The 72,089-nt window shown below is 44.7% G+C and overlaps 1 protein-coding gene across 1 annotated transcript; it reads right to left on the reverse strand.

Annotated features, from left to right (window-relative positions):
• Positions 1-11,127: 11,127 nt before the first annotated feature.
• Positions 11,128-49,585, reverse strand: LOC309549367 (uncharacterized protein). The gene is made up of 8 exons (XM_082249585.1): positions 49,470-49,585; positions 42,446-42,559; positions 29,423-29,567; positions 25,045-25,158; positions 24,633-24,777; positions 22,360-22,508; positions 15,409-15,548; positions 11,128-11,343 (listed from the first exon to the last, which is right to left on the reverse strand). The coding sequence occupies exons 2-8, from the start codon at positions 42,549-42,551 to the stop codon at positions 11,222-11,224; spliced, it is 921 nt and encodes a 306-aa protein (XP_082105711.1). The 5' UTR covers positions 42,552-42,559; positions 49,470-49,585; the 3' UTR covers positions 11,128-11,221.
• Between the last annotated feature and the right edge of the window lie 22,504 nt (positions 49,586-72,089).

Here is a 72,089-nt window from a genome sequence, read left to right on the forward strand (position 1 = left end):
CAGACGCAGCCGTACTATTCCGAGGTCCCTCAGGAAGGACAAAAAGACAATCCCACTTTCTGAAGGATTCAGTAGACAACAGGTAAACCCTGATCGCCCGGACCACATCCAAGGAATGCAAGGCAAACTCCTTAGGATGCTTAGGCTTCGCACACAGCGAAGGTAAGACAATGTCCTGGTTGAGATGGAAATCCGAAACCACTTTCAGAAGAAAGGACTGATGAGGTCGCAAGACCACTTTATCCCTATGAACAACCAGATAGGGGGAGCGGCAAGACAGGGCCGCCAACTCTGACACTCTGCGAGCAGATGTGATCGCCACCAGAAATCAACTTTTCGTGACAGCACCGGCAGAGGAATCTCCCGGATGTTCTCAAAGGGAGGACATTGCAAAACGGACAAAACCATATTCAGGTCCCAAGGAGGCAAGGGTGCCCTCCTAGGGGGAGCCAGATGATGCACTCCTTGAATGAAGGTGCGGATCAAGGAATTTGACGCCAAAGGGCGCTAAAAAAGAATGGCCAGCGTAGACAACTGGCCCTTAATAGTGGTCAGCACAAGACGCTGCTCCACACCAGTTTGCAGGAAAGCCAACACTCTCGTGGATGGAACCCCTGCAACTCGCACCAGGCAAAATAAGCCTTCCAGGTACGATAATGAATTTTACCTGAGGAGGCCTTCCTGGCCTTGAGCAAGGTAGGAATGACCGCCGACAAGAGACCTCTGTCTCTCAAGACCTGGCTTTCAACAGCCACGCCGTCAAAGCCAGCGACTGTAAAGCAGGATGGAAGATCGGCCCTTGAGACAGAAGATCGTCTCTTAGCGGGAGCTGCCAGGGAGGCTCGACGACCAGTTGCATGATGTCCGCGTGCAAAGACTGATGCGGCCAGTCTGGGGCCACCAGAATCACCAACATCAGTTCCGAGACCAACCTGTGGAGGAATCTGGACAACAACTGAATCGGGGGAAAGGCATAAATCAGCCGATACCGATTCCAAGGCACCACCGAGGCGTCCGCCAGAGGGTCGCGCGTTCGTGCCACGAACCTTCCCACCTTGTTGTTGAGACGAGATGCAAACAGATCCATGTCCGGGGATCCCCAACGCGCAAACAGCAACTGAAACACCTCCGGGTGGAGTGACCATTCCCCTTGGTCCAGGGTCTGGCGACTCAGATAGTCCGCCTGCCAGTTCTCCACACCTGGAATGTGAACTGCCGAAATCGCCGGGACCTGCGTCTCGGCCCAGGACAAAATCTCGGCCACGTCCTTGGCCGCCCGGGCACTCCTGGTGCCCCCCTGGTGATTGATGTAAGCCACCGCAGTTGCGTTGTCCGTCTGCACACGCGCTGGGCAGCCCCGAAGACGATCTGACCAACGAAGCAAACAGAGACTGATTGCCCGCAGTTCCAAGACATTTATCGGCAGGGAGGATTCCCCCTCCGACCAAGTGCCCTGGGCAGACAACTTGCCCAGAACTCCACCCCAGCCCGACAGGCTGGCGTCCGTGGTGACCACAGTCCATAGCAACGGACGAAAGGACTTGCATTCCTTCAGAGCCGGAGACTGGAGCCACCACAGGAGATCCAATCTGACTTGGGGGCTCAAAGCAATCCTCCTTTCCAAGGACTGAGGATGCCTGTCCCACCGGACCAGAATCTCCGCTTGAAGAGATCTCGTGTGAAACTGTTTAAATGGGATCGCCTCGAAAGCCGACACCATCAGGCCCAGGGACCGCATGCAGGTCCGAAGCGAGGAAGACTCGTTGTCCCTGAGGGACCTGACCTCGTCCTGCAGGATCCGGAGCTGGTCATCCCCAGGTAAGGGAGGCGAACAGAAGGGGACAAAGTCGACTTCTGAAAATTGATGGTCCACCCGAACTCCTGAAGCGTCTGAACCGTGATCGACAGATCGCGCAACAGAGTGGCACCGGAGCTCGACCTTAATAGGAGATCGTCCAGGTAACCGAGGATGGCAATCCCCTGCACCCGCAACAAAGCTAAAACAGGAGCCAAAACTTTGGTAAAAACCCTTGGAGCCGAAGCGAGGCCGAAAGGCAACGCCACAAACTGATAGTGCTCCTCCACTATTGCGAATCGGAGGTACCTCTGATGACCCTCGTAAATAGGGATGTGTAGATATGCATCCTTGAGTTCGATGGAAGCCAGGAAATCCCCTGAATGCCACCACCGACTGGAGGGATTCCATTCGGAACTTCTGAACCCGCACAAAGCGGTTTAGAAACTTCAAGTCCAGAATCAGACGCACCTTGCCCTCCTTTCTGGGCACTGTGAACAGATTCGAGTAAAAACCCCGAAATCTGTCCCGCTGTGGAATCGGGACAACCACCCCTTGGTTGAGGAGATCCTGAATCGCCCGATGGAGATCTCGGAAGCGATCGGGGCTTAAATGAAGATTTGAGGGAAAGAATCTTTCTACTGAGTGTGATCGAAACTCGATCTTGTACCCTGACCGAATGAGTTCTTGAACCCACCTGTCCTGAATCTTGGCCAGCCAAGGTTCGGGAAAATAGCGCAGACGTCCCCCCAACCCTGAAACGGGTGAGGGCGCCCCTTCAGGTCAAAGCGGACTGAGCCGCTGTGCCAGTGTGGGCGGCTTTTGACTTGCCCGCCCAAGGCTTCTTCTGGCCACTAGAGGCCTTGAAGGACTTACCTTTGTCTTGTGCCTTGAAGGCACGAAAGGACCCCTGGTTAGGTTTAAAGGAGGGACTCGCTTGCCGCGTAATGATTTTCCCCTGGACACCTGGGGCAACAGAGTGCTCTTGCCCCCAGTGATCCCCTTGACCAGTTCATCCAGAGTCCCCAAAAAGACGACTCCCCGCATAAGGGATGTCAGACACTGTCTTCTTGGAAGATTGGTTGGCCGACCAGCTTTTTAACCAAACAATGCGATGAATCGCAACTGCAACCGCTGAAAGTCGTGCGACTAAAGGGGCCTCATCTAAGGCCACGTCACACAGGTATTAAACAGCCTGACCCATTTGATCCACCATTTCCAGAGCAGCCGGAGAGGCGGAGTCAGCAGAGTGCGCTTAAGCGCCTTGGCCCACTCCACAACAGCCTGAGAGACCAAGCTGTGAACGCGTGTTTCAGCAAGGAACCCGCTACCAGATAGATGTGGCGGGAAAGAGTTTCCACCCGCCTATCCGCCGGGTCTTTAAACACCGGAGAATCCTTCGCAGGCATTAAAGTGGCCTTATTTAACCTGGTCACAGTGTGGTCCACCTTAGGAGCTGCAGTCCAGTGAGAATTCACCAGATCAGCAAAGGGATAACGGTACTGAAATCTCTTTGGAACCACATAATTACGTTTCAAATGACGCCATTGTTCATTCACGGTATCGTGAAACTCTGCGGGACAAGGAAAAACCTGACCCGATTTTTGGGCTTTGCGGGTCCCAAAGGAAGACCGCTTACCCGACAGGTGGGGCTCATCATCCAAATTTAAAGTGTCTTTCACAGAGCTAATAAGCGCGGACACGGCAGCGCGGTCCCGTGCTGATCCGGAGGAGGAATCCTCCTCCTCCACATCCGACTGAGAGGACTGAGACCCCTCAGGGGGTACGCTGTCCGTGGCAACCAAATCTGGCTCTGATTTAGAAGACTGAGAGGGCATAGGCCTTTTCTTAGAAGCCCGGTCAGACATCAACAAATCCACTTTGGACGCTAAAGTTGCAAGTGCAGCAGTAAGTGAGACTATAGCAAAGGATTCAGGAGTACCTGAACCCTCTACCAGATCTGGGGGGAATTTGCTATCCTGGGACTCCATAATAGCAATCTCAATTTAAATGACGCTGGCCCTTTAAATCTGCGATTTCCGCGATACCCACCGCAAATGCACCGCAAATGGGGAGCAAGTCCTGTGCTACAGGAAACTGCAAAAAAATGAATGCTAGCAGGAATGCAGGCCAGGAAACACAATAAAAGCCCCCCCACAGTGTGCTATACTTGCCACGCTGCTGAATCGATCTGCATGTGAAGAAAGAGGAAGTGACCTCACGCCTCTAGATGCAGACACAGCCCTGAGCCACAAGAAAATGGTTGCCAATACAAGCTTATAGGAAAAGCTCTGGGAAAATGGCCGCTGTCCACATAAGGACATTTTGCCCACACTAAAGATGGCGCCCGATCGGCGCCAACAGCATAGTATAAAATGGCTGCTGCCCTCACAATGAGGCCAAACAGCCTGCCCACACCTAAAATGGCGGCCGCGCGGTTTCGCGCTGATTGCGGCCCCCACACACCATGTACTGTTCCCCAAATAGTTGCACAAGTACCTAGGGGACATAGGAGACCCCTGCAACCCCCCCATACAGCGGTGGAACCGCCACAGTGCCCCCGCAGGGACCGGGAAGGGACACACAAGGACCGCACCTACAGACATGAGTGGGATATTACAGAACCCATATCGAACTGCCATCCCCATAAAACAGAGGGCCCACATACACACCCTGACAGACAATGCCAGAGACAGAGGGGTAGCATGGTACTCACCGGTCCAGCTAAATGTGGGTACAGCTTTGTGACAGGAAGCCTCCCACTCTGAGTGGTGGTGCTGTCAGCCCAAGGGGACGCTAGCAACACGCGGGTGTACCGCAGTTGAGACATCCAGGCGAAGATAGCAACTTCGCAGGCTCGACCCTAAGGTCAGGGACATAGTTGTTTGCGAGGCCTGGGCGTAACAATAACCTGCTAACGCTTGATGGCAGGCTGGGATTCCGTAAGGCTCTAGGATAAGCCGTGCGATTCCCAGCTCCGCAAACGCTGTAGTCTTCCGAAGTCCAACTAACTAAGCGCAGGAACAAACAAAAAGCTATCTTTATAAAGAATAAATACTTTTCTAGAGAGAAAAAATAAAAAGAAGAAAGAAGGCTGAGACCGCAGCCCCAGCCAGGGAAAAGCCAGCCTACTCCCAAGCTAGGCAGCAGCAAACTGAATTGGGAATGAGGCTAGCTGGGGGTATTGGACCAAAGGGACAGCCCCCTGTAGGTGTGTCTATACAAAGTTTTTGTGAATATTCTAACAAAATCTTCTGCCTAGCTTACTCCTGTGGAGAAGGCTAATACCCAGACGTGCAGATTGTATGAGTGGGTGGCGACTGTCAGAGGACGTAAGAGAAATGCTTATTGCGATTTGTTAAAAAAAAATTTTTTTGGGGAATGTTATATAGCAGAATGTGAAAAATATTGTTTTTTTTTTTTTTTTTCAAAATTGTCGCTTTTTTTGTTTATAGCGCAAAAATTAAAAATCGCACAGGTGATCAAATACCACCAAAAAGAAAGCTCTATTTGTGGGAAAAAAAGGACGTCAATTTGCAAAATAGGGCCTAGTCAGGAAGGGGGTCAAATCTTCCAGTTTTAAAGTGGTTACATTTCTGCACAATCTCAGGGCACCCCATTCTAAAATGTAAAAAACAAAACTAATTGTTTTACACAATGAAGCAACATCCACATACCTAGGACACCCATCATTACAAACCATTTATTCTTCTAAAGCAAATTCACCTTTGCACACTGGTACTGACTATAGTATTCCAGAGTTTCTCTTCTGTTCAGCCCATGTGACCCCCAGTGCTGATGGAGAGGGGCAGGGGATTAACAAACAAGGATGCTGTGCAGGTACTTAACATCGTCCTTATCAATCAGTGAAGTCATTGGTTGTTGGGATGCCGCCAACTAGTAATGGTGCACAATGAAAACCTGTGGCTTTGTGCAACTAAAAGGCAGGCTTCGTCCAATTAACATTCAAACTTACAGGACAAGTTTTCTGTATGTACATGTTTCAAGCACAGTGTCTGAGCTGTTAAAGACAGCTCTCAGTCAGTGTTGCCGTCAGTATTTTTTAGGCAGCTAGTAACAAATGTGCACTTTTCTCCTACCAGTAAATGCCAGTGATACTATGCATACACAGTTCTGGTCCAGGGCTGGCTGGGACCATCTGAGTGCCCCCTACTGTGTGACAGGTCTAGCTGAGGTGGTGCCTGAGCGTGCCATGTGATGTCATGGTGCAAGCGAGCCAAGCGGATACTCATGTGCATGTCTGCAGGAAGGGTCCAAGGCAAGCAAGGAGCAGTACTCTCAGTGCTGTTTGGCCTGGAGCGGACTGAAGGGACCACCTGGCATGGAGAGAGACTGTTGCTGTGACTCGGGAGGGGATGTGTCATGATCTGCTGTCCGTGTCACTGTGAGAGTCAATTTAATGTGTGGGTGCACACATCTTCTTGCCCTCCTGAGTCCTGTCCCTGAGCTACTTACTTAATTAAAAATAAAATAATATTTTTTTTTGCCTTAATATCTTAAGGCTGGGTTCACACTGGTGCGATCACAGACATTGCATGCGATTCGCACCGTATTGCTGTGCACAACACATGCAATGTCTGTGTGATGTGAATTCAGCCATACAAACTGTATGGCTAAAATTGCATTTCCACCAAAAAGGTGCAGGACCCTTTTTTTGGTCCGCACTGGAATCAGATCGAATGGGTGTTTACACCTATGCAATCTGATTGCTGTACCATTTCATAGTTCGCATTGCGATCTGTGAACCAATTTGGGGGTATCATTAACTTTATATTGACACCCCCAGAGGTTCGCAGATGTCAGTGTGAACCATTATGCGATTTAGGTGCCATGTGGGAATCGCAGGGTTTCCTGCATTGCAGCAGTATAAACCAGGACTAAATCACATTGTTAATTGCATATTGTATAAATAGATAAAAAATAAAGTTGTTGCAATTGCATATTGTAGCCTAAATCCTGAAATTTGCACTTAAAACTGTAGTTATGCAACTTTTGGAATTGCCAGTAAAAACTTGGCTGTCAGTAAACTTCAGTCTGGTAGGTTGGCAACATTGCTCTCAGTCCCAACTAATGACTAGGAGCCGATGGTTCCGGTTCCCAATCATGTAACCACTGCGACAGCCAAACACAGTGGTCAAGCAGCTGATCCCCTATCCCACTTCCCACCATAAAGACCCCGTTAAAGTGATGCGGGGACTGGGTGGGAAGGGGTTAATAACCACAAAAATAAAGGGAACAAATCTCATAGAGGCAAATTTAAAGGTAGTGTTTTATTAATACATTTTCACAGATTTTATTAAACGATTTATAAAAATATTAAACAAGTGCTGTATCAAAAGATATATATACAAAACAGTAAACAATATATGCAAAAAACATCCATTCATTTAAGGAACACTTTTATGGGGTATTCTGCTTATTGGCAATATATGCTGTGCTCCAAAGAAAACCTAAACCGGCTGTTACACCAGTAGATTGAGTTTTCTATTCAAATTCTAGTCGAAAATTGAAACGTTCTTTAAATGGGAATGTTAATTTATAGTTTTAAGTGTAAAATGTAAAGGCTAATGTTATAGTGTGACTTGCATCTGAGCTCCAGTCAGGAATTTCAGCATTCAAATCATGTACCTTGTAACTATGACTTCAGGGAAACCTATACTAAGAACACAAAGTATGCTGCCATTAACCTCTGCTTCTAGAAAAAAGTTATTTGCCTTGTTTTGATGCTGATCCAATGGCTTCAGTAAATTGAGTCATTGACAGGCACTGTATAAAGAGTTCTGGTTTTCTAAGCTGTGTGTTTATTTTGGGTCTATGTTTTAGAAAAAATTGAAGTGACACTAAACTCTGGTTTAAAAAAAAAAAAAAAAACTCTATTCAAGTATGCATTCCTAAAGAGTAACTCCACATTTGTTGAGAAAAAAAAAAACAATTCCCCTCTGGGTGATCTATGAACATTGCCGGGATTTTAACAAGTTTTTTTTAACCGATTCCTGTATTTTGTTATTCTAAAGGAATTGCTGTTTATTTGTATCTATGTGTAGAGTGAATGTGAATAGGAGTGACTTTATAATTACCGATCAGCTGCTGCACTTGCATGGTTCTAATGAGCAAAGTGGCACAGTCTGAATTCATTTGGAATTATCTTCCCAAAATTACATTTTTGTTGCAGAGGATGCCCAAAATCTAACTTGTATCTTAGTGCAGACTTCTGGGGAAATCAATAAGCCAACCACACTAGCAGGAAGTGATATACACCAGCTGTGTACAGAACATTCAGGTTGCCATATTGTATTGAATTTTATAGAAAACGACAGCGCTGCAGGGTAAAATGCTAAGTTTTTCTTTTTTTTTTTTTTTTTTAAGAGATGTATGTTTTTTTTGTTCTTTCTTTAAGATTCATACTTCTCTAGTTGGATGCTGCATCTGTCCCCCATGGCTCTAACACTGAGAACCAAGCAATCGACCACCGCTGATCGTGCAGTTCTCAGAGCTCCCTACTCGCCCCCCTTGCGCTCACTGGAGCGCTGGGCTGTGGAGGGGGCAGGAGTGGCTGGCTCAGGCTATCAATGGCTCGCTGAGAGGGTGAGCCAGGTGCTGGTCCAGGCATAGTTGCCCAAGCCTGGACCGGCTCTGTGATGTCAGCCGACAGCGGGCTTCATCCTGCTGTCAACTGAAAACGGGTACAGCCAAAAGAGCGTTGGCTGTACTTCCCTTTTAATAACATTCATCTACAATATGAATGGTGTAGCAATTATTTATGCTATATTCATTTTTTTATTTGTTTTTTTTTCCCCACAAAAGTGGAGTTACCCTTTAACTCAAAAAAGTGCCTTATTTTACTCTCAGGCTCCTCTAAATCTCCAATCTTTTTTTTTAAATTTGCTGCTGTGATGTGACTTTCTGTTAGAGGGTGACTATGTTTGTTCTTCATGGTCCCAGTGTATGTAGGACTGTAGCCACCCTATGTTTCTCGCTCCAGCGATGGACTATGGGACGTGTAATGTGCATAAAGTGGTGCACATGACCGCAACTAACGTGCACTGGAGTGTCAGGGAAGAAAGCAGCATTTTTACTGAGAGAAAAGGGTATTTTAAGACATTTCCTGCAAAATTCACAAGGCTAAATCATACCATGCAGGAGTACAGGACTGCAAATACATAAAAAGTTATGCGACTTCCGTTGGGTTTTCATTTCCCTTTAAATACTGTACAATAAAATCTACATATATGTTACAACTGTCTACATGTTAGTCCTTCATTACTGAGATCTGGTCACAAAAACTAAATAAAGAGGAATTCCAGATTTCAGGTATGGATATCTTATACATAGTCCAACTTGTATATACCATACCTGGCCAATCACCTCATTGAAGCAGACACCGCTACTCCAGTGGTCTCTACTTGTTTCCAGGTCCCATTCTAAATGCCTGGCCTGCGGCAATGTAAAAAACAGGAGGCCAGCCACTCAGCACAGGCACCATTCAGAGAATGTTTTGAATGTTATGAATGAATGCAAAGCGTTCTCTGAATGGAAGAGGTGGAGAGGTGAGGTGGTCCCATGATGCTTTTCTCCTCATCCAAAAAAGAACGCTTTGTATTTTGAAAATGCAAAGCAACCTCTGAAAGGTGCCAGTGAGGAGCAGCCAACCTCTAGTTTTCAGAATGCAGTAGGGCATCTGCTCAGCACAGGACCCAGAAGTAAGTGGTGATCACTGGAGTAGCGATGTCTATTTCAATGATTTACAGTTTCCAAGAGCATCAGCCAGGTATGGTATCAATAATGGTCCAAGCTGAACCAATGTAACTATGTATAAAATCTTTATACCTGGAATTCCTCTTTAAGAACACTTCATGCTGGTTCTAATAACAGACAGTAAGCTTTATCTAGACTAGCATATTTGTGCATTTAAGGATTACCGGTCATAGGTAAAAGCCTACCTCTCAGAATCCTTGACCTCCAACCCCAGCCCCTCGCCTCCCTTCCCAACCAATTACATGTGTAACAGCAAATATAGACCTGTATGCACTTGTATTTGAACAGTAATTTCATCCTGTGGGGTCCTGTAGGACATGTTGTACCCGCTCAGCTCACATTGAAAATAATGGCCAGCGAGGGCACACATGCTGAACTAAGTGTGAGCCTGCCATTATTCTTTATATTTGATTAGGAGGGTTAGGTAGGTAGTGCATTAGGGGCATTCATTAATGTTCACAAAGTGCTTTAAAAATTCACTACTGCATATTGTTATTAATGATATCTAATAACATAAATATAAGGCACCCATATTCATAGGAATGTACAGTAATTCTTCACAACTGTTCAAGTAATATTTTAAATTGACCACAGACACTAACATTTTGATTGAATTCTACAAAATATTGTAATATTTAATAATCAATTTTTTTTTAATTTAATATTATTTATTAATAATAGGCGGTATCTAATTTATATGACCTTTGCATTACATTGTTAGTGATAAGCTTGGATGGATCATACAATCAAAATGTTACTGTGTATATTGACCTAGCAATAGCTTTCCCTTTTACTGGCTATATAGGTGCTCTCTTAAAGTAGAACTATGGGAAAACCTTTTTTTTTTTCATTTTTTGAGTAAGGGAGGGATTTTTTTCCCCCACCATCTGTCTTCCATTACGGAGATTTCCCTTCACTTCCTTTCCCATAGCCAAACAGGAAGTGAGAGGTAATCCCTGAAAATTAAGGGAATTCCTTGGGGACCCCCAGGTCACCAGAAAAAAAGTGTCCCCATTGGAAGATTTCCCCTGTATTACATTTCTGGGGAAAACACAAAATGTAGGATTTTCTTTTACTTTCACTTTTATTGATACTGGTAAACAGGACAAACAGAGAGAGTGAATCTCCTTAACGGGGGGCACAGACAGCAATAAAAACCTACAGGGGTTCTAATTCCTCTCCACTCTATCCAAAACTAAAAAAAAAAAAAAATTGTTTTGCCCTTAGTTGTACTTTAAGCTGACCATATACTATACAATCTGATAGTACAACTTCCTTTAGATCCACCATTATCTGTGGGTTACTAAGGTCTGCCTCAAGTAATACAAAGGAAATGGCTTTAGGTTTGTCCTTTTATTACTTAGTGTTGGTAAATTGAAAAGGAGATTGTACAGAAACTAAGAATTTAGATTGTATAGTGGTCATATCAAAGAATAAATAGGAGGTAATTTATAATAATGGACGCTATTTATTGATGATTAAGTCCTGAGAACTGTTTGATTTTCCTGCAGCTACCAATCTGAATACTGCTCAGGACAATTGGGTTCAGAAAGTTTAGACAAGCTAATACATGGGGCCCATGCTATCTTGGTTCCCGATTTGTTACAGCGTGTTACTATCGTCAGGTCTTTATTACATTTTACATTCCTTTTAGGACAGAGGAAATGTGGACTTGCTTGATGCTCTGGTGTATAATGGCTGCTGGAAATGTCTCCATAGGACTAGCACAAGACGCACAACGAACACAGCACAGGCTACAGCCAACAACACAGCTGCAAAAAAAATAAAAATAAAAAAAATAAAAAACACACATAAACAACAACTTATCTATGATTTTAGGTCACAGTTCCATCAACCAGCTACATAACTCCGAGACAGGCTGTATCCATACAGAACAACTGGAGAGCTTGCATCAGAATCACAGTTTGCATATACAGAAGTGAAGTATGAGAAAACAACTGATGTTATAATTTGTTAAAGAATACACTGCTCAAAAAAGTTAAAGGAACCCTTTTTATTAATTTCGATATGGTCAGGTAAGTAGCAGAGGGGCTGTTAATCCGTTTCAGCTACTTTGAAATGATGAAATTAACAATTGGTGAACTAGATGGGCAACAATGAGACGACCTTCAAAACAGGAATGGTTTTACAAGTGGAAGCTACTGACCATTTTTTTTCTGACTATTCATCTGACTGTTTTTAACTGGTTTTGCATTTGGCTAGGGTCAATGTCACTACTGGTAGCATGAGGCGATATCTGGACCCTTAGAGATTGCACAGGCAGTCCAACTTCTCCAGGATGGCACATTAATAGGTGCCATTGCCAGAAGGTGTGCTGTGTTTCCCAGCACAGTCCCAAGAGCATAGAAGAGATTCCAGGAGAAAGGCAGTTACTCAGCAGGGCCGGTATCTGCTCCTTTGTGCAAGGAGGAACAGGATGAGCACTGCCAAGGCCCTACAGAATGCCCTTCAGCAGGCCACTGGTGTGAATGTCTCTGACCAAACAATCAGAAACAGACTTCATGAGGGTGGTCTGAGGGCCCAACATTCTCTAGTGTACCCTGTGCTCACTGCCTGGCACCATGGAGCTTGATTGGCATTTGGCAATGAACACCGGAATTGGCAGGTCTGCCACTGGCACTCTGTGCTTTTTTCCAGATGAGAGCAGGTTCACCCTGAGCACATATGACAGACGTGAAGTGGTCTTGAGAAGCCATGGAGAACATTACGCTGCCTGTAACATCATTCAGCATGACCGGTTTGGTGGTGGGTCAGTGATGGTCTGGGTAGGCAAATCCATGAAGGGACGCACAGACTTCTACAGTCTAGACAATGGCACCCTGACTGCCATTGTCAGACCCTACACTGGTGCCTGACCTCATGTGACGAGAGTATGAAGCCAGTTCCTGGAGGATGAAGGAATTGATACCATTAAATGGCACCAACGCTCGCCAGACCTAAATCCAATAGAACACCTCTGGGACATTATGTTTCGGGCCATCCCGCGCCGCCAAGTTGCACCTCCGTCTGTTCAGGAACTCAGGGATGCCCTGGTCCAGATCTGGGAGGAGATACCCCTGGGCACCATCCGTCATCTCATTAGGAATATGCCCAAACATTGTCAGGCATGCATACAAGCACGTGGGGGGCCATACAAACTACTGAGTACCATTTTGAGTTGCTGCAATTCAATTTCAGCAAAATAGACTAGCCTGCCCTGCTGCACCATTTTTTCACTTTGATTTTTGGGGTGTCTTTGAATTCAGCCCTCTGTAGTTTGATCATTTTCAGTTCTATCAAACAATGTGGCATCCTTTCATTCCTAACACATTACCCAGTCCCTATCAGTATAGATATCCAGCATGATATTTTTCCCTATTGAGAGCTGATGTGTTTTCAAAGTGTTCCTTTAATTTTTTTTTTTTTTTTTGAGCACTGTATTTACTTACCTGACCCTCTGTTCCTCCATGCTGATAGACCAATCCCTGCAGAGTCTTTTCCCCCACACTCCAACAGTCTAAGGTCCTGAGGTCACAATAATAATGCAGGTTTGATAGCTCTGCATTGGACGTGATGACACCGGGGGGACAGTCCACTGATGGATCATGGGGGAGCTCCCTTTGCCAGGGGAGCGGAGGATCAGGTAAGTTAAAAAAACTTCTCTTCTCCTCCCAGCCTAAACAAGCAGTGAGCCCTTGCAGTGTGGGAGCAGCCCCACTGCAAGGGATCAATTTTCAAATTTCTCAAATTCAGGCATTAAGTACACTATATTGTCAAAAGTATTGGGACACCTGCCTTTACACGCACATGAACTCTAATGGCATTGATGTCTTAGTCTGTAGGGTTCAATATTGAGTTGGTCCACTCTTTGCAGGCATAACAACTTCAGCTCTTCTGGGAAAGCTGTCCACAAGGTTTAGGAGTGTGTCTGTGTGAATGTTTGACCATTCATAATTAATTTGTAAGGTCAGGCACTGATAGTGGATGAGAAGGCTTGGCATGCAGTCTCTGGCCTAATTTATCCCAAAGGTGTTTTATCTGTTTGAGCTCAGGACTCTGTGCAGGCCAGTCAAGTTCCTCCACCCCAAACTCACTCATCCATGTCATTATGGACCTTGTTTTGTGCACTGGTGCAAATCATTTGTTGGAGGGGGGTATTATGGTGTGGGGTTGTTTTTCAGGGGTTGGCCTTGGCCTCTTAGTTCCAGTGACGGGAAATCTTAAGGCGTCAGCATACCAAGACATTTTAGACAATTTCATTCTCCCAACTTTGTGGGAACAGTTTTCGGATGGCCCCTTCCTGTTCCTACATGACTGCACACAAGCAAGGTCCATAAAGAAATGGATGAGCGAGTTTGGGGTGGAGGAATTTGACTGGCCTGAGTCCTGACCTCAACCCGATAAAACATCTTTGGAATGAATTAGAGCGGAGACTGTGAGCCAAGCCTTCTCGTCCAACATCAGTGCCTGACCTCAGAAAGGCGCTTCTGGAAGAACAGTCAAACATTCCCATAGACATACCTCCAAATGTTGTGGACAGTTTTCCCAGAAGAGTTGAAGCTGTTATAGCTGCAAAGGGTGGGCCAACTCAATATTGAACCCTATGGACTAGGACTGGGATGCCATTAAAGTTCATGTGTGTGTAAAGGCAGGTGTCCCAATACTTTTGACAATATAGTCACGTGTATGTGCTAATATACCAAATTGATGCAGAACTAAAAAACTGCTGGGAGGTTGGCCTTTAAATTACTGAAGGGACATACAGTACTAGGTTTCTTCTGCAATAAGAAGCTCATTTTTTGCCTGCCAACAATCTTGTTAGTGCACTGAGCTGTGCATGCTGACTGGCCAACTAAAATGGCTGAAAAAGCAGAAATCAGAAGAAGACTGGCTAAAGATGTCAGCAGTGCCAAGGAGAGAGATAGCAGCTGTGGCAGCATTGGAGGGATCCCTTTGGCAGGTTAGTGTGCTATAATGTGCAGGTATGCTGTGTGCACTTGGACATTTTGGTAAAATCCCACCCACTTGCTAGCAGCCTTTAGTTCTACTTTAAGAGTGAAGATGTAGATTCCAACAAATGCCCATTCCTGATTGATTCTTGTGACAACATATTAACACTTCAAATTCTGGATGGACCCTCTGCACGCTGCTATACACCCTTTTCAATAAACTATGCAATGAAAAACAGGGATCTTTTCACTATCAGTGTGTATAGCAGTGTGCATAGGGTCCATCCAGAATATTTAGGCAGTGCAAGGGACATTTTTAGTACTCAGGGGTTCTCACCAATGCAAGGTGAAGGGTTTTGGGGTAATGTGGTTATTATTATTATTATTTCAGGTACTTATATAGCGCTGTCAATTTACGCAGCACTTTACATATACATTACACATTCACATCAGTCCCTGCCCTCAAGAAACCCACCCAGGCACAGGGAGAACATGCGAACTCCAGGCAGGTAGTGTCGTGGTTGGGATTCGAACCAGCGACCCTCTTGCTGCTAGGTGAAAGTGCCAACCACTACAACACTGTGTGGTTGAAGAAGAGAGGACTGATTTCAGTACTCTCTGGTTTGGCAAGTGCTTGTTTGGGAGTGGGAGTTGTTCACAGCTGTGAGCAAGTATAGACTGTTTGCAAAACTCCTGCGGCCTTTGTGGCATCCCAAAGCAGATGGGATCCCCTAAACCCTGGTGGAGGTTTTGTGTTTGCTGAAGAAGTCTGTTTTTGAAGATTTTTTGAGAATACAATAAAGACGGTTTACTTTTACAAAAGCATGGTCTTCGATCCTGCCCCCCTCCTCTCCCCATTTTACACCATCTGGAAAGTACAGTACTTACCTATAAAGATGTTATTTACATTGGGAGAGGACTCTTGGAAGTTCTTGTCCAGAGATCCCGATAAAGCCACAATAACCACAGGATACACAGTCAATGTATAGCGGACATATTTGTCAAGTAAAACGTTTTCCAATATAAACCTGCAATGATAGATCGTTCAGACAGTATTAATGATAAACCATAGCAAACATTCTCTCTTCCCTGCCAGGGGCTCTAGGGGATTTAAAGTATAACCTCACCCGTATGGCTAATAGCTTGTGGAACAAAATAGTTACATCAAAAGAATTGGCAAAAGGCAAAATACACTGCTGAAATATGTACATTTACAGTTTTAACTGCCAAATTGTTTTATATTTTGCTTAAAGCGGAGTTCCAGCCTAAACACACACTCACCTATCTAACGGTCCAGCAATGCGTCCGCCCGAAGCCTCGCTCTTCTCCCTCTCTGCTCTGCGGCACCGGCATCACTGGTGTGGGCACCCGGCTGTGACAGTTTGCGGCTTCACAGCCGGGTACGCACTGCGCATGCTCGAGTTGCGCTACGTGTTGTGATTGGCCGGAAATCTTCTGGGACCTCTGACATGTCCCAGAAGATTGCAGGGAGGGAGGGGGAGAGGAGAACTTCCGCTCAGGGCGCCGCGGCGCTCCGAGCGGAAGTGGAAGCGGGTACCTGTCAAAACTAGGTACCCGCTCCCCCCCCCCCAAAAAAAATGACATGCCAAATGTGGCATGTCAGGGGGTTAGAACTACCTAAAGCGGAAGCTCCACTTTTGGGTGGAACTCCGCTTTAAGCACTCTTGTGATTCACACAACTCTGTCACACTATATACAGCAGCCAGAAAGAAGAAAATAAGTATTTCTTGGTTCAGATATATATACTTGATCACTTCCTTGATTATTACACAAAAGTGCTGATGCAGATTTCATTGTCCAATGAGCAGACTGGAGGTAGAGAGGTAACATAGAAAGCATTCAACCATCTCACTGTGCAGAAGTGGTGGATCATATGTATTTCAACTGAAAGTTTAACTGTTAGGCCCCTTTCACACATACGGTCCGTTCAGATCCGCCTGTCAGTTTTTCAGGCGGATCTGAACGGATGCCCCATGCATCTCTAGCGGAGACATGTCCACTGACATCCAATCCGATCCTGTCCGTCAAATCTGGACGGATGGAAACCCTATTTTCCATCCGTCTGGCGGATCGGATGAGAACAGACAGGCGGTCCGTTCTCATCCGATTCCCCCATAGACAGCGGGGATCTGACACCCCCGTCTCCGCAAAGAGCGGAGACGGAGCTGTCATCTGCCTGCTCAGCGGATCGATCCCCGCTGAGAAAAACGGAGTCCGTCGGCGGAACGGACATGTGTGAAAGGGGCCTTAGCCTAAAAAAGTCCATGTACAGCTCTTTAATGCTGTCCACGAGGTGCACTTTAATAAAAAATTGTCAGAAATGACAGGAAAGCAGTTATCAAAAGGCAGACTGAAAAATGGGCAAACTCACAAATTTCCCCTCTTAAAAAAACCCCCAGAACATTTATATAACATAATAATATAATTATACATTAAAAAATAAGACATAAAAAAAAAAACATCAAATGTTTGCTAAAAAAGTTGAGCACACAACTAGATCAGCTGCCATGGCCAAGTAGCACTGAAGGTCAAAAACGTAAAGGGTAATTCCAGACAAAAATGACATTTTTCTTATTAATAGTATGTTAAATATATTTATCTTTGATATTTTTCATTTTCTGGCTAGCTAATTGTCTAGCTTAGAAAGTCTTATCTAAGCTAGACAATCACCTTCTTCTTGTTCTTCACCGACAACGCTATCTCCCTTTTACTTCCTGAAAAGGTTGTCGGTCTTTCTTAGACAGGCATGCCTAGACCTGCCCAGCCCCACCCCCATCCCTCCTATTCTTCACAGAATATGATCTCCTCCTGTCTTCATAGGTTCGTTTTGGCTGGCAGGTTCTCCGGAGAGAGAGGGAGAGCGGGCAGGCACTGGAAGTATGTTATGCTCACCAGCAGCACATAAAACACACACACACACAGATTCCTAACACTTATAAACTAAAGGATGGATTCCAAAGCATCCAAGTGCATTCCAATATATTGTGGCATGGTTGCAAGTGGAGATATAAATTAGATGAATTCCAATATATTGTGGCATTTTAAATCAGGCAAATTATTCCCCCACACAGCCAAGCATTCATGTAGCAAGGAAAGAAATGATCACTAATTATCCAATGTTGATGGTAAACGTCCACCTCTATAGCTGCTGCTATAATATATTGTATACAAAATAATGTTTTAAATCATGCAACATAATCAAAAACATTTAGCAGCGCTCATTCAATATGACAGAAACAACACCGCGTGTCTTCACATGGAGTGAATATATAGCAAAGTCTTATCCGGACAAACTGCTAAATGCGTCAGACAGTCCTTATACAATCGATATAGTGTTCCGTCACCACACCTTGTGTATCCACTCCCAAAATCTCTGATTTATATCACTCTATATTAACTAATCCTTCTTAATGTGGAATCACAGAAGCTGACATATCCGATCACTGTCCGCAATGTCACTTGTTATTACCCACTTAATTTTATGGAAATTCAGAATATAGCATTTCTTTCTCGTCCATAAAAGGAAAAAAAAACAAGCTACATAGCATAATGGTGCTAAAATTGTTTATTGTAAAAAAAAAAAAAAAGTCTCCCTCCTTATATACATTCACAATCATTCAAAAATTCCACAGCAATAACATCACATCATATTCAGAAGTAGTTCCACTTTGAAAAATGGCTCATCACCTGCTCGTACTGCACAATCTCGGTCATCTATCCCAATTGAATTGAGAGCGGCGATTTCCGGGTCGAGATGTACAGCCGTCAGCGTTGGGTGTCGCGTGGTCACGCCCAGACGCATTTCGTCATAACTACTTCCGAGACACCCAACGGTGTGGAATTTTTTAATGATTGTTATTAATCAGAGATCTGGTGAGTGTAATCTGGATTGGGGAATGGATATACGAGGTGTAAGTATATTGTGACATTTGTTTTACCTAGGGGATAGCTCCAGTTTAGAGGCATCGCAAATGTATATGGTTTGAATTGCCTGCTTGAAATGGTCATTCCAAACGTGGATTGGCAATTTATTTTCCTTTGGTTCATTGGGGGCCAATCTTATTGAGGTAAGAGGGTTATGTGATATGTTCAAATGGACTGATGTTGTGCATTTTTGTTGGTTTGGTTGAATCCCCATGGTGATTGTTTGTTGCATATATCCACATAGGCAACTCCAATTAATGAAATCACTGTCTTTGGAACATTGGTGTACCAAACAGTAGAAAGTTGATTATAGGATCCTATTTGATTTTATCTTCAGGTTCAATCTCTTGGATATGGTGGGTAACAGGTTGCTGCATTTTAAAGTTAAATCTGGGGAGTTTATAATATAATACATAACTAAGAAAATCTAACCATTTCAGACCCTCAATTAGGATTGATCTCACATTCTTGCAGGTTCCACTAGGGGGCATATTCTCTCTATGGCACACTGATACTCTGCAGGCCTGTTTACTCATGATTTTACCATCAAATTTTTAAAACAAATCTGGGGTGAGAACTATTCATTAGATGTCTTATAGATATAAGAATGTCATACGTGTTTGCATTATATTGCAATTTATGTATAATTGTGTTTTGTATTGATTTTTGTGGACTGTCCGGGTCCGTACTTGTGTAATGAACTTACAATGTTTCTTATTTACCTGTAGTGTTACTATAGGTTACCATAGGTTCTAGAAGTCTCCTGAGGAAGCCACAGTTGTGGTGAAACATGTTGAGTGGAAACCTGTGTCCAATGACTGTATAAATTTGTAATGATGTTTTTTTTTTTTTTTTATTTGTTTCTTAACTTTGAACATGTGAAATAAAACTTTTTTTTTTTTTTTTTTTTTTTGATACAAGGTTTAATTTCTTGTTTATGAGCACCTAAAAAATCCCATTACATATTTTCTTAGAAAAATGTTTATTGGTTACTAGTTTAGAGTTACAGAAGAGGTCTAGTGTTAGAATTCTTGTTCTCACTCTTGTTCGCGGTGATACCTCACATGTGTGGTGTAATCGATGTTTACGTATGCCTACGGGACCAACATGCACGTTCACCTTTGCACACAAGGACGGGGGCGCGTACATTTTTTTTATTTATTGGTGGGACTCTGGTATACTGACAGATGTTTTTGTGTTCTTGTACACTATGTCAGATATTGATCGTCCCCCAGTGGACACTGACAGATGTTGAAATTGAACACTATTGTACTATTGCAGAGGTTTTTTGCACTGGTACAGATATTTTGTGCACTAGTAGAGATGGGATTGGACATGAATAGATGCTTTGTGCACTGGTATAGATGTGATTGGACAGTGTGACAGATATTTTGTGCATTGGTACAGATGTTCATGGGACAGGAACCGTGGTGTTTGGTGTACTATGTGTGGGGATGACTGCAGTCTGTGTAATTTGTGACAGCTCTGTGTGTAAAATCAGCTCTTACACAGAGAGCTGTCACAGAGGCTGCAGCTCCACCACCCCTCACACTTAGCTGTCACTGAGCACAGCGGGGAGAACTAACACAGACATGTGTCTCGGTTTACACTATGAAGGCTGTGATTTGACACAGCCATCACATGATCAGAAGGAGGACTAATCACAGTGCCCATATCCTGATCTGTGCTTGGCTGTGTCGGAAGATCACAGCCATCATAGGATCGCACCGCACTCACAAACGTGCTCACAAGCACACACGCACACACAAACGTGCTTACAAAATACACAAACAAGCTCACACACGCAGACACACTCACACACGGACACACTCACATGGGTACTCACGCAAGCGCACACACAAACGCAGTATCACGCTCACACAAAGCATTAACACAAACGCATTATCACGCTCACACAAACGCACTTACACACACGCTAACACACAAATGCACTATCACGTTCACACAAATGCTTACATGTGCACTATCATGCTCACACAAAGGCACTTACACACACACTAACACGCACAAACACACACATAGACACACACGAACGCACTTACACACGCACTCACAGACACAAAATCACGCCTACACAAATGCACTGAACAAACGCACTCACACACACACACAAACGCACTATCACACTCACAATCACCCAAACACACCCACATACACATAAAATATTTCACACAAAAGCATTGTCACACTTACATACTCACATAAAGCACTGTCATGCACACAAAAAAAAAAAAAACTCTCTTACAAATGCACTCTTACGCACATACGTTCGCAGACGCACTCACACAAACGCACTCTTATGCACACAAATGCACTCAAACGCACAATCATGCATGCACACACGCACTCTCACACATATAGATACTCATGCACACACACTCTATCATGCACACTCACAAAAACGCACAAACGCATGCGCACACACATGCATTCTCATGCATGCACACTCATGCACGCGCACACACACACACTGACATACTCTCATGCACAGACTGACACACTCTCATGCACAGACTGACACACTCTCATGCACAGACTGACACACTCTCATGCATGCACACACATACCCATTCTCATGCACCCACACACGCACTCTCATGAAATACGTTTATATGGCTGCAGCTGAGAGTTGAAATAGCAAAGATACATAAATCACTATGTCATGTCCCCAGATGAGAGATGAAATAGCTCACAGGTATCGCTCACTATACCTGCCGGGTCAGGGACAGAAGCAAAATGCTTCCCTGTTGCTATGGCAAGGACGTCGCTGAAACAGCAGGCGCTTGGCGTCATTTCCTCCTACTAACGTTTTCCACAGTTTCCTTTTAGCCGGAAGTGACGTACCACTGGGTACTACTTCATTTCTGGAATTTTATGTATTCACTGATGAACACGCCCAGTGCCTGGGAGCTACTGACACACCCAGTTGCTGTGAATGGCAGGGGAAGCCGATAAAGAATTGTCACGTGACAGGCGGCAATTTGTATACTAAATCCGATACAAAGGAAAATTTTTTAAAGTTTTGAAGAATGCTTATCGATTGCGAACACTGACTACAAAGGATTGATGATCTATAGTGTGGTTGCCTGTACTTCCCCTTTAATACAAAAACAAAAATTTAATATATTGCAGTTTACCAGTTCTTAAATATGGTGGCTGCAATCAATCATTTTCTTTTTTAGGTGAAGAGCATTTTTAGCAAGTACTGATATGGGTTGAACTGACATATCAAATGATGCTATTTTTCTTCCAATGCCATCTGTCAATTGCTAATTACTCATTACTCGCCCCCCATGTAACAAAGGTTGTCCTAGAGTGAAACCATGGGTCCCACCATAGATACCATAGACACCATAGATGCAGGTTGAATAAGTGTTGTCACTCTAAAGCTGGCCATACATAGATCGAAAATTTAGTTGGTTCGGCAGGGACCCGCCAAAATTTGATCCATGTATTGACAGGCTGATCGTACCAAAGTTGATCCATTGATCGACTTGGGTACAACCAGCTTGTCAGATTTTTTACATACTATTACTGCAGGCAGCTATAGCTTTTAACAATATTCATTGTGTTCTGCCGGCCAGGGAGCCTCACTGCGCCCACACTGGCAGAATACAATAGTACTGCGGGAGGGGTTCCCCCATCAACACTGACTGTGTGGAAGGAAAGAAAATCGAATCTATGGGTTCGTTAAGACAAAAAGTGTGTTATTCACATGGCTACTAGGTGAAAATAAAGGAAAAGTCTGAAAAAGAAAAAAGATCCCAACCATAAGGGCTGGTAAGGTGCAAAATATTACATTGTGTTTTTTACACTTTAAACATTTCTACATATAATATAGACTAAATTAATCTATGCATTAAGGATACATACCATAGTACCAACTCAAAAGCCAGGATGGAGAGACATACAGTAGTGGATACACTATTGGAAATGCGACCATTGTGTGTTAAGGCCACAGCAAAATTCAGCAAACAGGCTATCGTAGTCCACGTTGCATATACAGCTATACCATTCTGTGCCTAGAAGTCAAACCAAATATCTTTAGATAAATCAGTTATACATGCCCTGTGTATTTTTTCCAACATAAAAACAGGAATAAAAAAAAACTTATAATAGTTAATAGGAATGAAGAACAAAAAATAAAAGTAAAAACTTCTTACAGCTGTGATAGTCAATGAAAATGTTTCCAATGTACCTACTATTGTGCACTTAAAAGTAGGCATTTGTGAGCAATGAACAGCTGACTCCCAGACTGAAAACATAGTTGAGCCAACCATGCTATTTTATGATGGTCCTATGTATTCAAGGTATTGTTTGAGCCTCCTTCACAAGTTATTTTAGTGCCAGCTGTGATAAAAACCCAGTGTTCCTACTGATGGATTCACAGGTGGATCCAGATAATTGTGGTTCCTCAGCTTGTATAAAGAAATGAATGGCTGCAGCTGCCAGTCTTCTGCTGTAATTGTACATGGAGTGATTACCTGCAGTTAGGGACAGATGATTGCCCCTGGATGCAAGCTGTTTGTGTCCAGAAGAGAGCATCTCCCTTAAAGCGGATCCTCACTGCATCTGAGCACCACAAACCAAAAATGCTATTCAATTTTTTATATTGAATGCAAACTCCCCCATCCATCCCTTTCTCCATACTTTATTTTCGTGAGAAATCACTTTGAAAACCCCCCACCTAGCATTTATGGCCATGGCCATCTTAAGTAGGGGCAGATGATTCATGTAGCATTTACTTCCTGCCCTTAGCTCAAGTATGCATGCAGAAAAGAGTGCTTAATGGAGAAAACCCCTCCTCCTCCCCTCCCATCCTGAAAACTCCTGGGATGTTTGACATCATTTGCCTAGGCAGAAAAGCAGGAAGTAACTGAAGAAATATAAAAATAAATTTTAGAACAAGTAATTAGGATTTACTTTCCTATCCATTTACTAATGCTAGCAGCATATTTATTTTTTTTGGTAAATTTAAGGATGGGTATGGGGGAATGCGTTAGGAAGTAAATATGCATGTGTGGTTATGTTGAGAAAGGTTTTTAATGCTACGGTCTTAAGCGTAAAGAGTACCTTGATACATTTTGTTGAATGTATACACTGACAATAAAGTATTATCTATTATTGATTCTATTCTATTAACCTTTCCGAAAACTTCTACCACCTCCCAGACATCCATGGTGTGGAAAACTTAAGCCCGCCATAGACCGTTCTAATCTTACATGGTTTAGCAGGACAAACCAGCCTGTTGGATCTTCCATTGCTAGCGGCTGTTATAGCCACTAGAAATATTCCGTGTTCCCCCAGCAGGGACGGCACCGTGGGAGGGATTCCGCCACTGTGTCAACCTGTGTTTGCAGGAAAGAAAATCGCTATGGCCAGCCTTATACTGATCAGCACCAAGATGGTGCTTTGAGAACTATACCTAAGGAGTAGCTGAAGAGTTCAGATCAGAGTTCACTTCAGGTAGAAAAATTTAATTAGCAATTTCTGCCTGAAAAAAGGTCCTCCTAAGCGCCTTCTGCTAAGATCGCATGACTAGTACCTAGCCATGTTGTCACATATTCAGCTCCCTTGGGAGGCCAAATGCATTGTTTTCTGCAGGAAAAGTATTGCATTTTTCTGCCACTGTTGACAAAATGGTGTTTATAGTGGAGGATTCTGATATATGTTTGCTTACGGATCATTTGGAATCAGTACGATGCATGCTGGGTCTGTAACTATCCACACTATTGCATCACTGTGGCTGACACAAAGCACAGAAAGGAAGGTTCCTATCCACATGTAAGGGAATACATGCCTTCAGAAAATCTCACCATCACATTGATGATGTTTCAATAACAATGACTAACAAGAAATAGAATGGGAAATCCAGAATTTTATAGTGGTCCCCAGAACACGATAAGAGGCATAATCTTGCATTGGGGACACCTGTTCTGGGGACAAGAGGGGAATTTCTCTCACTTTGTATGGATTTCCTTCTACTTCTTATTCCATTTTTTACAACAGGAATTTAAAGAAAATCTTACCAAGGGGATACAAGCAGTAAAAAAATAAAGGGTTTTAACTCTTTATAAAATTATCCAAAAGTTACAAAAGTTTTGGGTATATACAGTATACTTTTTACTAATAGCAATGTGACTTACAAAAATGCGAATTAGCCATAAATCCACTCTCCGCTGTCTGAAAAACCAGTCTCCATTAAGGTATAGCGCTCGGTAGGAAATAAACAACACAATGTGGTTGGTTAAAGCAATAGCTCCTAGAAAGACCAGTGCAGGAATAAATAATCTGAAAAATGTAAAAAAATATATATTTTTTTAACACGTGCACTTTGTAAGGTGTGTAAGAACATTGCTGCAAAGATTGTCTATCTTACACATTTTTGTTTTACTGGTCCTTACTCAGCTTAGAATAGTGTGACTGGGACAAATTCAGCTGCATCTCTTAAATATCTGAGCACCACATACTAAAATCTAGTTGCTGTTGGTCACTACACAACTCATTATTACATTTGCCCATTCCTGTAATAAAACTTTCACTGATTCAGTAACTTACTCTCGATCCCAGAGGAAAAGCCATCCTATATTAAGCACGTTATTGAGTATCCACACAAAGTAAAACCAAACTGGAAACACATCTGGTTTTAAATACATCCACCCCAGCTCACTCCTGTGGGGAAGAGAAAAGTAAAAAAGAAAAATTAATTTGACAGAGTATGTTATAATATCATCCTTGTTTCAGCAGCTTGTAATCATCCACAATAGGGGTATATCCCACATGGTCAGCCATGTGGTCAGCCTTATTCTTGGACAAAATTATACCAATATTTCCGAAAATGCTTTTTGCCTGGTTGTTATACTGTACTGTAGACTTGTAGTGTTCTTGCTGTAGACTCACCACTCTTGCTAAAGACTTGCCACGCAAATTTGCTACGAATTGGAAAAGTGTCAGCTAGAACTTATGCTTCAAGTGAATGCTCTGTAAGTGTACAACTTGCCAGTGAACATGTGCAGCAAGTTAACAGGTTTACAATTAAACACTGCCAAAAATTTGTGGCAAGGTATCCATGCTTATCTGGGCTACCACATTTGCTGGACAGGTTGGTCCGTTACCGAAGGTGTAAAATAACACTCAGTGGCAGGATCCACAGATGAAAATAAAGGTAAAGAGACTAAAAAAGAAAACTAACAATTTTTGTTTTTGGTTTTATTATTTATGAAAGTAGGTCTTACACTACATAGTTTTTTTGTAAATGTATCACATTGTAATGTGTATTCCTGGCTTACAGGAGATTGTACAAACTGTGTTGCTTTTGCAGCACTAGTATCTATAGACAGATTCCTACTAACCCTAGGTTCACACTTCCGCGTTTTGTGTGGGCTGCGTTTGCACAGGCATGGCAGCCTGTTTCAATGAATATTCTGCTGTATATGCTTTTCCACAAAAAAAGGTGCACGCACCTTTTAAAAAATGCAGCCGCAGGGAAATCACATGGTCTTTTTGACCATGCGATTTCCCTGTGGTTCCCGCACCCACAAACGCGATGCGTGCTGAGATGTGTGGGGTTGCCATTGAGAATAAATGGCAGCCTCGCATGTCTCCTAAGAGCAGTGCGATTTAACTGCGGATGCAGGAACAGATTCGATTCCCACACCCCCAGCCACACGCCTAGGTATAAATCTAGTGTAAAGACACTATCTGCATAATGCTCTCTTCATACTGAGTGGATTTCCTTTGTGTGTTCATTTTCCTCCCTCAGTCCAAAAACATCATGGCAGGTTAATTGACTTCAATCCAAACTGGCCTTTCAATCTCAGTTTTGACTGCTATGAAGACATTGGGGTTGATTTACTAAAGCTGGAGTGCACAATCTGGTGCAGCTCTCCATAAAAACCAATCAGCTTCCAGGTTTTATTGTCAAAGCTTAACTGAACAAGCTGAAGTTAGAAGCTGATTGGCTACCATGCACAGCTGCACTAGATTTTGCACCCTCCAGTTTAATGCCCCGTACACACGTTCCGATAATCGTACGATAAAACTCGCTTTCGCCCTGATCGCACGATAATCTGATCGTTAGTACACCGCTTTCGACAGCCGATCACGACAGTTGGTCCAACAAAATCCGAAGGGACAAACTGGAAAACCTCTGTCGTACGATAGCCCTGTGAACGACAATCGTTTCATCAGTACACTATGCGTCCACTAAAAATCGGTCGACAAACACCGCGCATGATCAGAAACACTAAAATAGTACGGAAAAAGCCTGGCTGCCATTGTTTTTGTTTTGCACCATCTGATGCGTAGCTAAGCAACCAGGAAGCTTTTCCCGAATCGTACGACAAAAATCATACAGTTTGTACGCATTGTTGAATTCGATGTTAGTATCATGCTACAAAACGCGAACGATAAGTCGTCCGATTATCTGAACGTGTGCACGGGGCTTAAGTATATTAACCCCATTAGGTTGGTCAAGTTTTTTCAGCATATGGACTGATGTAAGGCCCCTTTCATACGGGCGATCCGATCCGCCTGTCAGTTTTTCAGGCGGACCTGATCGGATGCTCCATGCATTCCTATGGGGCAGCAGGTGTCTTCGGAGACATCTCCGCTGACACCCGCTGCTATCCGATCCTGTCTGTGAAATCTGGACGGATGGAAACCCTATTTTCCATCCGTCTGTAGGATCAGATCGGATGGGATTGGATGAGAATGGACAGGCGGTCCGTTCTCATCCGATCTCCCCATAGAGGACAGTGGGGATCTGACAGCTCCGTCTCTGCACACAGAGCGGAGACGGCGCTGTCATCCGCCTGCTCAGTGGAGATCGGCGGATCGATCCCCGCTGAGCAGAACAGACTCTGTGCGCCCGTGTGAAAGGAGCCTAAATTTTTCAGCATTCTCTAAAAAAAAAGTCAGTACTATATAAATGAAAATCAAGGCTGACTAGTACCTTAAAATATAACTTGAAACATTTGGGGGACCCTAGGCTGTTCCTCTCATTGCCATACTTAGCAAGCATGTGCAGTATATTTTCTATTATCATCTTCCAAAGTGCTCATCTCAAGCAATGTGACGTATGTGCTATCCCTCATTGCTCTATCCCCACCACTGCCATCCTCTCCCAGTCTTCTTCGGGGTCCAGAGTCATTAGCGGTCTTTAATGACCGACCAGATATTAATGAATATCTGCACACAAGAGTTCCTTCATCCTGGCATCCACAACATGCTGAAAGTGTACACTAAGGTACACAAAAAGGATATCATAACTGGTCCAGGGTTCTCTGGATCAAAGTCCAGAGAAGGGCAGCCAAACGGATAAAAGGCATGGAGGGGCTCAGCTACTGAGGAACTGAACTCATTCTCTCTTGAGAAGAGGAGATTAAGGGGGGAAATGATCAACATATATAAATACATAAGTGGTCCATATAGTGAACATGGTGTTGAAGTTATTCACTTTAAGGTCATCACCAAGGACAAGGGGGGTACACTCCTTACATCTAGAGGAAAAGAGAATTCATCTCCAAATACAGAAAGCCTTCTTCAGTTAGAGCTGTGAAAATATGCAATAGACTCCCTTAAGAGCTGGTTCTGGCCAGCTCAGTAGATTGTTTTAGGAAAGGACTGGATTATTTCCTAGATACACATATTATAACTGGATACTAATATTTATAGGTAAAGTTTATCCAGGGAATATCCAATTGCATCTTGGGGGATCAGGAAAGAGGTTTCCCCTGCTGGAGAAAATTGTATCATGCTTCCTCTGGATCAACTGTGGGTATAGTATTGTATACATTTTTTTTCCTCTTCAGTTAGTTGAACTGGTGTATTTTTTCAACCAGACTAACTATGTAACCGTGTGCAATGTACAACTAAAAAAAAAAAAATAAAAAAGTGGGCAGAAAAGAAAATATTTTAATGGCAGAAGAGACTAGCAGACAGGGGAATTCAGTAAAGCCTTAACACCTTTTCAGTGGTAGTTCCCTTTAAAACAGCCAGCACCTAGTTCAGGAAAGAATTTGCACCAGTTTAAATAACATTACAGTCAAAAGATGACAAAATCAGGTAGTTCTAACTACCGCTACTTTAAGAAGCTGTCGCTATGGCAGCAACAGATTGTTCATGAATTTTGCATATTAGGAAGCTAGTGGTAATTGGGACCAGCTCTGGGAGAGCTGGTGTCCACCAGTACTCGGAGCAGGGCATGTCTGTGTTGGGAAGCTGTTATGATTGTGACAGTTTTCCACACAAAGCTCTATTGCCAGCCCATTCAGCTGTTGGCCTCGAGATTCCTCAACCACAATTTAAATGTAAACAAAGAAGCCAGGGATACTGGTGATGCCATTATGTAAATATGGCAATGCCTACATATGTGAAATTACTTGAGTCACTGGGCGAGTGGAGCCTCATGGAAAACAGAGATTAGATCTGGTAGATGCCTTATTTTTGAGTGGCTAGCAGTGGGCAGATTTAAAAATCATTATTGGAGGGAATAGCTGCTATGGATCCACCAACTGCTGTCCAGTGTCAATCAACAGTAAGGTGCACTTGATGGGAATTTGTCTTTCAGTTCCTCCCCACCCATTCTACAGACGTCCTCTGTCCATCTGCAATGGCCAGGGAGAAGGCACACTACAGAAGGAGACATGCTGACCTCAGTACCAAAGTCCAAAACATTAATGTACTAATATCTGACAGGTACATGAATCAGGTGCAAGCCCCAATGATTTTGGTGTAGTGGCCAAACAGAATTCTAAAGGGTGTCTGCGACACTCTTTATGGATCCCCCAGAGTCTCTTCTGCCATAATATCAATGTACCTGCTGGCAATGTTTCTGCAAAAAAAAGGAGTTCCATTTAACCAGTGTGGCAAGCTAAGTGAGTACATTATTGCTAATACTTTGCAAATGCCAAGTCATCACAATTCTTACACTTACCGTCTACAGATTCCAGCAAGAACATATCCAAGCCAAAGAAACTGCCAAGCAAATATTACATTCCAGATCATGAATGTCCATCCTGATGGTGTAAATTCAGTACCGTAATTATTTGAGATATTTCCTACAGATTGCAAGAATATTCCTGTAATGGGAAAAGGAGTAATTGGAGATAAAAACTGTACAGAAGGAGGATCACTTAAGAGACCTTGACCATTACAGTGTCAATACTGAAGGAAAAACTACCAATAAAAGAGGCTCTATACTTACCTCTCCCATCCACACTATGGTTCCTCCGGCCAGCTCACCCATCCTGTCTCCCGTGCACCGTTTTGCCTTCTCTTGACAAGCTAGTGGTGTAGCTGGCCAGCTAAAACCTGTCCTAGGTTGCTAATATGACCTACATGCATATACAGCTAGATCTGCTAATAACCTTAATACAGTGCATATGTTTATGTGTGAGAGACAAAAGCGGTTATTTACTGTGATTTCCTGTTTGGATGTCATAACAGTTGTATGTTGTGTTCACAGAAGCAAAGGAAAAATATGCCTGTAAGATTAATTTATATGCCAGTAAGGTAAGCTCAGACACAGCAGAATTTAAACCAGAAAGCACAGAGTTAAACTTTATTACCCATAAGGAGTTTGTGGCCAATCACAGCCAATCTCTCACTCAGCAACAGTCTTGGCCAATTACAGCCAGCCTTACACTCATTTTTTGTCTGAAGCCTCATGCTTTCAGCCAGCCTTCTCATTTTCCACTACAGAAGAGAGCTGAACAGACACACAGATCCATAGAGTATGTTTTATGGAAGCAAGTGGCCAAAAATAGGTAATTAACAGTTCTATATGTTCCTATTGTTAGTAATGTGATTAGAGCTGTATACTGAACTAGTTATATGTTCACTTGTAGTTCCACCGAACAAACTCAAACTATCAAACAATCCATACGTCCTAGCAAAGTTATACCAAACTTCAAAAGTTAAATCGAACAAACCCAAACCAACTCTAACGCCATAGTAAACTTCAATCATTATAGCAAACAGCAATAGAGAGAGAAATATATCCACCATTTATTATACTGTATTCAGCACATGTTTGTACATGGACTGTCTGCTGCAAAGTGTCAGTGTTATATATGAAGAAAAGTTTAAGTCAATAAAGAAGATATCTTAAGCGTTTGGTGTGCTCTTTAAACCTACTGCTTTGCATAGAACGGTATTGGAGGAATTTATAGAGTAACAGACAGTCTGGTTAGACTGAAGTCAGAGAAATCCAATTCTTCTAATGCCACAGCGCATAAGGCACTTTGTAGTGTTGCGCCTGCCACAGTGGAACTATTTAGCCCTTTGAGGGCGAAGTGATAGTGCTCCTCATCTTGCACAGTAAAGAGCGCATCTGAGCAGCGGAGCTACCATAGAGGCCATAGAACAGGTGGTTTAGTCACACTGCAGCCGACTCTTAAAGTGGCAGAACGGCAAAGGCAAGATAGTCACAGAAAGAGCGCCAACCCTCCTGCAATTCCTAGAGAGAGAAAGAGACGCATGGTGGGATGCCAAAGTACAGAGCTAGAGTGCCTGCACCGCTACCCACGGAGAGACCACGTACTGCAGCCAGCTAGTTTCCCGCCACTAGGCCCAAAGCCTGCAGCAGCGCATCACAAGTCAGCACAGAGCATCGCAAGACAGCTCAAAGCATCGCAAGTGAACACAAAGCATCGCAAGTCAGCGCAAAGCATCGCAAGTCAGAATAGAGCATCATATCAAGAAAAGACAAGTCTCCTTTAAGACTGATATTTGTTCTAGCAATCTACAGATCACAGTATCCTGCTCTTCAGAATAAGGTCAGAACTTTCCTTTATTACTTATTATTGCAATAGGCTTGACAAGAAAAGAGACATTTTTGTGTTCAGGAATAAAAGGACTGTAAGTAAAAAACAAGGGGCAGTTGTAGTACACGGACTCTAAAGTATTTAATGTGAATGTCATTTTTTACTGCCTGCACCCCATTGCATTTAAAGTGAAAGTCGTTTTTATTGCCTGTACCTATTGCTATTGCATTTAAAGTGAAAGTCTTCTTAATATTCGTATAGAGTGTTATAGCATTTAGAGTAAAAATGTCTAAGTCTAGTATTGCTATGCCACTGTTAGAGGATACAAAGATAGATAAGTTAGAAAGTGAAGAGCAAGGGAACCTGTCTGAGGTAGAAGAGTCAGATGCAGCATTAGTCTTGCCCCAGACTGATATATCCCAAACAGATGAACTAAGATGTTCAGAAAAACCGACCGCAAAGGTGCTGGAAAATTTGGAGCAAGAAGCAGCATTAAAAGAAAAAAAGTTCACCCGAATGTATGATAAGTGGAAATCATACATTAAAGATGTTTGTAGAAGGCTAAAGCAAGAAAGTATAAAGGGAAACTTGAGTGATATTGTAGAGACGATAGAAGAATCTGAATCAGAGCTCATGGCAGCATATGCCAATCTGCGGTCATCCACGACACCTTTCCAGGATATTGTAAGGAACATGGACACATGTACTGCAGTCACCAAAGATTTAGTAAAGCTCATGAGAGAACTATCATCTGAAGCTAACTATGATGAAGTTAAGGCACGAAAGAGAATGAACGAGCTCTTTTTGAGAGACTATGCTAGGTCCTTAGGGGGAACCACAATCTCAAGTGGGACTTCCTTCACTAGCAGAAGTGCCAGTAACATATCAGAGTCCTCAAGTACCTTAATAGCCAAAAGAAAGGAACTGGTCGAACAACTTGCTGTCAAGAAAGCAGAAATTGAGATGGAATCTGCCATTGAGACGCAGCGCCTACGAAAAGCTGAAATGGAAGCTAAAATGGAGGCACAGCGCCATCAAATGGAAGCTGAAATGGAGGCACAGCGCCATCAAATGGAAAGTCTGGAGAGGCTGAAAGAAGTCAAGATTATAGAAGCCAGACAGAGTACACGAAGAGGACATAAATAGTAATCATAAGTCCAAATCTGTACTAAGTGAAGATGCAGACTCCTACTTCCTTTCATACGCCCAGGAGAATGAAAGGAAATCACCAGTACGTAGTGAAGAAAAAAGTCAGTGCCTTTCTATCCCTGCTCAGAAAGACAAAGAGAGAGACTTACCTAATTCAGAACTAGGTGAGAAAATAAAACTAGATGATCCTATTCCTAGATGTCACTGCAATGATCAGGAAAATGTTGCAACTATTGTCCCAGCAAGACGACAGAGAACAGTCCCAGCAAGACTGCCCGTTCCAGAACCTGCTGTATTTTCAGGAGATATACTGAAGTTCATAGAGTGGAAGGCGAGTTTTGAAATGATCATTGAGCACTATTGTTCCAGGCCAGTTGACAAGTTATTCTACCTTCAGAAATATGTTGGTGGAGAAGCAAAGAAAACTCTTGAAGGTAACTTCTAGAGAACAGATGAAGAAGCCTACAAGCAAGCTTGGGAAAAGTTAAATGCAAGATATGGTCATCCTTTCTTAGTACAAAGAGCTTTTAGGGAGAAATTGAATAACTGGCCTAAGATAGGTCCTAAAGAACATTTCAAACTCCAAGAGTATGGTGACTTCCTGCAAGCATGCAGCAATGCCATCCCACATGTATGAGGACTAGAAGTACTGAACGACTATCTGGAAAACCACAGGATGCTAGCTAAACTACCTGAAGGAGTGGCTTCTAGGTGGAATCACTATGTGACTGAACAGTTAGATCTAAATAAGGACTTCCCAAGTTTTGAAAAGTTCTCTGAGTTTGTCAATAAGGTAGCACGAATAGCATGTAATCCAGTAACAGCATCTTATGCCTTAAAATCCTTAGAAGAAAGGCCTGCGAGAGATATAAGACGTGCAAGAGCAGCTAGCTTTGCAACCAACACAGCAGCTAAAGGTCTAGATACCTACGAGAGCAAGTTCAAAGTCACAACTGGGATCAGTAGAGAGACAGAACCGACAAATCCTCAAACTACCTTTAGTGTATGTTCTGTGGAGAGAACCACTCCATACACAAGTGCCAACAATTGAAAGAGAAGTCCTCAAATGAAAAGAAGAAATTTGTACTTGATAATCAACTGTGTTTTGGATGCCTAAGGAAAGGCCATATTACTAAGGAGTGTAAGAAAAGGGCCACATGCAGTGTTTGCAAAGGACGCCATCCTACCCCACTACATGAAGAACGTCCAAAAAAGGATGAATCCTCAATACCTAAAGATGCTGAGGAAGAAAAGAAAGTATCAGTATTCTCTTGCAGAGTATGGGAAGGAGAAAGCAACGGCACATCAATGGTTGTACCAGTGTGCATTTCAAATCCTAAAAGGAGGAATAAGAAGATATATGCCTATGCACTATTGGATGCCCAAAGCGATGTTACCTTCATTGATCAAGAAATCTGCAAGAAATTACAAGTGGCTACAGAACCAGTGAAGCTCAAACTCACCACAATGACGAGGAGAGATACATTAGTGAACAGTCAAAGAGTCAAAGGACTGAGAGTTAGAGGACTTCATTCAAACCTCACATTAAATCTACCTTCAGCCTATACGAAAGACGATATACCTCTAGATTGAGATCGCATACCTACCTGTGAAACAACCAATAAATGGGAAAACCTATCTGTCATATGAAATTTCCCCGCTGAAGGAGTTTGGTGTTGGACTGTTGATAGGCTACGATTTTCCCGAAGCTTTGGTACCACGAGAGGTAATCACAGGAGGGAAGGGTGAACCCTACGCTGTTCGAACTGATCTAGGATGGGGTGTTGTTGGAGGAAAACCGCAGATTGCAAACTCAAGAGAGGTGACAGGATTGTGTCATCGAATATCCGTCCAAGAGTTACCAACTGTAAGTTCAGCAAAAGTAATCAAGATCCTTGAGTCTGACTTTGCAAACATAAGTTCTGAAGAAAAGAGTGTATCTCAAGAAGACAAAGTTCGTACACACTCTAGAAGAAAGTATTCAGCAGAATCAACAAAGTTATCTTGAAATGCCCTTACCCTTTAGAGAACGACCTTGTCTGCCAAATAACAGAAATCTTGCCCTAGCAAGATTGAAATGCCTGAAGAAAAAGATGGGAAGAGATCCCAAATTCAAGCAGGATTATTTGAAATTCATGGAAGGCATCCTTGAAGAAGGACATGGAGAGAAGGTGAATAACCAACCTAAAGAAGGAGAAGTGTGGTACATCCCACATCAAGGCGTTTACCACCCAAAGAAACCAGATACGATTAGAGTAGTATTTGATTGCTCAGCAAAGTATGATGGTGTTGCATTGAACGACCATCTACTGAAAGGACCAGATCTTACAAACACTTTGCCTGGAGTACTCTGTAGATTCAGAAAGTATCCCGTAGCAGTCATGTGTGACGTTGAAAAGATGTTCCACCAGTTTCATGTGAAGAATGAAGATAGAGACCTCCTGAGGTTTCTGTGGTGGGAGGACGGAGATACAGATACAGAGCCAGCAGAATACAGAATGAAAGTACACTTGTTTGGAGCAGCATCGTCTCCAGGTTGCGCCAATTATGGTATGAAGTACCTGGCCAACAAAAATGAAGAGGATTGCCCATCAGCAGCAAATTTTCTTAAGAAAAACTTCTATGTAGATGATGGTCTTATAAGTCTAGAGTCATCAGAATCTGCAATCAAACTAGTAAAAGAAAGCCAAGAGTTATGCGCAAGAGGAAATCTGCGCCTTCATAAATTCATCTCAAACAACAGAGAGGTACTGGAATCCATCAGTGACTCTGAACGTGCATCAACAATGAAGGATGTAGATCTCAATTATGATCATCTTCCAGTTCACAATGTACTTGGATTGGGATGGAATGTAGAGAATGAGGAGTTCTTCTTTGAAGTATCCTTTGAAGAGAAAGTTGCAACTAGACGTATCATTCTTTCCGCAGTGGCTTCTATATATGATCCATTGGGATTCTTGGCCCCAGTGATCCTCAAAGCAAAAGAAATACTACAAGAATTATGCAGACGGAAGTTGGGATGGGATGAACCCATGCCTGAAGATTTGAGCCCAAGGTGGGAGGCTTGGATAAGAGACTTGCAGAATTTAAGAGAAGTTCGGATACCCAGATGTTTTGTACCACATGATTTCGGAGAGTACAAGAAAATAGAACTTCATCACTTTTCAGACGCCAGTAGTTATGGTTATGGTCAGTGCTCCTACATCAGGGTGATAGGAGGAGTTTGGGAAAGACAAATCAGAACTGTAAGAAATGTGTTAAGTTCAATGTTGAAAAAGAACTCCGGAAGAATGGATGATGCTTCACTTAGGACCCTATTCTATGAAGTAATGTCTATTGTTAACAGTCGTCCACTTACAGTTGACAACATCAATGATCCAACAAGTTTGGAACCTTTAACTCCTAACCATCTACTTCACCTTAAGTCTGATTACATACAACCACCACCTGGCAAGTTCACCAAAGAGGATTTATACGCCAAAAAGAGATAGCGAAGAGTCCAATATCTATCAGAACAGTTTTGGAATAGATGGAGGAAAGAGTACTTAGCCAATCTTACGCTAAGAAGTAAATGGCAAACACCCAGAAGAAATGTCCAAGTTGGTGACATAGTATTAGTGAAAGAAGAAGATTTACCTAGAAGTCAATGGAAATTGGCTAAAGTTCTAGAAGTCCAAAAGGATAAAGACAGACTAGTAAGAAGAGCGTTGTTACAAATAGGAGACTCAAAACTTGACAAAAAGGGAAAACGTCTCACTACTCCACTCAAGTTGGAACGTCCTATACAGCAGTTAGTTGTTCTACTTGAAAGTGATAAAAGACACTTGGAAGTTGAGAACCTGATGGAAAATTCCCCAAATTCATGTTCAAATCCTACTATAGAGAACATAGAATTATAGGTAATTTTGGTGGGAGTGTAGCTGGCCAGCTATAACCTGTCCTAGGTTGCTAATATGACCTACATGCATATACAGCTAGACCTGCTAATAACCTTAATACAGTGCATATGTTTATGTGTGAGAGACAAAAGCAGTTATTTACTGTGATTTCCTGTTTGGATATCATATAACAGTTGTATGTTGTGTTCACACAAGCAAAGGAAAAATATGCCTGTAAGGAGTTTGTGGCCAATCTCACACTCAGCAACAGTCTTGGCCAATTACAGCCAGCCTTACACTCATTTTTTGTCTGAAGCCTCATGCTTTCAGCCAGCATTCTTATTTTCCAATACAGAAGAGAGCTGAACAGACACACAGATCCACAGAGTATGTTTTATGGAAGTAAGTGGCCAAAAATAGGTAATTAACAGTTCTATATGTTCCTATTGTTAGTAATGTGATTAGAGCTGTATACTGAACTAGTCATATGTTCACTTGTAGTTCCACCGAACACAAACTCAAACTATCAAACAATCCATACGTCCTAGCAAAGTTATACCAAACTTCAAAAGTTAAATCGAACAAACCCAAACCAACTCTAACGCCATAGCAAACTTCAATCATTATAGCAAACAGCAATAGAGAGAGAAATATATCCACCATTTATTATACTGTATTAAGAACATGTTTGTACATGGACTGTCTGCTGCAAAGTGTCAGTGTTATATATGAAGAAAAGTTGAAGTTAATAAAGAAGATATCTTAAGCGTTTGGTGTGCTCTTTAGACCTACTGCTTTCTATAGAACGGTATTAGAGGAATTTATAGAGTAACAGACAGTCTGGTTAGACTGAAGTCAGAGAAATCCAATTCTTCTAATGCCACAGCGCATAAGGCACTTTGTAGTGCTGCGCCTGCCACAAGTGGGGCTTACACATATATTTGCAAATGTTGCGCAACTAAAACCTCTGTTTTTAATGCAAATTGTTAGATAGTAGAAATAGCCGGGACTGAATGTGAGAAAGCATATACAGCTAGTCTTAGAACTTCTGTTGGATTTTTATTTCTGCGTATCTCCCTGCTGGGAAATTTTCTTTCACTCCCTACACTAGTGACAACCTGGGGCTGGAGGAGTGAAAAGGAGGAGAAATCCTAATTGGGAAACCAAAATAAAAATATAAAAAAGGTTCTAACTCTTTCCCACCAAATATAGATTATGTTGAGGTCACACTCTACATTACAACACAATTCACATATAGCCAGAATATCAATAAACAGTTACAAAGGTTTAAAGTTTTTTTAAATACTATTTTTTTTTTAAATAACAAAACATGTCATATTCACCTGCTCTGTGAAATGGTTTTGCACAGAACAGCACCGATCCTCCTCTTCTGGCACCCCCCAGCAAGTCGCTTGTTAGAGAGGTACTCGCACTCCAGAGCTCTGCTGGCTGCATCCATAGACGCACGTCATTGGATTTGATTTACAGCAGCAGGAGCCAATGGCTGCAATCAATTTTCTCTGTGAGGAGGGAGAGAGTGTAAAAAGCCACTGCTCTCGTTCACAGCATTGGATCAAAATCGGGCTCAGGTAAGTAGAAGGGGGGGGGGGGGATCCTGGACAAAGAAGGATGTTTACCTTAATGCAGAAAATGCATTAAGGTAAAAAACCTTAAGGCTTTAGAATTACTTTACGTGGCACTCAGGAATTCAAGAGAACCGGTTCACACTTGTGCGATGCGGGAATGCTGCGAATATGCAGCGTGTTCCCGCATCGCATCCGCACATCTGGCAGTTCACACTGCCATATGAGATACGCAGGTGGTGTCGATTAAATGTTAACGACACCCCCAGTTTGATCGCATATCGCAGTGCGATCTGACAGTTCGCACAGAATCGGATCGCACAAGTGTGAACCACTGTGTGATCGGATTCTGATGCGGCTGAAAAAATGCCTCATGTGCGTGTTTGGTGCGGATACAGTGCAAATTCAGCCATACAAAGTGTATGGCTGAACTCGCATCTGCACATGAGATCGCATGTAATGAAGGAGTAGTGCGCTCCGAATTACATGCGATCTCGCAAGCCGCACTAATGTGAACCGGCACTTAGTGTATTCATAACAAAATGCTACTGTGTGTGGGGGGGCTGTCCAGCACAATGCAAAGCTTCTGTAGCAAGCACCAGGAATGCAGGCTAAGCACTTGCTTTTGGTGCAAATGTGTGAAAATCCAAAGTGTCCTATGGGACTCGTATGAACATACAGGTTTAGAATTGCTACACCAAGCTCAGGGCTGGATCCACCAGATCAGTCATGTTTTTTCCCCCATTATCAAAACAAATGAAGCATTCTCATATCAATAAATATATATATATATATATATATATATATATATATATATATATATATATATAATATATAAACACACACACAGACAATATCCTAAGGCAGACCAAAACCGTACATTATAACTTTTTTCATTCAACCTGTGGGTTGAACAAAAAAAAAAAAATGACCCAATCACTCCCGCTTTACGATAGTGTTTTCCAATTGTGAGGAGCCTTCCCAGCTGTCAGCACACATTGATCATTGCTGGATATTGCCAGTGCCACTGATTCTTTGGGAAAAACTCAACAGGCCTGCTATCGGAGGGAGGAGAGAGAAGTTTGAGGGGAGCAGAAACCCCTCCAGCAGCTATAGAGGCCCCTGGACACGAGTGACCCTGCAGTCATTTGAACACCCCTATTCATTGCCTTTGCAGGTTAACAGAGGGTGCTTAACGTGAAAAAACCATACCTCGTGAAAATTCCATACCGACGTCACTTCCTGTCAGAAACGTAATGGAACAGCTGAGGAGCGTAGCAGTGCGCATGCTCGGAGGGTATGGTATTTTCACGGTAGTGTGTGTAACTTTACACCGCATCAGCTGTTGCATTAAAACAGCTCGGCTGCAACATGAATCATCTCCGCTCCTACTCCTGTCACATCCCTGATCTTGGCTACTAAATGTAAAAGCGGCGGCGGGTGTATGAAATCTAAATCCCGAAGATCTCGGCCCCGTGATCCGCTTTTACATTTAGTAGCCAAGATCAGGGAAGTGACAGGGGTAGGAGCGGAGATGATTCATGTTGCAGCGGAGATGTTTTAATGTAGCCGCCGCAACAGCTGATGCGGTGTAACGTTATAACACACTACCATGAACATTCCATACCCTCGAAGCATGCGCACTAGTAAGCTTCTCAGCTGTTCACTGACGTAGGTGCACCAGAAGTGACGAGGGTATAGAATTTTTATGGGCATGTTTTTTTCACGGAACACCGGCCCTACCATGGGTCCCACTGGGTCCTTTCGGCTCAGCACTGAGCATACCCAGTTCTGGAGCCGGCTGAGAGTCTCCAACGAGCGTTCAGAGTGCTTCTGCTGCTATTTGTTCCCTCCCCCTTGCCCAGCGCGCCTCATTTGATTTCATCACAGCAGATGCCGGGAGGGGGAGGAGTGAAGCCTGCAGTGGAGGATGAAGTTCAGCCTAGCAGAAGGTAAGCTACCTCTGGACTAAATAGTAGGGATGTCGGTGGCTTGTCTTAGTGGGCAGGAAGAGGGGGAGGGGCTCTCTCTCTGTAGCAGACTCCACTGATGCTGGTTAGATCGTTTATTTGTTTTGTGTGTCTGCTCTGCTTCTGATGAGAAGATGGTTTCTAAGATCTCCCCAAATCTCTATTACACCTCCCTAGAGTCCCTACCTGCTAACCAGTCCAGTACACAGGCATATCCACCTCTCCTGTATGACCACCTCATGTGTCTGGAGCTGGGGCACTACAAATCCAAGCATGCCAGGTGAGGGGAGGCAGCAGCAGCAATATGACAGATCAGGCTGATTGTTAGATGAAAAGTGCTGGTGTACAGTATTTGTGAGTGATGGAGCGAAGGATAGAGGGATGGGGTGATGGAGCAAAGGATAGAGGGATGGGGTGATGGAGTGAGGGATGGGGTGATGGAGCAAAGGATAGAGGGATGGGGTGATGGAGCAAAGGATAGAGGGATGGGGTGAAGGAGCAAAGGATAGAGGGATGGGGTGAAGGAGCAAAGGATAGAGGGATGGGGTGAAGGAGCAAAGGATAGAGGGATGGGGTGAAGGAGCAAAGGATAGAGGGATGGGGTGATGGAGCAAAGGATAGAGGGATGAGGTGAAGGAGCAAAGGATAGAGGGATGAGGTGAAGGAGCAAAGGATAGAGGGATGGGGTGAAGGAGCAAAGGATAGAGGGATAGGGTGAAGGAGCAAAGGATAGAGGGATAGAGGGATGGGGCGATGGAGCAAAGGATAGAGGGATGGGGCGATGGAGCAAAGGATAGAGGGATGGGGCGATGGAGCAAAGGATAGAGGGATGGGGCGATGGAGCAAAGGATAGAGGGATGGGGCGATGGAGCAAAGGATAGAGGGATGGGGCGATGGAGCAAAGGATAGAGGGATGGGGCGATGGAGCAAAGGATAGAGGGATGGGGCGAAGGAGCAAAGGATAGAGGGATGGGGTAAAGGAGCAAAAAGGATAGAGGGATGGGGTGAAGGAACAAAGGATAGAGGGATAAGGTGAAGGAACAAAGGATAGAGGGATAAGGTGATGGAGCAAAGGATAGAGGGATGGGGCGATGGAGCAAAGGATAGAGGGATTGAGTGATGGAGACAGAATAATATATGGATGAAATTAATGGAGGATAGAAAGGGTGGAGGGAAATAGGGCACAAGGATTATTGGATGGATGGTATGGTGGAGGGATGGAGTAAGAGCTAAAAGGATGTTGTGATGGAGTTATGGAAAGATAAAAGGAGGGATGGAGGGAGGGATAGAGTAACAGAGGGATGAGAGTGATGGAGGGTGAAGAGGTTGGAGGGACCTACAACAGAGGGATGGTAGGATGGACAGTTGGATAGATTGATGGAGACAGGTGATGGAGTGATGGGAACAGGAGGTGAAGGAGGTGATGGAGGGAGGAAGTGATGGACACAGGAGGTGATGGAGACAGAAGATGCTGGAGACAGGAGGTGATGTAGGCATGTTAACGGGGACTCCTGATGTGAAGTAGGGTTGCTTCCTGTTAAATTTATTTTAGTTTCCATGATATAAAATAATAGATGTGGGGGCCTTTTGGTGGGCTTGTTTTTTTTTTTTTTTTTTTGGGGGGGGGGGGGCAGCATCAAATTCTTGGACCCAGGCAGCACAATATCTTGGGCCAGCCCTGGGTGCTTGGGAGGGGCATCTGGTTTAGAAAAAGCATTCTGACTTTACTCTAATAAAGCTGGATACACACTATACAATTACCTTTACATTTTTTTCCCTTAGATATACCAAATAATATGAGGTCAAACCTAAACACTTTCAATTTGTATGCAATCAGGCAGGCCATTACACTACATAGTTGAAGGTAGCGCAGCGCGACCCCGATCTTGGTAAAGAGCCAATGACATGGCTCTTTACCCATGTGATCAGCTGTGTTCAATCACAGCCAGTCACATGTAAATAAGGAAGTGCCGTTTATGTCAGAGTGTGAGGCGAGGAGAGCCGATCAGCGGCTCCTCCTCACAGGGGAGACCAGGACAGGTAATCAGGGCACTGATCATCAGTGTCCTGATTACAGAAAAGAGAAATAGTGCTAATCAGTGCCCACCATAAGTGCCCACAGTGCCCACCATCAGTGCCCATAGTGCTGCCAGTCAGTGTCCATCAGTGCTCATCAGTGCTATCAGTGCTCATCAGTGCTGCCTATCAGTGCCCATGAGTGCCGCCTATTAGTACCTCCTCCTCAGTGCCCATAAGTGCCACCTCATCAGTGCTCATCAGTGAAGCCTATCAGTGCTGCCTCATCAGTGCACATCAGTGAAGGAGAAAATTATTTATTTTCAAAATTTTCTGTCTTTTTTCTTTTTTTTTTTTGTAAGGAATAAAAAACCCAGCGGTGATTAAATACCACCAAAAGAAAGCTCTATTTGTGTGAAAAGAATGATAAAAATTTCATATGGGTATAGTGTAGCATGACCGCGCAATTGTCATTCAAAATGTGACAGCGCTGAAAGCTGAAAATTGGCCTGGGCAGGAAGGGGGTGAAAGTGCACTGTATTGAAGTAGTTAAGCAAGTACGTTTTAGTATATCTTATATATCATACATGTTTTACCTTTCATTAGACCAGAGCCTGCTCCGGCATTGAATGCTACCATGACAATGTAGACAGCCACGGTGAGGAAAATCAGGATGATCTTGAAAATGTTGTGTTCATACATGGTTAAACCTGGCAAAAAATAGAAATTCATTAGATATATATACAATCCAGTCTTGCCAAAACGTGTGTGTGTGTGTGTGTATAATTTTTTTTTTGGGGTGGTTACAGCCCGCCACTATAGTGGGACCTTAGAATTAACTTTAGGAGCCTTCTACCATTGTTGGTTTTTAAGGAGCAAAGTATAGCTACCTTGGCTAGCTAATGACTGTTTGCAAGTGTGCCATTATTGATCTGGATGTATTAAAGGAGTACGTCATCTAAGTCGGACAAAGCAATCTCACTACGGGATAGGCAAACAAATGCCCACAGGCTCCTGATGCCATGACAATAGCAAGAATGTGCAGCTTAAAGAGCTTCCTTGATAATTCTTATACCAGAAGCTGGCTTTGGATAATGGAAGAATGTCTGCCTGGTAGAAAAACAATTGAGCATCATCCGCAATACCCTCCCTATCTGCACCAACATTCAAACCCCCAGGACAGGCCCCCGGAGGGCACCCCTCAAGAGGACATGCCCTCAAAGCCTGCCCCAAAAATGACAGTACAGATGGAAAAAGGACAACAGACAGCACCCAAATGCACCATCAGCAAGTGGGTTAATCCAGCTACAATCACCCCAAGCCACCAGTAGAACACAGGGAAAGTTGAGGATATAAGCCTAAATGGCAGCCTTGCCGATCTGGGAAACCGTAGTCCTGGTGCCTCCATGGCAGCATACATGTGATAGTAGCCCCGCCTACAACTGCCCACAGGACCAGTGCATAGCTATAAAAAGGTAACACCCACACAACAGCCTATTCCCTTTTTTGTCCTCATGGAACTCACAGCCAGTGTGAAGAGAAGAAACCCTTACCTGACACCTTGGTGGTTTTCCGCACAGGTTCAGGCTCTCCTGTAGCGCAATCCCTTCAGTGGATCTTTTCAGGTGAAAAAAATGTGGGTGCTAACTAACCCCACAAATAGAAGTGCAGCCAGGGCTTTGTTTCGCAGAAGTGCTGTCCATGTCTGAAGCCTGCCTTCCAGAAGTGAGTGGATCCATTGAACTGTGACACCGCATTTCCAAAATAATATTTTATCATATTATGGAATTGATCTGTGAATGGCCTCATAAGTTGTGTGTTATGTGTTAGATCTCCTCTCGGATGGGCTGCAGCTGCGCAATGTTCCAGTATGTGTTCTAGTGGCAATTGTGGAAGAGAACGCTAAGTGTCTAAATTCAAGGGAATGATTCGTTGCGCTGAACAGGTGAAGTGGACAGAGTTCACATGGGGGCCATCTTTGGTTTGGGCAAGTACTCCTCCAGTGTCCATCTTGGAGTTGGGTAAGACTACCTGGAAGCCATCTTGGACGTAGACAAGGTGAGAAGTTTGCCAGGAGTGGGAGGCAGGCAGAAGAGTTGAGGAACATTGGGTTATTCAGAGGATAGGATTGCATGCCAGCACGCCCATAGCTGCAAACCCTGCATCAAGGGACATTTCCTGCTGCCTAGCGAATATGTCCTTGCTCATGTCTCAGTGTGGCATTATTATTTTACCTGACTAAATTTCAGTGTTCCTGCTGCCCTGTACTATGAGTTCACTGCGTAGCAAAGATCCACTTGGTTCCTATGGGTAAGGGTAATCAGACCAGGTTGGTATTTTGCTGCTAAAAGTGTGCGTTCATGTGCTAACTGACCTCTCTCTTGGCTAATTCCTGACAGGAATATGAATAAAAGAAGGAGCACCAGAAATCCAGTCCAAAGGTAGAGAAAATCCTCTTCCATACCGCAAACGCCAACACTATGGCTTGAAGAGTGTCAGGGCTACCTTAAAAAGGCAGACAGAAGCTCTCCGGCCCATTATGCATAGCTGCAAGGAATTCCTGTGAATCCTGGATAAAGCTGCATTTACTAAGTAAATAATGTGTCAAGATTGCCTTAAAGAGGATGACAGAAGGTCTTCTCCCCCACTATTCCTAGCCGCAAAAGATTGCTATAAGCTTGGGTAAAGTTGCCTTTTTAAGATAGAGTGTGTCAAGATTGCCTTAAAGGGGTAAAAAAGAAGCTCCACTGCCCACTATTCATAGCCAAAAAGGGATTGCTATGGGCCTGGGTGAAGTTAACATAGCAAAGTTATTAAGAAAAGAATACCTCAAGCTGCATTCCAATACTGTTGCTACCAACTGCATAAAGCCTCCCTCGGCAGACAGTTGGACAACTGCTGGCAAGGAAGATCAGAGAGGATAAGCTGGTACTTTATGTTCAGCCTAAGCTTTGCCCCTTCTGGCCATTAGGGTAGGTAAGTTTACCATGAGTGGAGAAGAACCAGAGGAGCCAGGTAAGAAGCCAGAGCAGGCTCTAGGTAAAAAAAGGTTGCTACAGCATTTCCTCAGTCAGAAGTAGCAGCCTGCAAGGCCTCCCATGGACAGGTTCCCTTTGAGACAGTCCAGGTTAACAGCATTAGAGATGCAGCTGAAGATGAACATTTGCGGAGGATGGCTAGAGTACAGATTTCAAGGTCTTTTTCTCCTAATTGTTAAGAATCTTTTTCTCGATTTGTAATCTCTCCATATCATCTGAAGGTTTTCTGGGTTGAGGTGCTCCTGCCCCAATTGTAGTGGCAAACCGTTCACTATCCAAAAGCCTCAAGGATAGAATTATCTGGTATGCCTCTTGAAGCTTTAGGGGGCTGGGTTCAGATGCAAGTTTTCCATAGAAAAAGAAAAAATTAGCATTGTCTCCCTTCGCCAGGGACACTTTCTGGCTAGGTGGGTGCGTGTTCTTTCGGGGTCCAGGCCCGCCCACCTGGGGTCATCTCTATTCTCATCCTTCAAGCAATTTCTGGACCCATGCACTACCATTATGGGATCCTGCCCCTTGTCTATTGGTCAGCACCTCATGTATTGGGGTTCTGGACCCAGTACTAGCCTCATTGCCTTCCTGAAATATTCTTATAGCGCGATCCTTAGATGGGGAATAATTTTTGCAGGCTCTATCGAGCAACCTGACATGGCCTTCCAGGTATTCCAGTAATTTGAATAGGTTCAGAGCCTTCAGAGATCGTCGCTGAAACCAATTAACCTTGGGAATGTCTGGATGGCCCTAATCACAGCTCAGGACAGAGTGCTTTTCCTCATTGGATTACTTTACACATTCCTAGTCTCAGATTCAAGTGTCTGTACCAGGAGCGATCTGGATCTACACATTTGCATAAGAGGCCTAGAACTGAGGGTAGCCTCGTGTGAGGCAATTCCTTTGTCCTGGTTTCACCCCAGGTTTTTACAGGCCTCTGTCCTTCATGGGGCAAGTTGACTCAGCATTTAGCCAGCTGATTTCCCTATTGCTGAGGCTCAGGGGTCTGGCTCTTGAGCAAGAAGTCTTCTCTTCCTGTTTTAAGGAATCCCCATGGAAAGACATCTTAGACAGTGGATCATTCTGGGGAAGAGACCTAGACACCCTTGATATCAAGGGGCTTGGTTGTCTTTGGCGTCTTATTTTCCAAGGTAACTTTCAGACGTTCTGGGCTGTTTTATATAATCTGGATCCAAGCAGACAATTCCATAAAAAGGTGAAAAAAACTTCAATTTTCAGGTGGATCCAGAGTTTTGCAGTAGCAAAAGGTTAGATTGGCATCTTTGCCAAAACGTCAAGCTCCAGCCTTGTTAGGCATGCGCATTCCAGGTATATATCTTGGCAGGCAGACTGCATCTGACAGCAGTGCCTAAACCTGTGAGATTTCTACCCCTGGACCTATTCCTGGAGGTCAACTTCAAAAGGTTGACTAACGGGCCCCTGAGGTCAAACTAAAGGCTAGGCAGTTTTGGCTCAGGTGCAGCGGTCCTCTGGTAGGATGCTCCTGTGACATGCAATACTTTCTTCCCTCGTTTGTCTCCAATGTTCAGAATGGAAAGCATTCTGGTGTTCCAGGCAGATGTGGTAGGCAAACCTAAAAGGGGTGCCGAACAGTTGTTTCAAGGGATCTACTGGATCAAGATCATCTGTTCCCAAGGAATGTGTTTTGCCATCCAGCTTCAAGCTGCCTTTGACAGCTTGATAATTGAAGCTCAAATTTTGAGACTGGGCATCATGGAGTCTAGGAATCCCTTGATGCTAAGCTTGGAGGTCCACTTCTTCATGTTAAATCTATTGCTGGACATGTGGTGATTGCTTATCATGGTGTAAGCCTCAGGACGTTCTCCCCAAAAGTTTCTTTACTGGACAAGTCCTCTCCTGCAGCTGGGTCTAGGTCAGCATTTGGCTCTTAATATTGCTGCCCATGTGACTTTGTGGGATCTTAAATAGTTCAGTCATAGCCTTCACTTGGGGAGGTGACTGTTCCTGGTGACCTTGTCTGGCATGGAACCCTTTACAGGTTTAACATAAGACAAGGTTGTCAGAACCCAGTTCTCCATCTTGTTCAGGTTAGTTTTTATTGGTCTCCTCAAACAGGACATCCTTATTCAGTTACTTGATCTGCATCCAGTTCACCCAAAGGAAGTTTCCATCTCTTCCTTGGATGTGGTCATGTTGGAAAGTTTCTCTCAGCCTTTACTTTCCTCTTGTGTTTCAAGATGGATCCTGTACTGATGCTCCGTTTTCTAGCTCCATCATGTCAAGTTGACTCAGCAGACCATCAACCAACTCCATGGTCTAGGGTTCAGGTTCCGTCCTGTCCTGACAAGATGCACTCTACTAAATCTATGAGTGCATCCTGAGCTTTTAGCTGCAGATAACGGTTTCTCGGATCGGCAAGGCTGCCATCTAGGCTTATATCCTCACTTTGCCAGTATTCTACTGGTGTTTTGGGGTGATTGTAGCTGGATTAACCCACTTGCTGCGGGGGCATTTGGGTGCTGTCCGTTGTCCTTTTTTCATCTGCGCTGTCATTTTTGGGGCAGGTTTGAGGGCATGTCCCTTTGAGGGGGTGCCCTCTAGGGGCCTGTCCTGGGGATTTCAATGTTGGTGCGAATAGGTAGGGTATTGCGGATGATGCTCAATCATTTTTCTACCAGGCAGACAGACATTCTCCCATATTCGAAGCCAGCTTCCGGTATAAGAACTATCAAGGAAGCTCTTTAAGCTGCAGAAAGTTTACAATCTTGCTGTTGCCTATCCCATTGTTAGATTGCAATGTCCGACTTAGGTGAAGTACTCCTTCAATACATCCAGAACAATGATGGCACATTTGCAAACAGTCATTAGCTAACTAAAGTAGCTATACCTAGCTCCTTAAAAACCAACAATGGTAGAAGCCTCCAGCGCACAATCACCTTGTGGTTCCTAAAGTTAATTCTAAGGTCCTGCTATATGGTGCCGCTGCAACCACTGAAAGGAATTACTGTACGTTCCTCCAGCAGTATCTGAACATCATTGGCACCTTATGCAGAGATGTCAGCCAACATGACAGGCAGGGGAGCCAATCCGGCTCTATTATGGCACATTCTTTGAGCACTACTGATGGGCTTAGTAGTCCTCACTACACCTCTTTTTGGCAGGAAGCCAGTAGCTTACTCGCTTTCTTATGAAAGAATTTGCTGAAGCTTCCCGACCTGATAGCTAGTTATTGATTTATCACACGTATGCTGCCATGGAGGCACAAGGAAAACAGAAAATTGTATCTTACTTACCGCAATTTTCTTTTCCTGGTGCCTATCAATGGCAGCATAGCGAACCCACCCAGTTCATTCCTATTGATGTACAGGGAATGGGCTGTTGTGTGGGTATTAACTTTTTATAGCTATGCACTGGTCCTGTGGGCAGAAGTAGGCGGGGATACTATCACACGTATGCTGCCATGGATAGGCACCAGGAAGAGAAAATTATAGTAAGTATGATACAGTTATCACATTTGACTATTGGATAGTGCTCATCCATAGCACATTCCTATGATAATTAGCGCCATCTAGTGGCAAAATGCTGTTATTTCAATTTTTAATCAATGAAAAACATTGGGTAGGTACAGGAAATATCCTAATAACTTTCATTTTTTTGGGCCATTCACACAGAATTCATTTGCTGGTCACTAGCCAAATTGGTATGCACATTGTTTATCAATACACCCATTGGCCTATTTACATGTTATTTTAGTAACAATAATCATTTGAAAAAATGCATATACAATTAAATGCTCTATTTAAAATGAAATGATACCTTAAAGCGCCATTATACACAGCCTGGCCAAAAAAAAAAAAAAATTGACACCAAAAAAAAATGGTCACACACTAATATTTAGTTGGCTTTGATTACGGCATGCATTCGCTGTGGCATTGTTTCGATAAGCTTCTGCAGTGTCACAAAATGTATTTCCTTCCAGTGTTGCATTCATTTTTCACCAAGATCTTGTTTTGATGATGGGAGAGTCGGACCACTTCGCAAAACCCTCTTCCAGCAAATCCCAAAGACTCACAAAGGGGTTAGGTTCTGGACTCTGGTGACCAATCCATGTGTGAAAATGATGTCTCATGCTCCTTGAACCACTCTTTCACAACTTGAGCCTGATGAATCATGGCATTGTCATCTTGAAATATGCCCGTGCCATCAGAGAAGAAAAAATCCATTGATGGAATAACCTGGTCATTCAGTATATTCAGGTAGTCAGCTGACCTCATTCTTTGGGCACATGCAGTAACTATCCACTAAGCTGCAGGCTTAGTTTAGTTTGTTGCTTAGTTAATGCCAGGTGGTGACTTTTTTGTTTTGACCAGGCAGTGTATATCCTAGGATCCTGATCTGCCAAATACAAAATATATAGCAACAATATCAGTAGTAAATATCTGGAACAGTTTTCTGCTATGCTGCTATGTGTCTTTCAGCTTGAATAAACAGACACATCTGTGTAGATCAGTCTGCACGTCTGTGCACACCCATGCAGAGATTAGACCCCTCCAGACATTCTCATAATTATTTAGTCTCTAATAAATATTCTAGTGCAGTCTTTACTTACAGTGATGTGTCCGCAGTTCCAGTGCTTTGATCTACTTTCTGTGTACTAACCATGTAATGTCAGGCTTTATAGTAAAACAAAAAAGTTACACAAGAGCAGGCAGGGCTTCCCCTTTTAGAGGCTGTCACTGTTATTCATATTCTGAGTTTCTGATTGGCTGGAATATGATGAATAGGGAAGCTTATGCAACTCACAATGAAGGACCTTATACAACAAAACCAGCGTGTGCTGCAACGTGGATAGCAGAGTACAGCTATGAGCTTTGCACGCAATGGAAGGAAACCTGTTTAGTAACATAGCATGCTCTGAAAAACTACTAAAAAGAAAAAAAAAAAAATGACATTCAAACAAAGCTCCATATTAATATCCCCTTCTTGAAACCAAATTCCTAGACACCCTTTTCCTTAAGCTATAAATAGTTGGGGGAAAAAAAAAATGTTCGCTTTCCCACACCTGATACAACCCTAATGAAAACAATCATACAGTTTCCAACTTGTTTGCTCAATTACATTTGACTTCCGAAAAATGATTATATTTATAAACAAATGTCATGCGTGGCATAATTTAGTCCCGGTTCACACTACCGCGACTTGTCAGGCGACTGGTCAGCCGGACAAGTCGCGGTACATTCTGTGCTACGGGAACCGTTCTAATAGTCGCTCCGACTTCGAAAATAGTTCCTGTACTACTTCGGGCGACATCGGAGCGACTTGCATTGACTTCCATTATGTGAAGTCTGTGCAAGTCATGCCGAAGTCGCGGTGCACTCGACTTCACAGGTCGCCCCCGAAGTCGGATTCGCCATAATGTGAACAGACACTTAATCTTTTAGAGACTTAAGCTGGATACACACTATACAATTTTCTTTAGATTTACCAAAACCATATAATATGAGGTCAAACCTAAACACTTTCAATGTGTATGCATTTAGGCAGGCCCTTGCACTACAAATGAAGGTATATCTAAAAATAAAATCAAACATTGTATAGTGTGTATCCAGCTTAAGGCAGCCCATAGAATATGCAATTTTTTCCTTCCACCATGGATGCAAAGAAAGAAAATTGCTTGATTCCCTCATCAACACAGTTAGGCCCCTTTCACACAGGCGGACCGTTCAGATCCGCCTGTCCGTTTTTTTGGCGGATCTGAACGGTCCCCCCATGCATTCCTATGGGGCATTGGATGTCAGCGGAGACATGTCCGCTGACATCCGATCCGATCCGTCAAATCTGGACGGATGGAAACCCTATTTTCCATCCGTCCAGCGGATCGGATCGGATGGGATCGGGTGAGAACGGACTGACGGTCCGTTGACATCCGATCTCCCCCATAGAGATGCATGGGGAACTGTCAGCTGTGTCTCCGCACACAGCGCGGAGACACAGCTGTCCTCCTGCTGCTCAGCGGGGGATCGGAGTGTGTGAAAGGGGCCTAAAGGCCCGTACACACGTACCGATCGTCGGCATACAAACGTCGGTGGACGAAGGATCTGCCGATTGTACGTGTGTTAGTATGGTGCCTCCGACAGATGTCTGCGCACAATCCGCGGACAAAAGTCTTTCGTGCAAACATGAAAATATTTGTATGCCGACACCAGAACGGACGATTGTTCGCCTGTCAGTACACAATTCGGCCGACAGACCGCAGATTTGCAAGACTGGGCATGCTCAGAAAATAGAAAACACAGGGAAAGTTAACCATTACATGACATCACTTCTGCAGTCGGCGGACAAAATTCTTGTGCTGTCCTTGTGCTGTCTTTGCACTTTTCAGCAGACACCGACATCCCGGGGAGAAAAGAGGAACATTTGTAAGCCGACCATCGGTACGTGTGTACGGGGCTTTAGTGTTGATGAGGGAAGCCCTCCCGCAGAGCTATTGTCAACTTGTGTACAACTAGGGTGCCCAATCATGGATCATAATTCAGCCAGTCCCTGCTAAACTGCCCGAATTCCGATCCATGTATGGCCTGCTTAAAATGTGTGTGAAAACCTTTACTTATATATGATTTATTAAAAAGTTTTATTTATATATGCAATTTACACTTTGTTGAAGTGCAAAAATCAAAAGCTGATGGTGATGGTGGAAATAGGATCTGATGCTGGAATAGTGGGGAGATGGGAGCTATTGATAAAGGAGTGAGAGGTTTGAGATTGAGGAGATGGAGCTGGCTATTAAGAAGTGAGGGGGTGGAAGTTAAAGTGGAGTTCCACCCAAAAGTGGAACTTCTGCTCATTTGCGTCCCCCCCGCCCCTCTGGTGCCACATTTGGCACCTTTCAGGGAGGAAGGGGGAACGGATACCTGTTTTTTGACAGGCACTCTTCCCCACTTTCAGGAGACATCGCTGCGGAGCCGTCCCTTGGAAGTTCCGTCCAGCTTCTCCTTCCCCCGCTGCTGAGCCAATCAGAATGCGCAGCGCTCTTCACGCATGCGCAGTAGGGAGGCGGCTTTAAAGCCGAAAGGCTTCATTGCCGGTTTCACTTACAGTGAATGGTGGCAGCAGCCGATCTGAAAATCGCCTGCGGTGCTGACATTGCGGGCTCCCAGGACAGGTAAGTGTCTATATATTAAAAGTCAGCAACTACAGTATTTGTAGCTGCTGACTTCGCATAGTTAATACAGAGACCTTGTGAGTGTTATTTCCGTTCAGCCCAGTGGGTGCAAACTCAGTGTATACCAGGTATAAGTAATAGGAGAGGCACGCTTGACAAGCAGGGCGTGGTGAGCTTAAAACACACAGACGGCACAGTGACTACATGTACAGCATTGTCTTTGATAGGCTGCCTGCACCACTCTGCTTGCATTGAGTTTACACAAAGCCTCAAGGCTTCACATGACAGGCAAACGTGATCGACTTTCAATAGAGCAGGTTCACACATGTCCGGAGTGGCCACGGTCCCGATTGAAAAAGGGCCTGGTGCGTGTTTAGGTCCGGTTTAGTTGCGAATTTAGGCAACATTTTGGACCTATAAAACGTAAAAGAATAACCAGACCCAGTGCACATGAATCTATAAATCAAACATAAATTGCAATACGAGTTAAGATGCTATTATATTAAAAGTATATACTTCAAAACCAAATATGCTAAAAATCAATCAAGATCATTCAAGCATTAGCAGCGCTCAGCAGATATATATTACACCATATATGTCCAAACAGTTCAAAATTTTCGTTACACCACGTGATCAGTGCAATCGATGATAATAAGGTGACTTCACTTTACAATCTTGGCAATGTTCGGGGTGATCAAACATAGCAACCCCTCCACCACACCTCGTGAGGACCTTCCCCTTTAGAGGTAGCATTTACCAGATTCTCAAAGGGTAATCGCCTTTAAATTATATCCTGATCACTTAAGATGTCCCTAAGCATCAGATCCTTCACACAGAATATTTCCAATGTTCTTTTGTTGCGGCCAATTTTTATGTGTGGCCCAAAACAATTCCTCTTCTTCCAATGTGGCCTGGTGATAAAGATTGCCAGGTAATTCTATGCTGTTATCTGGCTACTAGAGAGCATGTTAAGCGATCAGGATATAATTTAAAGGTGATTATTCTTTGAGAATCTGGTGAGTGTTACATCTGAAGGGGAAGGTCCTCACGAGGTGTGGTGGAGGGGTTGCCATGTTGGATCACCCCGAACACTGCCAAGATTGTAAAGTGGAGTAACTTTATTATCATCGATTGCACTGATCATGTGGTGTAATGACAATTTTGAACTGTTTGGACAAATATGGTGTAATATACATCTGTGGAGCACTGCTAATGCTCGAATGATCTTGATTGATTTTTAGCATATTTGGTTTTGAAACATTTTGGACCGTAATCGCACCTTACGCGGTGAACAGACATGCAACGGACCCCAGGCACAAACCCGACATGTATGAACCCAGCCTTAACCACTTGCCGACTGCCGTCAGTAGATTTACTGCGGCAGTCAGCCCCTCACAGGCAAAGTGACGTATATTTACGTCACTAGCCTGTGAGGCTCTGGGGAGCGAGCGCGCGCCGCCGGCGGTGCGCTCCCACGCGGTCACGGGCCCCCCCGCGCGTGTGACCGGCGGACCCGATGTCCGCCGCTCACTCTGCGATCGTCGGGGGAGAGGGAGAAAGGCAGGCAGCTTGTGTAGACAAGCTGCCTGTCATTCTCGCCTGTGTAGAAACACTGATCATACGGTTCTGCTATGTAGGACCGTTGATCAGTGTAACTACAGCTCAAGCTACAGCCAATCACAGTATGAATCATGCCCCTAGGGACACACACAGCCCCTCCCTCTCAAATAAAGTTAACCCCTTCACTGCCAGTGTATTTTTACAGTAACAGTGCATATGTATAGCACTGATTACTGTAGAAATGTCACTGGTAACCCCAAAAGTGTCAAAAATGTCAGTCAAGGGTCCGATCTGTCCACCCTAATGTCGCAGTACCGCAAAAAAAAAAAAAAAATCGCAGATCGCCGCCATTACGCTTCTAAAAAAAAACAACAACAGAAATGACAAAAATCTTTCCCTTTGTTAGTAAACGCAATAACTTTTGAGCAAACCAATCAAAATACGCTTTTTGCGATTTTTTTTTACCAAACATATGTAGCATTAAACAAATTGGCCGAAAATGTTAAAAAAGTTTGATTTTTACTTTTTTTTTGGGGGGGAATTTCATATAAAAAAAATGTGAAAAATATTGCTATTTTTGCAAAATTGACGCTCTTTTTTTGTTTATAGCGCATGATCAAAAAAAATCGCACAGGTGATCAAATACCACCAAAAGAAAGCTCTGTTTGTGGGAAAAAAAGGACGTCAAATTCGTTTAGGTACATCGTCGCACGACCACGCAATTGTCCGTTAAAGTCACGCAGTGCCGAATCGCAAAATACCCCCTGGTCTTTTAGCAGCCAAATCCTCCGGGGCTTAAGTGGTTAAACAGGTAAATATAAACTACTTTAGGGCTGCAACTAACGATTTTTTTCATAATCGATTAGTTGGCTGATTATTTTTCCGATTTGATTAATTGGTAATAACCTTAAAGTTTTGGGCCATCCGCTTGCTGAGGGTCACCTGAAAAAGAAATGGATGCTCCCGAATTTTTTTTTGTTCACTTACCTTGTTTTTGAAGAAAATATACTTGCCTTCCTTCCACTTCCGGCTTGCGATGACTCCTGGGAGCTGAACGTCATAGCTCCCAGGAGTCAATGCGCCTGCACCGGCCCTGCTCGTCACTTCCCGGTGCAGGCACTGCATTCCCTGCTAAACAGCTTCTGGGCATGCCCAGAAGCTGTGCAGGGATGCCGTGCCTCACCCGGAAGTGACGAGTGGGGCCGGTGCAGGGCATTCTGGGACTCCAACCTCACCCAAGAGGAGGCAGAAGAGGACGCGCTGGCTTCAGCTGCCCACACCTGAGATGGCAGCACTGGAGAAGAATTTTTAAAGGTAAGTATTTCTTCTTGCAGGTAAGTGCAACCCGGGACAGTACAGAGGCTATCCATTATGGAATGCACTAGCCCTGACTGTCCCAGGGGTATTTTTATCTATAATTCACCCCCGAGGCCGGGACTCCGCTTTAATATGTAAAGTTTGAAAAAAAAAAAAAAAAAAAGAAAATCAATTCTTAAATATCTATATTCAGTGGTAAATATAAATAACCAACTATATGGCCACTCTGAGACAAATAGACAGAAGAGATATACTGTATATACTATTAGAGGTTGAATCTGGTAAATATCAGATTTAGAGATCAAATTGTTTATTTCAAGAAATTAAAGACGGTTTTGCCAATTTTCAGACAGAACTGTAATATATAATGTATGACAGACTTCCTTGTCATAGGCAGGTGGCTTGATAAAAGCTACCTGCGCCTGCTGTCACTTATGTTGACCATAAAAAAAACAATGTCTTTCTTCAAAAAAAACGGAATTTTTGTAAAATCTTACCTGTAAAATTCCTTTCTCTGAGTCCTCCGACAGTCGCCGCCTCTTCATATTCGTCACATATGGGGGTATTAGACTTTGCTCCGAAGGAGTAGCTAGGCAACAGAATATGTTAACATTAAAGCTTTTAACATATCCCACCCTCAAGGGGTGGTCCCCTCAGTCAATACCCTCCTACTTCCTGCAACCATATCTCAGTTTCAGTGGAATAGCAGTAGAGTATACAACCAAACCCCAAAAGAGGGGCGGGGGCGGCGACTGTCGGAGGACTCAGAGAAAGAAATTTTACAGGTAAGATTTTACAAAAATTCAGTTTTCTCTTACGTCCTCCGACAGTCGCCGCCTCTTCATATTCGTCACATATGGGGACGTCCCAAAGCAGTGCAAACATGAGGGGTGGGAAACGCATCCGCGCCGAAAGGCAACGCAGTCTCCGCATCAAAGAAAGGAACCTTACCAAAGGAAGGAAACCAGCTGGGCTACAGGAAAAACAAGTGCTCAACAGGAGCAACAACCCAGGAAAAGACAAATAACCAGGGGATAAAAAACTTATCCCAACAGCCAGAGGTCCCCAACAAGGGACCCTAGGGAATTGCCGCACTAAGAACCTTGCGGCCAAAGGAAGCATCCGCCGATGCCTGAACATCTACTCTGTAGAATTTTGTGAAAGTGTGCACGGTCGACCAAGTCGCCGCCTTACACACCTGGGCTACAGAAGCCCCATGACGACAGGCCCAAGACGTACTCAGAGATCTAGTAGAGTGCGCCTTCACAGGCACAGGGGGAACCTTCCCCTGCAAAGCATAGGCCTGTTCAATGGTCTGCCTGATCCATTTGGCGATGGTAGAGGCCGACGCCGCCATGCCCTTCCGAGGACCCTCTGGAAGAACAAACAAGGAGTCCGTCTTTCGAAAAGACTCAGTCGATTTAAGGTAAACCCTTATCGCCCGAACAACATCCAAAGAATGTAATCGCACCTCCTTTGGATGTTTAGGCTTCGCGCACAGCGAAGGCAAGACAATATCCTCATTAAGATGGAATTCCGAAACTCGCTTCGGAAGAAAAGAAGGATTAGGTCGCAAGACCACCTTATCCAAATGAACAACCAGATACGGAGACTTGCAGGACAAAGCCGCCAGCTCCGACACCCTGCGAGCCGAAGTGATCGCAACCAAAAAGGTGACCTTTTTGGACAACATAGACAACGAGATCTCCCTGATCTGTTCAAAAGGAACACGTTGTAACACAGATAGAACGAGATTCAAGTCCCAAGGGGGCAGAGGATCCCTCCTAGGAGGAACCAGATGCCGCGCTCCCTGAACAAAAGTGCCAACCAAGGAGTTGGAAGCCACGGGACGTTGAAACAGAACGGCCAGCGCAGACACCTGACCCTTTATCGTAGCCAGCGCCAAACGCTGATCGACACCCGATTGAAGGAAGGACAGCACTCGGGAAACCGAGTACGTGCGGGGTGAAAACCCCCTGGACTCACACCAGGCAAAATAGGCCTTCCAAGTACGGTAATAAACCTTCCCCGAGGAAGACTTCCTCGCGTTGATCAAGGTATGAACGACCTCTGGGGAGAGACCCTTCTCCTTCAGGACCTCGGTCTCAACAGCCAGGCCGTCAAAGCCAGCGACTGTAAAGCAGGATGGTATATCGGTCCTTGAGACAGGAGATCTTCTTGAAGAGGCAGACGCCACGGGGCGTCGACCGCCAGATTCACGAGGTCTGCGTACCAGGACCGGCGAGGCCAGTCCGGTGCCACAAGAATCACCGTGCTGCGTTCCGAGTGTAACCTGCGAAGGAACCTGGACAGCAACTGAATCGGTGGAAACGCGTACATCAGCCTGTACTGATGCCACGGGGCCACTAACGCGTCCGACGCGTCTGCCTGAGGGTCGCGCGTCCTTGCTACGCACCTCCTCACCTTGTTGTTGAGACGAGACGCGAACAGGTCCACATCTGGAAGACCCCACTTCGCGCACAACGTCTGGAAGACAGCCGGGTGGAGAGACCATTCCCCCTGATCCAGGCTCTGGCGACTCAGATAGTCCGCCTGCCAGTTCTCCACCCCCGGAATGTGAACCGCCGTTATCGCCGGGACATGAGTCTCGGCCCAAGACAGAATGTCGGCCACTTCTCGAGCCGCTCGGGCACTCCTGGTGCCCCCTTGGTGGTTGATGTAGGCCACCGCCGTGGCATTGTCCGTCTGCACCCGAACCGGGCAGCCCTGCAGCCGGTCCGTCCAGCGATGAAGACAGAGATTTATCGCACGCAATTCCAGAATGTTGATCGGAAGGGAGGACTCCCCCTCCGACCAAGTCCCCTGGGCGGACAGAACGCCCAGAACACCACCCCAGCCCGACAGGCTGGCATCCGTGGTGATTACCGTCCACGAGATAGGACGAAACGACTTGCCCCCGGATACCACCGGGGACTGGAGCCACCACAGAAGGTCTCTTCTGGTGCGATGACTCAACGAGATTTGAAGATCTAGAGATTGAGGTCGCCCGTCCCACATGGACAGGATCACCGCTTGGAGACCCAGCGTGTGAAACTGGGCGAAGGGAATCGCCTCGAAGGCCGAGACCATCAATCCCAGACATCTCATGCACGTCCGCAGAGACGAGTGCGGAACGTCCCTGAGGGACCTGACTTCCTCCTGAAGAGTTCTGAGTTTGTCTTCCGGCAGGAAGACCTTCGCCTGCACCGAGTCCAGAATCATTCCCAGGTAGGGAAGACGAACCGACGGACTCAGTGTCGACTTTGGAAAATTTATCGTCCAACCAAACTCCTGCAGAGTTTGCATCGTGACAGACAGGTCCTTCTCCAGACCCTGGCTGGTCGCAGACCGAACCAGAATGTCGTCCAGATACCCCAGGACAGAAATGCCCTGGGCCCTCAATAATGCCAGAACCGGTGCAAGCACCTTGGTGAAGACCCGCGGAGCCGAGGCGAGACCAAAAGGCAACGCCACAAACTGGTAGTGATCCTCCGCAATGGCAAATCGAAGGTACCTCTGGTGACCCTCGAAAATGGGGATGTGAAGACACGCATCCTTCAAATCGATGGAGGCCATGAATTCCCCCGGAACCAGGGCAGCCACCACCGACCGCAGGGATTCCATGCGGAACTTGCGAACCCGCACAGAGCGGTTCAGAGCCTTCAAGTCCAGAATTGGACGAACCTTGCCCTCCTTTCTGGGCACGGTGAACAGATTGGAATAAAACCCCCGAAATCTGTCCCGATGAGGCACCGGAACTACCACTCCCTGAGCCCTCAGGTCCCGCACCGCCAGGTGCAGGTCCCGTAAACGCTCCGGAGACAGTTGAAGATTTGAGGGAAAAAAATCTGCTCTCCGGCCGAGAGAGAAACTCGATCTTGTAACCAGATCGAACGATCTCCTGAACCCATCTGTCCCGCACGCGGGCCAACCAGGGCTGAAGAAAACCGAGCAAGCGTCCCCCCCACCCCAAAACTGGGTGAGGGCGCCCCTTCAGGCCGCACTGTTATGGGCTGCGGATCCGGATTGACCGGACTTCTGTTTCCCAGACCAGGGCTTCTTCTGAGAGCCTTGACCTTTGAACGGTTTTCCCTTGTAGTGCGACCGAAAGGCACGAAAGGACCCCTGAGGGGGCCGAAAATTAGCATGCTTCTTCCCAGAAGCCCCCTTAGCCTTGGGGAAATGGGGCAAGAGAGTGCTCTTACCTCCGGTGATCCCCTTAATCAACACATCCAAGGACTCCCCAAAAAGGCGAGACCCATCATAAGGCAGATTGGCTAAGGTCTTACGTGAAGACTGGTCCACCGACCAACATTTCAACCAAACCAGGCGGCGAGACAACACCGCCACGCTGTGCACACGTGCAGCCAACGGGACTAGGTCTAAGTCCGCATCACACAGATACATGACACCCTGGTGGATTTGATCCACCATATCCAGGGTCGCCGGCGAGGCCGAATCGGCCACTAGGACGCGCCTAAGCATCTGCGTCCAACTTGCGACCGCCTGGGCCGCCATGAGAGAGGCAAACAGAGCCTTAAGCATAGAACCCGTAACAGAATAAGTATGACGGGCAAGAGACTCCAATCTCCTATCCGTGGCATCACGGAACACAGGGGAATCCTCTGCAGGAATCGCAGTGGATTTGTTTAAAACCGCAATTGCGTGATCCACTGGGGGTGGCACACACCACCTTTCATCAGTGGAAGGCGAGAAAGGATAACGCAGCTTGAACCTACTTGGTACAGCAAAAGGTTTGCGCAGATTGCGCCATTGTTCCTTAACAGCGCGCTGAAACTCATCATTGCAGGGAAAAACCTGCGGCGTCCTGCGTTTTCTCTGCGTCCCATAAGCCGCCAAGGCAGCGGGGGGACACACTTCATCCTGCTAACGCAGCGTTTGCTTTATGGAAGCAATCAATTCATCCATGATTGCAAGCTCTTCAGGCGAGCCAGGGGGAGAATTATCAACCCCTTCAACTTCAGCCTCCACCTCGGACCCCACTAGATCCAGGGAGGAGCGGGACCCCGATAAGGAAGCCCCCGCCATAACAGCCCCATCACCTTCACCCTCAGAATCAGAGGAAAGAGCAACTCTGGGTCTTTTAGTAGATTGAGCAGCCACCAGCATCTGAGCAGCAAGGCCAGCCACAATAGTGGCTAAATCCCCCCCTGGGGGGGAAACAGCGGTCCCCTGGCTTTCCACCAAGGCGGTAGGAAATTTGCCCTCCTGAGAATCCATTGCCCCTATAACAAATGCTGGATAATAAAGGGTTAACTGCCCCTTTAACAAGCGCGGCGAGCGCAGCCCACCGCACCACACACAAGCACAATGAGACCCCCACAGGGACAATAAAACTGACACAGGCAATGGATAGGAAGGATATAACCTGAGGAGACCCTCGCCGCTGCTGCTGCCTCGATCGGTGTTCCTGGAGAGGAGGAAGTGATGCTGCCAGGGCGCTCTATGAAAGCCTATGGGAGGCTACAAGAAAATGGCCGCCATGCATGTAGAACATGCGGCCGGAGCGAGTGTAGGCAAAATGGCGCCGTTTGGCGCCGAAACCGCCGCTCCACAGTACAGTAATGCACACATGTCATCCATGTATAAAAAAACATGTCAGATCGCCGCAGCGATCGCTGTATAATGCCCAAACATGCCACAAAACATGCCCCACAGCACACAGCTTCTCACACTGACAAGGCTGACACACACAGTGTCACACAGCTCCCCCCCCCTTGCAGCCCACAGCATGCAGCCGAGAGATAGGGAGACAAACAGTGTGAATAGAGGCAGGTTACACAGTCCCAGACTGACACCCCCCCAGACAGACAGGTCCCCACATAGATACACTTACCTCACAGTGGCGTGGGGGACCTGCCCAGGCGAACAAGCCGCTGCACATGAGGCAGGGAGAGTCGCATACAAGACGCACAGAATGGGGGTTAAGAAACCGCACAGCGTCCAGTGAGGTAGCCACCTCACCAATCATCCCTGCACCGAACAGGGATGGGTCGTTCACTGTGCCAGGAGCGTTACCTGGCTGAACGCTCGATGGCAGGCTGGGAAGCCACTGACCCACGGCCTGCGACCAGGGGGATCAGCCCGAGACCCAGCCCGCATGATCCTCTTCATCCGAAGAACTAACTAACGCTGACAAAAAGAACAGCTAAGTAAAGGTAGAGAGAAAACTCAAACAAAAAATCAAAAAAGAAGAAAGAGTCTGGGGCACAAAGCCCCAGCACAGAGAGAGCCAGCCACTCCTGACAAGCTAGACATTGAAACTGAGATATGGTTGCAGGAAGTAGGAGGGTATTGACTGAGGGGACCACCCCTTGAGGGTGGGATATGTTAAAAGCTTTAATGTTAACATATTCTGTTGCCTAGCTACTCCGGAGCAAAGTCTAATACCCCCATATGTGACGAATATGAAGAGGCGGCGACTGTCGGAGGACGTAAGAGAAATTTTCATTTTAAGAACATTCGTTTGTTTTTCTAATCGTTAGCGGGGTCAAATCCATGTTCGTTTTTGACCACAGTGATGGGAAAATTGGAAGGAGTAGACATTCTTTCATTCAGCGAATCTACAAAGATTTTTCGTATGAATATTCTTGTCTGAAAATTGATACAAATTGATACGTGTATGACCAGCATAAGGCTCACTTCACACCTATGCAGTTTGCTTTTGATCCCTTTCTGCAGTGCTTTTTGCATCTTTTATGCTATTTTTGGCCAATTTTTTGTTGGGCAGATTAAAAAAAACGCAAATCGTGGCAAAAAATGCACTACATGTTTTTCGGCAGCTTCTCCGTTGAAGTCTATTGAACCAAAAAAAGCACCGTTTTGCATTTAAAAAAATAACTTGACCCTTTTCAAATACACAGCGGCTGAAAAAAGCATAGATGTGAACGTGTCCCATAGGAAACCATGTTAAATGAACTGTAGTGCATTTCTGCAAAAAGCACCAAAAAACGCATAGGTGTGAACCAGGCCTAAGACGTTTGGTAGCAGCAACATGCTTTTTTTTATCACCTGTAATAATGGGGTTAAAAAAAAAAAAAAACAACAATAAATTGCTAAATGCTTTAGTACATAGCTTTCAGGTATACCTCATAGCTGAGTCTGTGTATGACAATCACATACCTGTTGGGGTAACATACCTATACAACAGAATGTTTGAAGCAGGCAGCCCCTACATAAGCTCAGCTAAGCCCTGCTCATCCCGTTTTCATTGTGAATCTATAGCCATTTGTTAAAAGCAGAACACACATCTAGATAAATCCCTGGTGTCTTCTTCAGGGAGGAGATGTGTTCTCTGTAGGGAAGGGAGTGCCTGCTTATATTTCCCCAGAGATAACATGATACGGCATAGATATAATCATTTATCACTCCTGGCACTTAAAAGAGAAGTTCAGGTTTGTTTGTTTTTCCAAGGATCATACTTACCTAGGTGGATGCAGCATCTGTCCCCCTCTGGCTCTAAGACTGAGAACCAAGCGATCAAACACCGCTGATCGCTCAGTTCTCAGAGCTCACTGGAGCGCTGGGCAGTAAAGGGGGCAGGAGTGGGAGCGGCTACCTCAGGCTCTCAGCGGCTGAGAGGCTGAGCCAGGTGCTGGTCCAGGGTTGTGGGTGGATTCTGACCAGATGGGCGTAATCTCTTTTGAGCCTAGACCGGCTCTGTGACATCAGCCGACAGTGAGCTTCAGCCTCTCCCCACCTCCCAGTACCCCCTCCCCCCCCTTTTAGAGAATACAGAACCAAGTATCATGTTGTGGTTCTAGGTAATTTGTATAGAATTTTTTAATGATAACTAGAAAATCAGTAAAATAGATCCCCTGGAATCAGCAGCAATAGACCCCCCCCCAAACAATAGATCCCCCAGCAACAATAAATCTTCCCCTGCAACAATAGAAAAAACAGTCAAATAGATCCCCTGCAATCAGCAGCAATAGACCCCCCCCCCTGTAAAATAGATCCCCTGCAATCAGCCCCCCAACAACAATAGTCCCCCAGCAACAATCACTGCCCTACCCCAATAAATCCTCCCCAGGAACAATAGACCCCCCCAACAACAAAAGCCCCACCTCAACAATAGTTCCCCCAAGCAACAATAAATCCTTTACTGCAACAGAAGCCCCCCCACAACAAAATGCCCTCCAGCAACAAACAGATCCACCCCAGCAACAATAGATCCCCCAGCAGGAAGCATCAATAGGCCCTTCACCTCACCCCACTGACCCCAGCACCCCTTTGCCATTGCATACATTCAGACTGGAGGTGCCGGGAACTGCGTTCCCCCGCGTTCCCGCTGAAAAAAAGGCTCGGTCGCTGACATCTGTAGGCAGCTGGCTTCCGGGTCTTAAACGCCGGCCCCTTTTATTAGCCAGGTGGGGATGAGGTCACTCTTGCGCATGCGCAGAGTTCAGTCAGATTCAGCATTGCCGAATTTGAAAAGTGAGCTGCGTGTGTACGGCTCGCTGTACAAGGGTGGATAGTCAGATAAGCAACTTTTTTTTTTATCTTCGGCCTGAAGTTCCACTTTAAAACGTCTCGAAACCCAAAAGCAAACATGTATTATATTGCAGCTTACCAATTCTCCCCTGACTGCATTGTTTCCTCTTATTTTTACTTTGTGATCTTGCCACCAAGTCTGTTGTCAACTGATTTTAACAGACAGAAGCTGTCTGCCAAAAGTGGCAGTTAGAGAGTTGAAAAAAGCTATTTAACACTAACAGGGGTGCTTACAATGGTCAACTTTTATTTATGTACAACCAGTGATGGGACAAGGTCATCCAGTGCCCAGGGTGAAGATAAAAAATTGCAAACCCCCCCCACAGGTGGAGAAGGCGGGCTAGTAGCTGTGCATGGAGCAAAATGTATTTAATGTTTGTTGCTGAAACAGTACCAATAAACATGGTACACTGCAGCACACGGAAGAGTTTAAATTCAGTGCACAAATAAGGGCTAATAGTGGTGAAGAACAAGAGTCCTTGTGCTGCATCAGTGTCAGTGAGGGGGAAAACTGCACTGCTGCATCTCTGGTGTTAGTCTGAGGAGGACTGTCAGTGGGATTAACCACTTACGGACCGCCCGCCACAGTTTCATGTCTGTATTTTGATGTTAAATACCAGGGTTTTGGCAGCAAATAGCTGCTATAACCCCAGTATTTTTTTTTAACCATTTCCGGACCGCCCACCACCGATTTACTGTGGCAGGACGGCCCTCCTGCGCGAAACGACGTAGGTCTACGTCGCTCGTGCTTTTGCAGCTAGGGGGCGACCCCGGTCGGAAAGCAAGGACTCCGATGCACAGGGCAGGCGGCTCCAATTGCCACCTGACACCCGTGATCGCTCCCCTCTGAGAGAGAACAGTCAGCTGTTGTAAACACAGCTGACCGTTTTGCTCTCTGGAATGATCACAGAGCCCCTGTGCTCCTTCTATATAGGAACACAGGTCTCTGATCATTTCACAAGCTCAACCCCCATACATTTAGAAACACGCCCCTAGGTACACATTTAACCCCTTGATCACCCATAATGTTAACCCCTTCCCTGCCAGTGTCATTATTACAGTAACAGTGCATATTTTTAGCACTCTAACTGTAGTAATGTCACTGGTCCCCCCAAAAGTGTCAAAAATGTCAGTTAGGGGTCCGATCTGTCTGCCGCAATGTCGCAGTCCCGCTAAAAATCGCAGATCGCCGCCATTACTAGTAAAAAAAAAAAAAAAAACAACAATAAAAATAAAAAAATATTTCCTGCAGTTAGTAGATGCAATAACTTTTGCGTAAACCAATCAAAATACGCTTATTGCGATTTTTTTACCAAAAATATGTAGCAGAAAACAAATTGGCCTAAAATGTTAAAAATTTTGATTTTTAATTTTTTTTAGGAATGTTATACAGCAGAAAGTGAAAAACATTGTTTTATTTCAGAATTGTTGCTCTTTTTTGTTTATAGCACAAAAAATAAAAATCGCACAGGTGATCAAATACCACCAAAAGAAAGCTCTATTTGTGGGAAAAAAAGGACATAGATTTTATTTAGGTACAGAGTCGCACGACCGCATAATTGTCCATTAAAGTAACGCAGTGCCGAATTGCAAAATATGGCCTGGTCATTAAGGGGGAAAATCTTCCGGTCCAGAAGTGGTTAAATTGTGGGCGGTCCGCTTTAACATAAGGGTGGTCCCAGCGGCGGCACAGGATTACCCTTATGGGTGGCGGGAGAGGTGCCCCTCCCTCCGCTTCCCGGTCGTTTTCCCCGCGAAAACGATCCAGTCTGCAGTCCCCCCAGGCAGGAAGTTGAGTGAGGGCAAGATGGCCCTCACTCGACTCTATGGCCTTGGAGGACTGGAGTGGCATCATACGTGGCTTCCGGATTTAGTGACGTAAGGCTATGTTGGCAAACTTTGCAGTGTTATACCGGGATGATGCCTCTAGCTAGAGGCACCATCCCGGTACTGTGGTTTAGAGCCGACGGTCGGCTTTCCATCGGTAACGACTGATGCGGCTCGGGAGCTGCTCGATCGTTACCCCTCCCGCCGCCTTCCGTGACTTTGCCCGGGCCTCCCATCCCACCAGGAGACCGCAACACCCAGCCGGCGCGTCCGCCGGCTGGATGGAGTCCCGATCTAAGCCGGAAGCAGCTTTGATCGGGTCTCCGATGACGTAACACGGAGGAGGCGTCCATGCCACTTCCGGGTTACTCTGCAGCAAAAGGCGGCAGATTTAAAAAACGGCTGTATGCAAAAATGCCGTTTTCGGCGTTTTGCATACATGAAAGTGTAGTGGAGGGGGTCTAGGGTCTTTTAGACCCTCGATCCCTCCATAAAGAGTACCTGTCACAGCATATTGCTGTCACAAGAGATGTTTACATTGCTTGTGACAGCAATAAAAGTGATCAGATTTTTTTTAAAAACCTGTAATAAAGTTAAAAAAATAAAATAAAATAAATAGGAAAAAATAAAAATAAAAAATGTAGCCGCTCGAAGCACAAAATAAAACGTATACGGAAGTCGAGCCGCGAATGAAATCGCTGTTCAAACCACACGCCAGAGCGTGAGCAATAATTTAAAAAAAAGAGCTACACTCTAACTCTAAACTGGTAACCGTTAAAACGACGCCTATTGAGATTTCTATTGACCGTAGTTTGTCGCCATCCCACGGGTGTGCACAATTTTAAACTGTAACATGTTGGGTATCTATTTACTTGGCGTGACATCATCTTTCACAATATATAAAAATAATGGGCTAATTTTACTGTTTAGTATTTTTTAAATGCAGTGAAATGTGATTTTTCGTAATTTTTCCAAAAAAATGGCGTTTTAAAGACCGCTGCGCAAATACCGCGTGACAAATATTGCAATGACCGCCATTTTATTCTCCAGAGTCTTTGCTAAAAAAAAATATATATATATAATGTTTTGGGGTTCTAAGTAGTTTTCTAGGAAAAAATACTGATTTTAAACTTGTAAACAAAAAGTGTCCGAAATAGGCCTGGGGCTTAAGTGGTTAAAGAAACCATTTTTTTCATCATGAAAAAAAACTTACTTTTTTTTTTTTTTCTTTTTTAGTGTAGATGTGAGGTCTGAGGTCTTTTTGACCCTAGATTTCACATTAAAGAGTTCCTGTCATCCTTATTTATATTACAAGGAATAGGAATAAAAGTGATGAAAAAGAATAAAAAAAAAAAAAGAGAAAAAAATAAAAATAAAAGATAAAATAAATAGGAAAAAAAGTTAAAAAATAACGTCCCCCGTTAGCTCGCGCGTAGATGCAAATGCATACGCAAGTCGCGCCCACATATGTAAACGGTGTTCAAAACCACATGTGAGGTATCACCGCGATCATTAGAGTGAGAGAAATAATTTGAGCCCTGGACCTCCTCTGTAACTCAAAACTGGTAACCTGAAGAAATTTTTAAACCGTCGCCTCTGGAGATTTTTAAGTACCAAAGTTTGTCGCCATTCCACGAGAGTGCACAATTTTGAAGCATGAAATGTTGGGTATCTATTTACTCGGTGTAAAATTATATTTTACATTATAGAAAAAAAAATTGGGCTAACTTTACTGTTTTGTTATTTTTAATTTAAAAAAGTGAATTTTTTCCCAAAAAATTGCGTTTGTAAGACCGCTGCGCAAATAAGGTGTGATAAAAAATATTGCAACAATAATCATTTTATTCTGTAGGATCTCTGCTAAAAAAAATATATAATGTTTGGGGGTTCTAAGTAATTTTCTAGCAAAATAAACTGATTTTAACTTGTGAACAACAAGAGTCAGAAAAAGGCCCGGTCCAGAAGTGGCTAAAGAGGGAAGGGGAGTTGGGCTTTGATGGGTGTATAGAACTAAAGGGACCCCATTAGTGTGCCCCCTTATATCAGAGTTGTCACCCCCTTCCCTCTTGTACTCACAGATCACACAAGCTGGAATGGATGCAGCTTCTCCTTCCTCTCTCTAGTCATGTGATATGTCACATGACAAGGGGAGAGAGGAAGTAGGATAGTCTCCCCTTATTCCTCAGCAGCGCCACACAACTGAGGAGAGTTCTCAATCTAGCACTGGATCTCTATCACCCCCTGTAGGCTGGAGGGAGGAGATAATCGAATCCTCTCTCCAGCAGCAGCAGACTGCTGCTCTTTCTGACAGAAGTGACCAGTGACCAATTTATAAGAGGGTAAAATGGGCAACTGCCCCAGGTCCCCCTTACTTCCTTTATAAATGTAAAAATTTTAAAATTGGTATTAAAGTGAGTGTGGGTGTTAAGATACAGAGCAGCTTAACGCGGTGTTCCAGCCTCCCCCTCCACCCCCTCCACAAATTAAAAGTTAGCAGCTACACATACTGTAGCTGCTGACTTTTAATATTAGGACACTTATTTGTCCTGGAGTCCAGCGATGTCGGCACCGCAGCCAATTTTTTTATCAGCTGTCGGGTGCTGCCGCCGCCATTGCAGATAAGGGAACCCGACAGTGAAGCCTTGCGGTCCCTACTGCGCATTTGGATTGGCCCAGCGGCGGGGGAAGAAGGAGGGGGCCAAACTTCCGAGAGACGGCGCCGCGTTGCCAGTTCCAATTAAATTTGTAATGTGTATTCTTACAGTCCATAAAATTGAGAAAATAATCAGGCACGTGTCTTCTTCGAAACCTAACTTATATTTTTCTTTAGAAAAAATGTGGTTTATCATTCATTTCAGTTCATTTTTTTATTTTTCATATCATCTATTTCTATTTTGAGGGGCCCCTGAACTTGAATTGCCCCAGGCCCCCCAAGGTCTAAACCCGGCACGAGGACTGAGGAGCGGGATGAGCAGATACCTCACCAGAACCCCCCTCACCTCAACACGGGTGCCCGGGGCAGGTGCCTGCTTGCCCCTGTCCCAGCCCAGTGTACAACCTTTAGTAAGGTGACCAGATTTTTAAAATTAAATCCGGGGACATATTTTTTTAATTTTTATTATTGGCAAATGGCACAGGACCACATAATACACAGAGTGCTGGGCACAGGACAGCATAATACACAGAGTGCTGGGCACAGGACTGCATAATACACAGAGTGCTGGGCACCGGACTGCATAATACACAGAGCGCTGGGTACAGGACTGCATAATACACAGGGCGCTTGGTACAGGACTGCATAATACACAGAGCGCTGGGTACAGGACTACATAATACACAGAGTGCTGGGCACAGGACTGCATAATACACACAGACTACTGGGCACAGGACTGCATAATACACAGAGTGCTGGGTACAGGACTACATAATACACAGAGCGCTGGGTACAGGACTGCATAATACACAGAGCGCTGGGTACAGGACTACATAATACACACTGCTGGGAACAGGACTTATAAATACACAGAGCACTGGGCACAGGACTACATAATACACAGAGCGCTGGGTACAGGACTGCATAATACACAGAGCGCTGGGTACAGGACTGCATATTACACAGAGTGCTGGGCACAGGACTACATCATCCACAGAGCACCTAGCACAGGACTACATAATACACAGAGCGCTGGGAACAAGACTGCATAATACACAGAGCGCTTATCAATCTGGGGTCTGTCGCCGGAAACCAGGGATGTCTGGTCACCCTAGCCTTTAGGCTTTAGGCCCCTTTCACACTGGTGCAACCTAAAAGTTGCGCAATTTTTTTCGGCAATTTTGACTTAACTTGAAGCAATGCCTGTGTTATCTTGAAGTCTATGGACCTCAAAACACATCAAAGTCGGACCAAAGTAGTGCAGGGACTACTTTGAAGTCATTGCAACTTGAAGTCGCACAAAAATGAACAGTACTCATTGGAAATCATGATGTATGACTTGTCATGCGACTTTGCAGTCCCAAGTCTCAGGTCAAGACGCACGAGTGTGAAAGGGGCCTTATCCCAAAAAAAAAAAAAAAAAGGCGGTTGCTGTAACTGCCTTAGAAGTGTTAGCAGGAGTTTGGCTTTAATTTGTTGGTCAAATCCATCTAAACGTAGCACTACCCCTGCAGGGGTCGCTGATTTTCTGTTTCAATAATTTTCAGTTTTAACAAGTCGCTAACATGCAATAGTTCTGCCCATGTAGAGGTTAGCTTTGACAGTTGTGTAGCACCGCCCCCTAGAGGACTGCTGAGTATTACACCTTAAGGATTCCCCTGGGTTACCCGTAGCAACTGGTTGCAGAAAAGTAGTATTTCAAGGTCTTGGCTCAGTCATTAATCAGTCCAGGGGATGCTGTTTTGTAGTTTTATTTAGAACTGGGATAGGAGAAGGGATGAGTGGGATACTCCAACTAGTAACTATTCACAGTATTGAGGACATCTGACTTGAGGATGCGGCAAGGCCGCTGCTTCACTATGCCACTGGAATGAAGGTAATATAAGTGTTCCTAGTTGTAATTATCTTCAGAGTTATAACTTGGCACCCCCTTTTTCTTTCTCTGTGTAGCTGACACCCTCCCACTGACTCCTACACTCTGGAGTGGTCTCCTTTCTGGGCAGACCCTGGGCAAGTTCCTCTGTACTCACGGACACTTTTTTCAGAGTCACCGATGCCCCCAACTCCTCCAGACAGCTTCTCTTGGACTTCCGGATTCAGCCACACACTCTGGTTCACCAGGCTGACCGCCTGTGACCACCATCCACTGCTGCAGAAGAGGAGACAGCTGTCACCCTTCTTCTAGGACCTGGCTTCCTGCCCAAAGACCCTGAGCACATGTGTCCTTGGCTTTCTATACCCTGCCCCATAATGCACCGAGACAGCCAGTCTGTGCCAATCCCTGCGGCAGTAACAAAGCATGTGTGTCACTGGATGGGTTTCCTCCACTGTCCAATGTGCCTCCCCATTGGACACAGCGGGGAAACTCCCTCAGTCCAGATAAATCACACACTGGACACATGGAGCAGGCCTGACTAACAAATCCTGCTCCCTGAGAAGCAGGGAGCATATAAATTTAACCTGCTGCTCTGCTGTTAAGCAGACAGAGCCCAAACTACTCTGCCTACCTAGCACCTATCTAGGAGGGTGCTACAGTTGTAACAAAAGTTAGCTTACAAAGGCAGGCAAAAATTAGGCAGTGTAAATATGAAAGAAAAAAGAGAACTGACACAGCAGCAGAATATAGGCCTGTTCATAAAGCCATGATGACCAAGGGGTCCCAGGGAGCTTCCTTACGACAACGGGGTACCCACCAATGCCCAAACAGTGATGTAATATACAGTCTATTCAGTTCTAAAACGGGAACCAGAAGTGAGTAGGGAGCCAAGAAAAGGATAAGGAAAACTAGAGGAGAAAGGGGGGGGGCGCCCTGATTTTAACTGTTTCTTCCCCAAACAGTATGGAAGCCACCAGCCAACCAAGCAATAGTCTATTAACTCTGATTCCAATAAACAGTCTAGGTGTTGTCCTTTTGTGATTTATTGCTGTTATAACTTATAACAGGAGAGGAGTTAGTGGCATGGGATACTTCATAAGGTTTAGCACATAAAAGTTGGAGTTGGACTCTCCACAGCTGAAGACCATGAGGTGACTTTCTGAGCAGGCTAAAACCCCATGGCTGGGGACCATAAGGCAAGTTTCTTTGGTATATGATATCTTCTCCTTAGCAATTATTGAGAAATTAGATTGACGCGCCCGAACCGGAACTGACGAGCGGGACCGGTGCAGGCTGATTGATTCCTGGGAGCGATGACGTTCAGCTCCCAGGAATCAATGCAAGGAGGAAGTGACGGCGCGGGCCGCGGCCGCAGAGGGAGGAAGTGGAAGAAAGGTGAGTATATTTTCTTCAATAACAAGGTAAGTAAACAAAAAAAAAAATCGTAACTATCCATTTGTTTTTCAGGTGACCTAGAGCAAGCGGATGGCCCAAAATCGATTTTGTCGATTTTGAGGCCGGAACTCCGCTTTAATGTGTCTGTCCTTTAAAATATATGGGTTAGTTTACTCCCCAGTACCTTTATGTCATTGTTTGAGTAACAGTTTGCTAGTTGAGGTGTACACAAATGTCAATCATCAAGATAAAATGGGTCAGTACAGGAATATTTGATTCTGCATTAGAGCACCTTGTAGAGTTTTTTTTCGTAATACAAGCATAGGCAGTGTCAATGATTCAGTCAATGATTCAGCCTGTACATTATATGTAAGGGAACTCTGACCTGCATTCTTTCTGAGAACTTCTTTGACATTTTAGCGAGCTCCTCCTTATTCTATTGTGTACAATAGACACATACAGGTGTTTTATAAAGGTCATACATACAGTGGAACAAGTTTTTGGTTGCCTGGCAAGTTACATTGCCCAGATCCTGTTTCCAAGGATGAACCAGACAAAGGCACCCTTCCAGTTGGCACAATTTCTGATTTTTGGAATTCAGTTTGATAAGATATAGCTAGCAAGTGGTAGTCACATTTAACTGAACTTGTTCTATAATGCCTTGTACACGCGGGCCGAATGTTGAGCGACATTGGCCGATTTAACAGAAACTGGCCGTCATTCAGCCTGTGTGTACTGCCGCTGGTCTGACAGAAGCTGGACGTTCGGGGCAGGGGTTTGAAGGGGCATGACCGCAAAAGGTCTGCCAACCAGCTCTCGATCAGCACTCTCAGCCAATGGCTGTCCCCCTGTCAGAACACAATAAAGCAGAAGAGGAGATCATTGTACCAACATCGGATTGTTGGTACAGTGGCTCCGACCTGAG

Source organism: Pelophylax lessonae (genome assembly GCF_965119305.1).
Source record: "Pelophylax lessonae genome assembly, chromosome: 3".
Classification (NCBI taxonomy): Eukaryota; Metazoa; Chordata; class Amphibia; order Anura; family Ranidae; genus Pelophylax; species Pelophylax lessonae.

Coding starts and splice junctions, on each gene's coding strand:
- LOC309549367 (XM_082249585.1), bottom strand. CDS start 42,551: ATGTATGAACACAACATTTTCAAGATCATCCTGATTTTCCTCACCGTG. Junction 29,568..42,445: donor AGGCTCTGGTCTAATGAAAG/GTAAAACATGTA, acceptor TTCCCATTACAG/GAATATTCTTGCAATCTGTA. Junction 25,159..29,422: donor CTTGCTGGAATCTGTAGACG/GTAAGTGTAAGA, acceptor TCTTCCCCACAG/GAGTGAGCTGGGGTGGATGT.